The 71,455-nt window shown below is 38.2% G+C and overlaps 5 protein-coding genes across 12 annotated transcripts; 3 read left to right on the top strand and 2 right to left on the bottom strand.

The window, feature by feature from the left end:
* Nucleotides 1-12,742: 12,742 nt before the first annotated feature.
* LOC110107806 lies at nucleotides 12,743-13,343 on the bottom strand. The gene has a single exon (XM_020838200.2). The coding sequence runs from the start codon at nucleotides 13,313-13,315 to the stop codon at nucleotides 12,821-12,823; it is 495 nt and encodes a 164-aa protein (XP_020693859.1). The 5' UTR covers nucleotides 13,316-13,343; the 3' UTR covers nucleotides 12,743-12,820.
* A 431-nt stretch (nucleotides 13,344-13,774) lies between these two features.
* LOC110107805 (nucleobase-ascorbate transporter 11) lies at nucleotides 13,775-36,838 on the top strand. 4 transcript variants are annotated; one of them, XM_028694009.1, is made up of 11 exons: nucleotides 13,775-14,520; nucleotides 21,294-21,391; nucleotides 21,477-21,647; nucleotides 24,957-25,057; nucleotides 26,077-26,212; nucleotides 26,386-26,436; nucleotides 27,003-27,290; nucleotides 29,832-30,066; nucleotides 30,622-30,902; nucleotides 36,190-36,441; nucleotides 36,568-36,838. In XM_028694009.1, exons 1-10 carry the CDS (start codon nucleotides 13,809-13,811, stop codon nucleotides 36,409-36,411), a joined length of 2,295 nt encoding a protein of 764 aa, XP_028549842.1. In that variant the 5' UTR covers nucleotides 13,775-13,808; the 3' UTR covers nucleotides 36,412-36,441; nucleotides 36,568-36,838. The 4 variants fall into 4 exon arrangements, with proteins under 4 accessions (XP_028549842.1, XP_020693856.2, XP_028549843.1 ...); XM_020838197.2 differs by having other exon boundaries at nucleotides 36,190-36,838; XM_028694010.1 differs by lacking the exons at nucleotides 36,190-36,441; nucleotides 36,568-36,838 and adding an exon at nucleotides 35,936-36,059.
* Nucleotides 36,839-38,749: 1,911 nt separating this feature from the next.
* On the top strand, nucleotides 38,750-50,859 carry LOC110107811 (WD repeat-containing protein WRAP73). 2 transcript variants are annotated; one of them, XM_028694008.1, is made up of 6 exons: nucleotides 38,750-38,979; nucleotides 40,470-40,958; nucleotides 43,824-44,045; nucleotides 44,118-44,202; nucleotides 49,414-49,524; nucleotides 50,407-50,859. In XM_028694008.1, exons 2-6 carry the CDS (start codon nucleotides 40,563-40,565, stop codon nucleotides 50,772-50,774), a joined length of 1,182 nt encoding a protein of 393 aa, XP_028549841.1. In that variant the 5' UTR covers nucleotides 38,750-38,979; nucleotides 40,470-40,562; the 3' UTR covers nucleotides 50,775-50,859. The 2 variants fall into 2 exon arrangements, with proteins under 2 accessions (XP_028549841.1, XP_020693868.2); XM_020838209.2 differs by having other exon boundaries at nucleotides 38,751-39,159.
* A 2,184-nt stretch (nucleotides 50,860-53,043) lies between these two features.
* LOC110107809 (deSI-like protein At4g17486) lies at nucleotides 53,044-61,714 on the bottom strand. 4 transcript variants are annotated; one of them, XM_020838205.2, is made up of 4 exons: nucleotides 61,277-61,714; nucleotides 54,816-55,103; nucleotides 54,658-54,744; nucleotides 53,044-53,611 (listed from the first exon to the last, which is right to left on the bottom strand). In XM_020838205.2, the coding sequence occupies exons 1-4, from the start codon at nucleotides 61,437-61,439 to the stop codon at nucleotides 53,472-53,474; spliced, it is 678 nt and encodes a 225-aa protein (XP_020693864.1). In that variant the 5' UTR covers nucleotides 61,440-61,714; the 3' UTR covers nucleotides 53,044-53,471. The 4 variants fall into 4 exon arrangements, with proteins under 4 accessions (XP_020693864.1, XP_020693865.1, XP_020693866.1 ...); XM_020838206.2 differs by having other exon boundaries at nucleotides 53,044-53,608; nucleotides 61,277-61,712; XM_020838207.2 differs by having other exon boundaries at nucleotides 54,658-54,738; nucleotides 61,277-61,712.
* Nucleotides 61,715-68,160: 6,446 nt separating this feature from the next.
* Nucleotides 68,161-71,289, top strand: LOC110107808 (cation/H(+) antiporter 15-like). Its single transcript, XM_028694007.1, has 2 exons — nucleotides 68,161-69,141; nucleotides 69,762-71,289. Exons 1-2 carry the CDS (start codon nucleotides 68,170-68,172, stop codon nucleotides 70,992-70,994), a joined length of 2,205 nt encoding a protein of 734 aa, XP_028549840.1. The 5' UTR covers nucleotides 68,161-68,169; the 3' UTR covers nucleotides 70,995-71,289.
* The last annotated feature ends 166 nt before the right edge of the window (nucleotides 71,290-71,455 follow it).

Here is a 71,455-nt window from a genome sequence, read left to right as displayed (position 1 = left end):
TTTTTAACTTCAAACAATCAAATGAGTCTTGATATCAAGACTAAAGACATAGCTAAAAAAAAATAAAGATTAAATACATAGCAATTTGCTAAGTGGCTGTTTGGTTGTTTGAAAAAGAAATGTAATATAAAATGAATATTTTTAAATTTTTATGAGTGTAAAAGAAATGCAATTATTTTTTTTTTAAGTTTTAAGAAAAATGAATGTAATTAAAATACAACAAATCAGTGACCGACATGATGGTTGGCGACAAGCAACAGTGGTGATCAGTGGCAGGCCAGTGGCTATTGGTGGTGGTTTGCGGTGCTCGGCGGTGGCGCCGAAGATTTTGATATGGTGGTCAACAGCGGTTGGCGGAGGTGGTGGTAAACAGCTAACGACGATGGTGGCAGGATATGCGGGGTGGGGTGGCCGATTGTGGTGGTCAAAGTGGAGGGTTACCACAATTACAATGAATATCCAATATTTGAAACTAGCATAAATAGGAGGAATTCCAAATACACAAAAAAATGAACTGGACGATGAATTTCAAATACATAAAAGTTTTACACTGCATTTATTTTACTTCAACCAAATGCTACTTTTTTCAAAACTCAGACGTTGGAATACTTTACAATCCTTTTATAGGCAATCAAACAATCCCAAAGCATTGCATTTTGAGATTTATTTCAATGTTTTGAAATGCACACTATGGGTTCATTCTTATGTTTGGATGATACTATCCAAATTTTATTAGATGACAATAAAGCTCAATTCTATTAGATAACACTACCCAAATTTCATTATCATCGAATCATTTATAGGTTAATAATAATACATAAAATAACATTGATGCTCCACACGGTCAACATCTTGATTTTCTCCAATAAACTAGAAATAAGCCTACAGATTTCAAACTTATTCTAATGAACCTTACAAGGTAATTGGTTGAAATGCAACAATCCTACCATCAAATAGAATTAATTATCTCTTAAGATGATTTGTAAGGATTTTACAAACGATCAGCACATAATCATTGATTGGAGATTTAACAAATTAAATATACGATGTGCCGTAGGAGCAATTAGAAAGGCGGCGTGAGCATGGAGTTTTATTTTAGGCCAGGTGGTGGTTGGCACTCTGGCGCCGAACTCTTGGTGGAGGGCTTGGGTAAGGGCAAGGATAGCTAGGACAGGCGGGGTGCGATGCTCACACATGGAACAATGGCATCAGGATTTGAGTGAAAGAGGCCGACAGGATCAACCAGCATCAGGATGATAAAGAGCCGTATCACATAATAGGGATGGAGGAACTTGAACGTTGGCATACGATGAGATTGATAAACCTGCACAACGTTAGTACAAGAGAAAGAAAAGCTTAAGCAAGAAGATGATGAACAGTCATTTTTCATATAAATTGCCATTCTCTCGGTTACACCATATATAGAGTAAATGGGATGTGCAATGATAGCGGGCCGTTAGTGACCGTTGGTGACAGTCTGAGCGCTGTACACCAGTTGGTGGAGAGGCTCCTTGATCTGATTGGCTGGCGGATCATGTGCCGAGCCACGTGTGGCGCTCGTGTCTTCACAGCCCCCCGCAAGGTGAGGATTTGAGGAGCAAATGCTCAGCTTGGTCCTGAGATGAGTGAATCGAGAGGACGAGAGTGTAGAACCCGTAGGTTCTTGAACCACGCTTATGAGGTTCTTGAAATGGACCACAAAGAGAAAATAAAACTATTATCTTATCCTCATATGAAAGCAATTACAGGCTATATATAAGCAAGTAGGTGAGAGTCTAACCAATCATAATATGACAGCTCACCTTTTATTTTATTTAATTACATTTGAGTTATATACAAATAGTCCCCCGCAAACTAATGGATTTTGTGTAACCGTTAGTTTGCTTCGTAAGGTATGAAACCGAGGTGTAGATAATGCTTTGGTGAAGATGTCGGCGACTTGATCTATGGTGTTGATTGGAAGAATGCGGATATGTTGTTGCTGTATATGATCACGGACAAATTTCTGATCTATCTCAATGTGTTTCGTGCGAGCATGAAACACCGGGTTGTTAGCTAGAGCAATGGCCGACATGTTGTCGCAGAAAATATCAGTCGGAGACGTCTGTGTGATGTTGAATTCGTTCAGGAGTTTTCGGAGCCAGATCACATCCGCTGTAAGGGCGGCGAGTGCACGGTATTCAGATTCGGTGGAAGATCGGGCGACTGTGTGTTGCTTCTTTACTGTCCAGGAAATCAGCGTGTCGCCAAGGAATGAGCAGAACCGCTAGTGGATTTGCGAGTCATCGGATCGCCAGCCCAGTCGGCATCTGAGTAAGAAGAAAGTTGAAGATTAGATTTAGAAATAGGTAATCCAAAATCCAACGTACCTTTGATGTAACGTAGGAGGCGTTTGAGGAGAAATGTATGTTGCTGTGACGGGTTTTGCATATGTTGGGATAAAATGTTAACACTATAGGCGATGTCGGGACGCGTAAGAGTAGATATTGAAGAGATCCCGTAATTTTCCTGTATATCATGTGATCGGAAAGTGTTTCCTCATGTTTGAAATCTTGCGGCAGCTTGGTACAGGAAGGATTTGAAATAGAATTACATTGCAGCAGATTTGCTTGTTGAAGTATCGAGGTGGCATATTGCTGTTGGGACAGAAAGAATTGATGTTCCTGTCGTATGACTTGAAGCCCGAGGAAGTTGTGCACTTCGCCTAAGTGTTTAAGAGTAAATTTGATGCTTAGCTGTTTGAGGATATTAGAAATCATAAACTCATTATTTCCAGTAATAAGAATATCGTCAACATAGATAAGCAAGAAGATGTTAGTATCAGATTTATTTAAGATAAATAAGGAAGGGTCAGAGTTACTGTTTTTGAAGCCGAGTGAAAGAAGATTTTCCATGAAAGTATTGTACCATTGGCGAGGGGCTTGTTTAAGTCCGTATAAAGCCTTGTGAAGACGGCATACGTAGTTGGGATGATTTTTATCCTCGAACCCTTTGGGTTGTTTCATGAAGACGATTTCTTGCAATTTCCCATGAAGAAATGCATTTGCGACGTCGAGCTGCTGAACCTTCCAGTTGTTTTGTATAGCTAAAGCCAGTAAAATTCGAATGGTCGGAAGCTTAGCGACCGGGCTGAAAGTTTCAGAATAATCAATACCGAATTCTTGGTGATTTCCAAGAGCTACCAAGCGATCTTTGAATTTGGCAACAGATCCATCAGCGTGAAGCTTCGTACGATAGGTCCACTTACAGCCCAGTACGCCGGTGTCCGGTGGAGGAACGAGTGACCACGTGCCTTGGGTTTGAAGAGCAAGAAACTCTTCTGACATTGCTTTCCGCCATTCCGGATGTTTAGCTGCCTCGGTATAACTGGTAGGAGCCAAGGATTGGTTGGCTGGTTGTTGATGATGAAGCAGATTAAATTGAACCTTAGTTTTCCTTGTGCCTGTTTTGCTGCGAGTTGTCATTGGATGTTGATTCGTTGGAGGAATTTGAACTGAATCGGGCATGATGGTAGCGTAAGCTTTTGCTGACTGGTCTGCACTTGAAGCAAGAGTGTTGAGAGGCGGTGAGGAATTTAATACCAAATTGGTATTGGATTGTGGAGTCTTGGGTACCAAAGTAGATTGAACCAAAGTGGGTAGTAGAAGGGAAGGTGGTATAGTATCGGTGGATGAGGCAGATGCTGAGTTGAGATGGGCATAAGGAAAATATTGTTCATCAAAGGCAAGATGGCGGGATATAGTTACTTTGAATGTGAGAGGGTCAAGACATTTATATCCCTTATAGCCTTCCGAATAGCCAATGAAGACACAAGATTTGGTTTTGGGTTCCAATTTGTGACGGTTTGAAGAGGGAATTAGTGGAAAACATGCGCACCCAAAAGTGCGAAGGTGATCATACTTAGGTTTTGTGTGGTAAAGCAACTCAAACGGCGAGTAGTTTTGTTTTGTACTTGATGGCATTCGATTGATTAAGTAGACTGATGTGAGGACCGCATCAGGCCATAGTGCGTATGGTATATGAGCCGTGCACAGAAGCGATCTTGATGTTTCGATGATATGTCGGTGCTTACGTTCAGCAACTCCATTTTGCTCCGGAGTATACGGACACGATACCTGGTGAGAAATGCCATTAGATTGAAGGAAATTACGAAAATTATGGTTTAGATATTCACCTCCGCCATCAGTGCGAATGCTCTTTATTAGTTTACCGGTTTGTTTCTCGATATGAGCTTTAAACGTAATAAAGATTGCAGTTACATCAGATTTATAACGCATCGGGAAAAGCCAAGTAAATCGCGTAAAATCATCAACAAAGATAACGTAATATAACAAACCAGTAGTAGATATGACAGGGGCCGGTCCCCAGACATCAGAATGAATCAAATCTAAAACAGATTTCGTGCTAGTACTAGATGCTTCAAACGGAAGCTTATGAGTTTTAGAAACAGTACACGCATGGCAAACATTATTACTAACATTGATATGTAACAAAGGATTAGAAGCAGAAATAGATTGCAAAATTCTTTTATTCGGATGGCCTAGTCTTAGGTGCCAGGAGAACTGTGAGTTCTGGACAGCTGGATAAGCTGTTTTCGGAAGAACACTGGTAGTATTGCAGAGTACCGGGTATATCCCATTTTTACTTGGACCTTGGAGCAGAGTTTCCTGGGTCTTCAAATCCTTCAAAATAAATCCGTTAGGATCGAAAGTAATAGAGACCTGATTGTCTTTTGTAAGTTGCGAAATGGACAGTAGATTAAATTGAAGAGAAGGAGTGTGAAAAATTTTAGAAAGCACCAACTTACGAGCAGGTGTTGGTAGAACACCTGTGCCGGAGTGAGCGATCCCGACAGAGCTTCCATCACCTATTGTAATGCCATCGGATCCCTGATACGAGCTAGCAACGGAGAGGTTTTCAAGTGAATTTGTGAGATGGGAGGAGGCTCCCGAGTCAAGAAACCATTCGTCCGTGGATCTGGAGGTTCCGGCGAGTAATGCAGCATTTGTTTGATGTTGCGGTTGCGGAACGTACTGCGTGTTGAGACGATGCCAACAGGCAGGTGCCGAATGCCCTTTCTTGAGGCAAATTTGGCACGTGGGTAGTGGATTAGTAGTAGATCTGTTGGAGCTTTGTGTTGAGCGTCCTCTGTTCCTGCGGCCTTTTCCGCGATTCGTAAACAATGCAGTGTTCGGATCGGACGAGGATTGGCGAGCTGCATCCGAGACGATATTGATTTCTTCACTGAGAAGGAGAGCGTACAGGTTGTCAAGACTTATGGGAGATAGCATTGTGCGGATAGAGGTCTTAAAAGATTGGTATGATGGTGGAAGTCCATTTAGGATATGTAACACTATATCTTCGGTATCTAGCTTGGATCCTGCGGAAGCAATCTGATCCACCAGGGACTTAATATCGGAGAGGTATTGGGTCATGGTGGAGTTGTTTAGGGAGATATGGTGAAGGGCATTCTTTAACTGAATGACCTTAGATCGGTTGTTGGCTTGAAATCTTGATTCAAGAGTCTGCCAAATAGCAGATGAGGAATCAAGATGAATTGCGTAGGGCAAAATCGGTGAGGAAATGGTTGAGCAAATCGCAGCCGACAAGTTTTGATCCGTGAGCATCCATTTAGAATGCGCAGGGTTAGGGGCGGTGGTGCCATCTGGATTTGTAAGAAGGGATGGAGGATGGGAAAAAGTAGAATCAAGATAAGATTCAAACCCATTTGCCCGAAAGATCTTGGAGATTTGTGATCTCCATATGGTGTAGTTCTCCGGTGTAAGCTGAATCTGAACGATTTGCTTCAGATTGGATACTACGAATTTGAGAACAGAAGAGAGCGCTGGAGCTTCTTGCTGTGTTGAGACATCAAGATCTTCAACCTGAGATCCGGACGAAAGCGCCATTGATGCTCCTTGAGGATGACCTATCTGATACCATGTAGAACCCGTAGGTTCTTGAACCACGCTTATGAGGTTCTTGAAATGGACCACAGAGAGAAAATAAAACTATTATCTCATTCTCATATGAAAGCTATTACAGGCTATATATAAGCAAGTAGGTGAGAGTCTAACCAATCATAATATGACAGCTCACCTTTTATTTTATTTAATTACATTTGAGTTATATACTAATACATATAATAATGCTCAAACCAAAGGTGATGACTCGAGCTTAACTTCACTCGTTTACATCCCTAGTAGGGGCAAGGAGGTTTGTTTGTGTGAGTCTTTGTGGAATGATCGCAACATGGATGCTGGTAGAAGCAGAAGGGCCTAGAGGGGGAAACTTGGCGAGGTTCATGATGCCTCATAGAAGAGGCTTAGGCACTGAGGCCTTAAATGGATGGGAGTTTATAATCGGAGCAAAAGGGGAAGAGAGAGCAGGAAAAATGGAGGGCCGAGTGTGAGGGCTAGGTTGTTGATTTCTGATCAAAACTGTGTTTTTATTTATTTAGTTTTAAGAATCCAATCAGAAAATCCAAGAACCACTTTTTACAGCCTCTACAGACTAACAGACATAGAATAAAGGATAAAGAATTAATCTTCAATCAAATCAAATCCGAGCTCTTTAAGACAAGCAGAACTAAAGCCTGCATGCCCCAGCTGCTGATTACATCCAGGCACACAAATAGGGAGCCTGCAAAGAATTTCCAGTCAAAAAATTCAAAAAAACATCTCAATCTAAATACTCCATGCCAATTGGTTCAGGTACAATCTCTTTAGGCAGTCTCCTGCGAGAGGAGGAGAACTCTCCACCATTCCTTGGCGGCACCGAGCCTGAAGCTATATCTCTCAAACTATGCCGCCAACTCCCAAAGACATTCCATGATCTTCGCGATGAAGAACCTCCAAATCTTGTTGAATCTGAATTGCTATCGTCTCTAACCACTTTCAATGGGCAGGCGGCTTGAGGCAATCGGGCAGCTCGGGCAAGGGCGGGCTGGGGCAGCGGGCAGCTCGGGCAAGGGCGTGAATCAAAATTTTTAAAATTAAACGGGTTTTCGGGTTGACCTGCAACCCGAACCCGACCCGTTTTTGTAAACGGGTCGATTTCCCGGACCCGAACCCAACCCGCTTCGGGTTCGGGTCAACCCAAACCCGAAAATTTCGGGTCGGGTTTTCGGGTCGGGTCCAATATTGACAGGTCTAGTCAGCCATGGTGGGACGATGCATTTTTTGACAAATGTAGTTAACAGCATAAGCTATGTCCGATCTTGTAATGGTCAGGTAATTCAATGAGCCTGCCAGTTGCATGTACTTATGCAGATTGGAATACGGAGCAGAGTCAGCTGTTGTTGGAGTGGATCGGAGGGCAGCTGGTGTCTGAGTTTGCTTGCTATGCTATAGTCCAGCTGACGCAACTAGATCAAGAGCATATTGTGTTTGGTGGAGAAGTATACCGGTTGAAGTGGGAGAAACTTGAATTCCCAGAAATTGTGAGATAGGCCCCAGCTGTTTGAGGGAGAAATGTTGATTCAAATGATCAAGTAGTGTGGTGAGAGCGCTCTGATCGTTGCCGGTGATGAGAAGATCATCGACGTAGATTAGTAAGAAGAGTTTGATGTTGCCTTTGTGATAAATGAGCAAGGAGGGATCTGCTTTGCTAAACTGGAAGCCGAATGTGAGTAGGGATTTGGTAAATGTATTATACCATTCCCGGGGAGCCTGTTTCAGACCATAAATGGTCTTATGCAGTTTGCAGACGTGAGTGGGAAGGTCTTTGTCAAGGAAACCGGGCGGCTGCTGCATATAAATGTCCTCTTTAAGTCTCCATGGAGGAAGGCGTTCAAAATGTCGAACTGTAGGGTTGGCCAACCGAAGTGCAGAGAGATGAGGAGAAGGATCCTGATAGTGGGCATTTTGGCAACCAGACTGAAGGTTTCTCGGTAGTTGATGCCGAATTCCTGGTTGAATCCTTGTGCCACGAGTCTCGCTTTGTACCGTTCTACGGAGCCGTCTGGGTTGTGTTTAAGTTTGAATGTCCATTTGCATCCTAGAACAGTGTTGTTCAAGGGAGGTGGGACGAGGGACCAGGTGCCCTGTTTTTGAAGGGCCATGAATTCAGCGGACATGGCAGCTCTCCAGTGGGGGGATTGGGAGGCTTGGTTGTAGGTGGAAGGTGTAGAGGGGACATTGGTGAGGGTAAGGAGGTCGAGTATCTGTTTGGGGCGGTGGATGACAAATCGAAGTCTGGTCTGCATTGGATGAATGAATGTGTGAGGGCATGGGTTGGTGATCGGTTGAGTAGGTGCTGGGGAATTGAAGGATTGCGGAGGAGAAGGTAAAGGTGATGAAGTTGACGGGTTAGGAGGTATAGTTGAAATAGTGGTGGTGGGGGGGTTAAGTGTAGGTGGTGTGATGGTGGTCGAGATTGGGAGAAGGAGGGATGGTGAGGTATATAGGGGAGACGACGAAGGTGGTGAAGGTGGGGATGGGATTATGGTTCGAAACGGGAAGACCGATTCATGGAAGACAACATGCCGCGAGATGTGAAGCTTGGAGGTGCGGAGATTAAGGCAGCAATATCCTTTGTGTGTGGGTGAATAACCGAGAAAGATGCACTGGTGTGATCGAGGATGTAGCTTGGACAGTGTTGTAGGTTGTAACCAGGGGAAGCAAAAACATCCAAAGGTCCGAAGGTAGGAGTAGTTGGGAAGTTGATTGTAGAGTAATTGATATGGGATTTGATTTTGGATGCTGTTGGAAGGTAAACGGTTTATCAGGTAGGTGGCAGTGAGAAGGGCGTCGGCCCAGAGGTAATGTGGAAGATTAGCGTGATACAGAAGAGCCCGAGTGGTTTCTAACAAATGACGATGTTTGTGCTCTGCTGTACCGTTCTGCTCAGGGGTGTGGGGGCATGAAATTTGATGAGTGATGCCGTGGTTGGCTAGGTAGGATTTGAACAGTTGGCTTGTGTACTCGCCGCCGCCGTCCGAGCCCAACGTTTGTATTTTTGAATTGAATTTGGTTTGAATTAGTTTGTTAAAATGTATGAAATTGGTTAATGCTTCAACTTTTGTAAGCATTAAGTATATCCATGTGAAGCGTGTATGATCGTCGATGAAGATGATGTAATAACGATAGCCAGTTTTTGAAGAAAGACGAACCCCAAACATCAGTGTGTATAAGCATAAATGGTTTGATTACACGGGAAGAACTAAGAGAGAAAGATAATTTATTGCTTTTGGCCACATTACACGAAACACATAAACTAGAAACATATGGAATACTTAAAGAAGGAAAAATTTTTGAGAGGCTTTGTTGTTTCCTGATGTTGGGGTGACCAAGCCGTGCGTGCCAGATAGCTGAAGTGGTGGTGGAGTGCAGAGCGCGAAAATTGCTGGTCGGAGAGGAGGGAACAGAGTAGAGACCATCACGGCAATGTCCACGAAGGAGTATTGTGTTGTCCAAGAGATCCTTAATGACGAAGCCGGTGGAATCGAACAAAATGGAACAATTGTTATCAGAAGTTAATTTGTGGATGGATAAAAGATTGTGAGAGAGAAGAGGGACGTGAAGAATTTTATGGAGGTAGAGCTTACGAGTCGAGTCAGGGAGGGGAAGCAAGCCTTGGCCGGTGTTGTGGATTGAAAGGGAGTTGCCATTCGCCGTTGAGATTGTGTCGGATCCTGCGTACTAATTCTATCTTCAACCAATGTTCAACCAGGTTATACGTGTGTTCCAGTATCAATAATCAATCAATAATCAGTTCAATAATCAATATTAAAGCAATCTATAACAATCATATCAATAATCATAAGCATATCAATCTAATCTATCAATTCCAAACAAATCCGAAAATCTACGAAAATCGGGCAGAGTAACGACAGTCTGTCAAATTTACACAAAAATCCTGCAAAAAGGCACAAATTCCAATTTCTTCCAAATTACAGTAGAATATTCACGACATCAATACAAGACTATTATTCTATAGAATCCAAATCAAATCAAGTCCTGATATTTTTCTATTCGATTAAAATCGTGTATAATCAATTCCGACCGGTAAAATCATCGCAGAAAATACTCAAATCGTGTACAATAATCATATCTATAACATACCAAAAGTTGTGCGATGAAAGTTGTGTCAAATCGAAATCATGTCCAAAATTTGACTACGAAAACACAAAACAATGCACAACTCGGTCAAAACTCAATATCTCTGAAAACAGAAATAGGATTCGGAGTCCTTACCACGAGATCTTCACTTTTCCCAACAGCGGCGTCGGACGAAAAGCGCTCCGCGGCCTCTGAAACCAAGCTTTTCATCTTTTCCCTTTCTCTTTCTCTCTCCTCAAATCAGATATTTTGTTTTAAAATGATTTTCTCTCTCCTCAAAACGAGCTGATTTTCTTATATCATTAGGCTGATCGGCCCGGCCGATCGCCAAATCGTCGTGGGACGATCAGACCAAAATCGATCGTCCCGATCGTCCTGGACGGTTCCTATAACTATTCTCAAGACGGTATTTTGAACAGTACAGATCGGCCTGGACGATCTCAATATCGTCCCGGACGATCCTGGGAGGAAAATCCAAGTTAGAGAGGAACAGTAAGGGAACGAGGTCTCACATCTGGGGTGAGGTGTGCTGTAGCACCTGAGTCAAGACCTACTCATTGGATGAAGTGGAAGAGGGACTGGAATATAGCGCCCGAGGTGTGGAGTTTGATCCTGAATTATAGGAGGAGTTAAAACGATGCCAGCACGTGGAGGCGACATGACCCTGCTTGCTACATATTTGGCAGGTAGGTCGGGTGGAATCATTGGTCGAGCGATTGACCGAGAGACATTATCTGAAAGGAGCTCCTCTTCCCTTGGAGATTCGAGCAAGAGATCTGCCGAGAGGAGCATTGTTACGGGAGGCGTAGAAGGCCGCATTATCTGATGTCGGGGTGATTTCCCGATTGAGCTCGGATTGCTGGTGTATTTCCTCACTGCACAGCTGAGTGTAGAGTACGTCCATGATGATTGGTAGTTGGCTGGTGCGGATGGACGTTTTGAATGCATTGTAAGAGGGCGGTAGCCCGTTCAGGATATGCAGAATGATTTCTTCGGGGTCAAGGAGAGACCGGCTGCAGCAATGTTGTCCACGAGAGACTTGATCTTGGTTAGATATTGCATCATGGAGAGATCCCGCATTTGAATGTGGTATAGCTCATTTTTGAGTTGTATCATGTGCGACCGGTTGGTCTGCTGGAGGCGCAGTTCGAGCGTGGCCCAGATCTCGCTGGCAGACTTGAGAGTGAGAATGTAGGGCAGAACAGCAGGGGAATTGTGGAGAGTAAGGCGGAGACGATATTTTGTTCAATGAGGTTCCATGTGAGGACCTCTGTAGAGTTTGTTCCGGTGGGAAGAATAGTTGGTTTGATGATGCTGCCGGACAGATGTCCGTCGTAGCCATTCGCAGCGAAGAGTTGGTGGATCTGGTGTCGCCAGATGGGGTAGTTTTCGCTGGTAAGTTGATTGGGAATAAGAAGTTTCAAGTTCGTCATCAGGAACTTGAGGGAAGCTGGAATGGTGATCTCGTTTGAGATGGGTTCTGGTCTCGGGGCCAGAAGTGAAGAGGGAGGTGCGGTGGAGGACGATTCTTGCTCGGCCATGGCGACGAAGAGAGACGGATACTTTGGCTCTGATACCATGATAAACCTGCACAACGTTAGTAACAAGAGAAAGAAAAGCTTAAGCAAGAAGATGATGAACAATCATTTTTCATATAAATTGCCATTCTCTCGATTACACCATATATAGAGTAAATGGGATGTGTAATGATAGCGGGCCGTTAGTGGCCGTTGGTGACAGTCTGAGTGCTGTACACCAGTTGGTGGAGAGGCTCCTTGATCTGATTGGCTGGCGGATCACGTGCCGAGCCGCGTGTGGCGCTCGTGTCTTCACAGAGATATCTCGATTTGAGTGAACAAGCTGGAATGTTAGGCATATGGATGAGAGAGAGGGTGGGATCACTCGATTAGGTCGAGGAAGATGTCATGTTGAGGCCAACAAAGCAATCAAAGAGGGAATATAAGACTTTACTAAAATATTAGACAGAGGTTTAAATCGCCACTTTTGATAACATATTTAACATGGCTGAAGGGATTTAATAGTAGTGGCTTTTAAATCATTGCTATTAAATGCAACAATTTTTGTTTTCTTAATAGTACAATAATATGAATGAAGCTTAAGTTGGTATGCAAAATATTAAAAATAAAATATAAAAGGTATTTTGAATTTAATAACGATCAGTATTAAAAATTAAAATTAAAATTTATTCAACATAATTAGTTCATTTAATTAAGCTCCATGCTAAGTTGAGGAAGAGCCCAACGACAAATTAGCCGCCACTAATCACTTTCCTTCGTGGGAGACCGTACCTAGGTGAAGAAGAAGGCCATTCATGTTCTAGTCCTGTATAAGTCAACAAATTATTTGTTAATTTAGGTTTCGTTTGGGACGATTTTTTTATTATTTGCGGAAAGTTTAAACAAATTTTTACTAAAAAAATATTTTTAAAAATATAAGAAAATCGTCCCAAAACTAATCTTTAGCACACGTATAAGCTGCATAACACCTAATACTATTCTATTTACATATTTAACACCTAAAACTTTAATATTACATTTGATATTAAAATAATATAGAGTGATATGCATGTAATATTAAAATTTTATGTGTTAAATATGTAAATAGGATGTTATAAAATGGTACGTAGGTAAATTTCCCATATATATATATATATATATGTATAGCCATATAGGTCAATTAAAGCATCCATAATCATTACATTTCTTTGCAGCAATTTAGGTCGACAGAACTTGAGGCTTTTATTGGGCGATATTAGCTTTATGCTCCTCTCTGTTATATCTTTCGCGAAGCATCCTGGCGAGCGCTCTCGCCTGCGGCGAGTCGGGATCGCCCCTCACCTTAGCCGCCCACCACATCTCTTCCGCCCGCCGCAGAGCATCGTCCACCGTCTCCCTCACCAGTAAAAACACCTTCTTTTCGTCGTCCACGTGGTCCATCGCTCGGGTGATCGGCTTCCGCGTGTCCACTAACTCCACCATGGAAAGTGGCGACGGCTTGTTCTTTTCATAGTATTTTCGGTAGTCTTCTGTTTCCCGGTTCTCTTCTTCCTCCTCTCGCCATCGCCACTCTGTATCACCTTTGCCGAGGCTACTGCGCAGTGGTCTGCCGTCCCAGCCTAAACAGTACAATTCGTCACTTGTACACTGTTGGCGTGCGGAGGAAAAGAGAGCAGCGGGCGCCGGCCGGTAGATGACACACTTGTTGAGCGTGCGAAGAGCAGCAGCGAACTGCATCGCTTTCCTTTTTTTCTATCGCGGTTTGAAGTTCCTATGGGCGAGCGGCGCCTGTGGTTTATAGCTGGAAGATGGCGACTCTGGATGGTGCCACTTGTGAGCATTCGTGACAACAGGAGGAAGATCCGCGACACTTCTATGTTTCGGTAGAAGGGTCGACAGGCGCACAGAAGTCGCGCAGCACTACCAATTCCATATGTAGGCCCGGTTCATCTATAGGACAACGACCGTGGCAACAAGATGTTTCGGTCCACGTAGACCCGGTCCATGCAGCGCTTATCCACCACGCTGTCTACGTCAGAGAACAAGTCCAGAAAGGGACGGGCCACCAGTCCACCAGCACTTAACCAGTTACCACTCGCTCGCGCTCGCACTCTCTCACTCTCTCTCGTTATACCCTCCCACCTCACGGCGCCTGAAAGTTTTTTTTCCTTACGGTACACTCCTCGCCTTCTTTTAACTCAACTGCCGCTCCTCTCTTTCCGCGAACGAAATGGACAGGAAATCTGCGGTGGAGGCCCGGCCGGTTTCAAACAAGGATCGTCGCCGACCGGGACCCTGGCCGCCGGCCATCGAGCCGTTCGTCTCCAAGACGGATCACAGTCCTCATGAGCTCAAATCGTGGGCGAATAGGACCGGCTTCAACCACAATTTCTCTGGTGAGAGCACTTTAAGCAGCATCATAGACGAGGGAGGGGAAGATGCGGCACCGCAGGGACAATTAGCGCCCACACCGCCACCGCCGCCGCCCGGAAAAGGTGTGGGGTTGGATATGGAGAAGGGCCTTGGCCGCCGCCTCGGGAACCGGGGGGCGTCCAAGGTCGAGTTGGAGCCAATTTTGGGGCAGAGAAGGACAGATGCTGACATCGGTCCAGCGGCGGATCTGGACTCGGAGCTTGCTGGTTTGAAGAATGTTGGGAGGAAATTCGAGAAGGAGAAGAGGAGGATTGGAGTTGAGCCTGAAGTTGGTTTGAAGGAGGAGGGCAGATGGGTGGGAAATGATCTGCCATTGAGAGGGAAGGGCGAGGGTAAAAATGTAAACGAGCGCGGGAACGGGGAGCCTGCGATGACTATGGGATCTGGGGATGGAGAGGCGAAAAAAGATGAAGTGGAGATTGACTTGATTGCGGATCCTCCTGAGCCGCAGATTACGGCTCCGCTTAAATCGGGCCTTATGTGTGAACTCACAGAAAATCCGGGTTTTGGTTAGTTTATCTGGACTTGTGGTTTTTTTTTCCTGCTGTAGAGTCCTGGGCCTCCTTGCATCATCTTGTTTATTTTATTTTCGTTTTAACATTTTTCCGCCTTTGACAAAGCTACATTTTAATGCATCAATGAACTCATAGAAGGAGAGCTTTTAAATAAGCACTTTTGCTTCAATTTGTTTCCAGTCAATAATGTTCTTTGAAGCCGGTAGAGCGATGGAAAAAAGGATGTCTTGGTTCCAAAAAAATCACAGCATACACGCAATTGAGAGAAGAAGTCAACTTCCCGCTGTGGTTTTTGCCCCTCGGAGAAGAGTCTATCCTCAGGGCAGTAATTTAACAAATATTGGACCTAGCCCCGCTGAACTGAATTGAATGAATAAAAATGTTCACCACGGGACTCTTTTAGGGATCAATGCTAAAAATATACGCATCTTAAAGGTAAAAAAAGGTTTATCAGTATATCCCAATAAAAAAAGGGCTATGATGAATCTAAAAGCTTTTGGATTTATTTTAAGATAAATGTAATACATGATCAATCAATCAAAGTTTATATCCCTAAGTCAAAATTTTTTAATCCGGCACATGAATTTTATTTAAAAATATTTTAATTTGAATGTTATGTTAATTTTTTGTAAATTGGGGAAAGCAAATCATTTTAATTGATATTGAATGAGAAACAAGTCATTTGAATTAACATTGAGTTGACCATAATTCAATTAATTCATTATAAATAGGCATTTTGGAATCAAAGGGCTATGTTATATTAGAAATAACACATTCTTATGGGGAAATTGTTTGTTTTGCGTGGAATTTGATTGTATCTATCAAACGGGTTGTATTGCGGCGTGGACGTCAATTCTATCGATCAAGTTTGCTTGTTGATTGCAGCCAAAAATCCTTTTTTTCCTTCATACAACCATACAACGCTGCGGCGTTGTGTACCTGAGCGTTGCGGTGCTATATAGTTTGCTTGGAAATTAACAAAGGGCAGAGCACTTAGGCTCTCCAAATCTCCGTGCTGGGACGCTGCCCATAACACTACAATGCTTTAGACCCCTTGTGTTGCAGTGTTGCTAGGTAGACTGGAACAGAGAGTTGAGCGCTATGGCGTTGCGAGACAAGTTGACAATTTTCTTACCATTTTCTTGAAGGGTTGCATCTCTTGGTAGTTTTGTATGGTTTTCTCTTTGTTGTTCTTGTGAGAGAACAATGCTAGAATGAAGAGAGACAATGAGATAGTGAGAGAGAAGAGAGTTGTATTACTTCTCCCAAATTTTTATAGTGAATTTCTTGGTATGGTGTGACTCCCTTATTTTTTCTTGTTTTGAGTTTTTTTCACGATAAATCCTATTGTTCTTTCTTTTTGCGGTATTTTCTCTTTTTTATTTGTGTTCCCTACATGTTTTACTTTGCCAACAAAAAAAATCACTTTATTTGACTCATAATCTATATAATTGAAGAAATATCTTTGTTGTTTTTTTGATTGAAGAAATATGTCGAAAAGTTCATTCTAGATCAAACTATAGTTGAACCATTAAGTGATTATTGTGCAAACCTGCGAGTGCGAGCATGTGAGCGAGGGCTAGGGTGAGGTCGAGGGCTAGGGCGAGCGAGAGCGAGGGCAAGAGGGCTGGTGGGCGAGTCCGCGAAGGAGGCCGCGAGGGCCAATGTGAGTGCGATGGGCTAGGGGAGATCTGACCGAGTGAGGGCTGGTTAAACGGATTGTTTTTTGAGTTTGCGGGTTAACTTGAACTCTACTCAATTTATCAACAGGTGTTAACTTGACCATCTCATGTCTGACTCCTCCCAACTCCACAACATTCAGCCCTATTTCGGTCCATATATGGCTCAAGTTGGCAATGAACAACAACTCCCAATTGCCCATACAGGACATGGCCTACTCCCCACACCATGTTGTAAGCTCTACCTAGCCGAATTTTAAAAAGAAGCATATTTAATGTGTACTTAAGCAAAAGAAGCGTGATTATTAAATAATTTTAAAAAAGTAAAAATTCCAAATAATTTGAATTTTTTATAGAAAATACTAAATAATTAAGAAAATGTCAAATTCTTTGGCGTTTGCTTCAGTGGAGAGAGAGAGGGGGGAGGGGGAGGGGAGAGAGAGAGGGGGGACTAGGGAAAGAGAGAAAGAGGAGGGGAGAGAGAAGAGAGAAAAAAATAGTTAAGATAATATTTATTAAATATTTAAATAATAGATTGAAGTGATAATTATTAAGTAAATATTAAATATTATAATTGATTGTTAAATAATAATCATTTTAAATGTTTAATTAAAATAATTATTATTTAAATAGGTAAAAATTTTGTTAATTAAATATTTAATAAATATTTTTTACTAATATTTGAAATATATTTAACTTATTGTTAAATGTTTAAATATTTGAATTATTTTAAATAATATTTAAAATAATAATTATTTTAATATCAAATAATAATTAATATAATTATTAATTAAATATTTCAAAATATATTTTTAATGATATTTAAAATATATTAACTATGTTAAATGTTTAAGGATTTAATTATATTTTAAATTATATTTAAAATGATTATCATTTAACATTAAAATAATAGTTAAAATAATTATTAATAAATATTAAAATATTTTTATTAATATTTTTTTTATATTATTATAATTATTTTAATTATTATTTTTACTGTTAAATGATAATCATTTTAACTATAATTTTAATTGATAATTAAATATTTTAATTTTTCACAATAGTTAAATATATTTTTAATATTAATAAAAAATATATTTGAAATATTTAATTAAATGATTATTTTAACTATTATTTTGACTGTTAAATAATAATCATTTTAACTTTTATTTTAAATAATAATTTAATATTTAAACATTTAACAATAAGCTATAATATATTTCAAATATTAGTAAAAATATATTTAATTAATAATTTTTTAACTATTTAAATAATAATTATTTTTTAAAACTCTCTCCCCATTTGCTCTCTCTCCTCTCTCCCACATAACCTCTCTCCCTCTCTCCCGTCTTTCTCTCTCCCCTTCTCTTTCTTTTTCCCCAGTCATCTCTCTCCCGCCCCTCCCTCTCTCTCTCTCCAATGAAGAAAAAGCCAAAATGAAGAAAACGTCAAATTATTTTGGTTTTTCTTCATTAATTAGCATTTTCTATGGAAACGCCTAATTAATGACAAATAATTGACTTTTCTTAATTATTTAGCATTTTTAATAGAAAACATCAAATTATTTGACATTTTTGTTCTTTTTTTTTTAAATTTTTTAATGATCTCGCTTCTTTTGCTTAATTACGCATTACACATGCTCCTTTTTAAAATTCGTACGCTATACATTCCTAATGTTCTTCATGTTCCCAAACTTTCTTTCTTCTTTATATTACTATTAATATGAGTAATAGTATGAGATAAGGACCTCTAGAAACCCTTTATTAATTAGAATCATAGAGATAAAAAAATCAATGAAAAATTGAAGATTCATTGTGAATCAATTTTAATTAAAGTTGAAAAAAAGAATAAAATTCGAATATTAGTGATCAAATGATTCCCTCAATTCATAAGCTAACTTCTGATAATCATTGCTTTACACGGTCTATATCCCATTAGCTCCTCCAAGACAACCACTTGACAACCTCCACACACAACGCCTACAACATTCACCACCTCTATAACATCCTCCACAGTCTGGCACCAATGCTTGGGACATCCATCTGCTTCAACTCAGCACCTCATCTCCAACTCTTTACAACTCAGCTCACCATCAACCCCCCTCTCACTGCTCAACATGTGCTTATGCCAAATGTAGTTGTTTATCTTTTCCATTATCTGCTTATATGTCTACTCAATATTTAGAGCTGATACATAGTAATGTACAAGGCTATTCCTCCACTTTATCAATGCAAAATTATCATAATTATCTTCTATTTGTTGATGACTTTAGCCGCTATTCATGGGTGTATTCTTTACACTCAAAATATGAAGTTTTTCCTCATTTATAAAGTTCAAATGTCTTGTTGAACGTCAATTCCAAAAAAAAAATAAAAATTCTCAGATCAGATGGTGGTGGTGAATATGTATGGCATAATTCACCAACTCAGTTTTTCCTTACACCCCTCAACAAAATGGTGTTGTTGAACGCAAACATCGACACTTACTTGAAACTATACGAGCATTGCTTTTTCAAGCTCATTTACCTCCAACTTTTTGGTGGGAAACTCTCCTCATTATTGTTTACTTAATCAACCGCCTACCATCCAAAGTTTTTAACGACAAATCCCCTTTGGAATGCCCATATAAACAACCACCTACATACACCAACCTTCGCACTTTTGATTATTTTTGTTACCCTTGGCTAACCCCCTCAACACCAAACAAACTTGCTCCTCGATCCACACCCTGCCTCTTCATAGGTTTTGCCTGCAATGCCAAATGATACAAATGTCTCAACCTCACCACGGGCCGGATATGTATCTCCCGACATGTACACTTCCATGAATCAATATTCCCCTTCAAAACCATCACCTCAACATCCGACTCCAGCCCACGAAATTCCTCTCCATAACCAACCCACCTCTCTCCATTCACCCTTGTTCCTATCTCTACCATCCAACCATCCACCTCAACTCCCATAACATCCAATGATCCTCCATCATTCCAACCGCTTACAGATCCATCCAACCCTCTCAACAACCCCTATCACCAACTCATATAGTCCATACAACACCCTTTCCTCCTCCATCTCATACAGCCCATACAACACCCTCTCCTCCTCTTATATCTGCCACCCTTCAGCCCCCTGTAACCCAATGCTAACTTGTGCTCAAACCAACAAACCTTAAACCCAAACCCATTTTTGATCTCCAACACACCACTGTACCCACAAACCCCTCCTGCTATTCTCAAACTATTAAATACCCGATTTGGCGAGCTGCTATGACTGCTGAATTTGAAGCACTTCAAACACAAGGGACTTGGGTTTAGTTACCCCCTAAACCTGACATAAACATCTTAGGATGCAAATTGTTATTCAAGACAAAATTTCACTCTAACGGATCTGTTTTCCACTAGAAAGCCCGCTTAATTGCCAAGGCTTTAAGTAAGAACCTGGCTTGGACTACCAAGAAACCTTCAGCCCAGTTGCTAAATTTCCCACAATTAGAATCCTACTCACTGTTGTTGTCACCCAAAATTAGCCAGTCCTCCAATTGGATGTTTCTGATGCCTTCTCGCATGACTTGATGAAACAGTTTACATGATGTAACCACCAAGCTTTGTTGATCCAAAATTTCCCAACCATGTATGCTTACTCAAGAAAGCAATTTATGGCCTCAAGCAAGCCAACCGTCAGTGGTTCGCCACTCTTTCCTCCTACCTGCTTCAATATGGATTTCAAATCAACTATGCTGATCCTTCCTTCCTCATATTTCACCAAGACTCAATACAGATAAATATCCTTATATATGTGGATGATATACTCTTCACTGGTAATAACAAACCAGCCATAGACAAGCTGTTAGCAACTTTACAGCACATATTTAGCATAAAAAATCGGGATAGCTAGACTACTTCCTTGGATTGCAAGTATGTTATATTCCCACTGGTATCCACCTCAATCAATCCAAATATGCAGCTAAAATTCTATGTAAAGCAGCAATGACTGATTGCAAACTAGTCCTCACGCCTCTACCTACCAAATTCTCCAATGCAGCCACCTGCTTGGAACCACACACTAGCCCAGACTTTTACCATCAACTAGTTGGTTCCCTATAATACTTGACCATTACCAGTCCAGACCTTCTGTATGCTGTCAACTACCTATGTCAGCACATGCACAACCCACAACAACTACATTTTCATCTGGCTCCGAAGATTACTAGTAGAATTTGGTGTATCCCTCTCCCAACCATCAAAATTGTTTTGTGATAATGTTTCAACTCTAGCATTGGCCAACAAACCCATCTTTCATGCTAGAATCAAACATATATAAATTGACTTCCACTTTATAAGGGATTGCATCAGGTTGAAATACATTTCAGTCCATCATATAACCTCCCAAGATCAGCCTGCTTACCTCTTCACCAAATCTCTCAGTGTTGCCCGCTTCTCTCAACTTCGTGACAAGTTAACAATCCTATCCTCGATTGTCAACTTGAGGGGGGCGGATGAGCACACTTGATTAGCAGTTTGAAGTATGGATACTTCGGCTCATCTATCCATCTCCCCTGCTCCACTTCGCCTGGACACTTTCAGCTCTTCATCTCTTGGCCGTTGGATCGCTGCTACAGCAATCCAGACTGTTAACATATAACTCCCTTCTCACCCTTACGCTCTACAGTATTCTCTGTTTTATTATTGAACCGAGAATGTAAAAGCCGGTTTTCCCCTGCATTTTTCCTTCCCTGCTTCTCGGCTATTCTTGCTTTAATCCATGCAGGTAAAGAACTTCTACATTGGGAACCCATCCCAACCTATTTTAGTTGTTCTAATCATGTGATGCATGCTTGTAATTAGCTGAGGATGTCAAATTTAGTTTTTAGAAAAATCATCTGGATGAGTGTGTTTCAGCACTCCCGTATTTTTGACAGCTGAAAGAAGGAAATTATTCTGGTGTTTTCCAGCTTTTATATGATTTTTCTATTTAAGTAGATTATGCAAGTTGCTTGAAATCACGAAGTTTTTTCTTTCGTAATGTTATGCTAAGGATGAGAACTTCTGTGCTATATATTTCTCAAACTTGCTGCGGATGTTTTTCTGCAGGTCGGCTGTTTTTATATGGTATCCAACACTATCTTTCACTGGCTGGCTCACTTATATTTGTACCTCTAATCATGGTTCCCGCCATGGGTGGAACTGATGTAAGCCTTCTTTCTTTGTGGCTATTTTCAGTTTGTGTAACCCTGAAAATGACCTAAGTCTGCATGTTCTTCTCCATTGGTGTAGGGGGAAACTGCTAACGTTATTGCAACTGTACTACTAGTGTCTGGTGTTACGACAATAATGCACTCATTCTTTGGTACTAGGCTTCCATTGGTTCAGGGAAGCTCGTTTGTATATCTTGCTCCTGCTTTGGTTATCATTAATTCAGAAGAATATCGAAACCTCAGCGATAATGTATGTTTGATTGCGATGCTTTCAATTGTTTGTTATCCTTCATTTATTCATTCATAGCTCTGGAATTGAATACTGAAGTCAAACATATAAATTTATGCTCAAAGAGACTTGATATTTTTTTGCACCATGACGCCAACAAATCCAAGCATACACAATGCTAGCAGTTATATAATCATACTTTTGAATATATTTTCAAGATCTATACATTAAAAGTGCATTTTCTATCCATCTGTTAATGCACAGCAGAACTTGGAATTCTTGAGTATATTCTACCCAATTAGAAAAAAGAAATTTCATACAGAATCTTGAGGTGTCACCGACTTTTAATTTCTTAGGCGTATAACTGAGAGTGGAGTTTTAAGATATAACAATTTTTTTTGGCTTGTGTAAAGGTCTTACAAGATGTTAAATATTATAGGCTGTACATGGAGAGTTGTTTGTGTTTGCCCCATTGAGATACGGAAGCTGAAGGGTTCAAATATTATGAGCTTAGTTTTTATTTTGGGTTTGGTGTATGAATGGAAGCTTAGTTTTTATGAGCTCAAGGGTTCATGTCAAATTTTATCTACTCAGCTAAGAGGTGCATCTATCATTCATTGTATATGTCAATATTATAGGCTGCACATGTGTTTTGTTCTTAGGATGATATTAATTCTATCCAACAACACAAGCAAAACGCTACTACCAACTCAAATGATCTATCCATTGCAATATAAGCAAATCACGACAACACTATTGCTATAAAACATAATTCAATAACAACTTGTCTAAAAGGAGTTAATGGTAAAATGATAAAATGGGTAGTTGAAGATGAACCGGGTGTTTATGTGACTATACGCTCCTCGCCAGATGATATAAAAGAGATAGTTCGTGTTAAACTTAGATAAGGTACGAGTGCTACATCTTTATCTTTGAATTTTGCAGCCAAGAGAGGTTCGGCGAATTAAATGCAAGAGAATGGTGGGATGAGAATAAAGCCAGGTTACTGGAACAATACTTGTAGGCTAGAACTTTAAAATTTCAATGTTGCAATTTTTAGTTTTACTATTTTTTAAGATTGTACTAAGTTTTTGCTTTCAAACATATTATTTTAAAAATTTTCTTTATTTTTTTTAAATTTTGCTTTAATTTTCTCTTAGCATTCCTACGTTTTCTAATCGCAAAATTTTATATTATTTTGCATATAATCTGAAACTTCCAACATTTTCCAATTGCACATCTTGGATAGTAATATATTTGAGATGCATGAGAATTTGGGCACAAATGTGCTAGGTTATTATTAAGTATGGTGGTTAGCTAACTAGTGGTTGGAAATTGCGCCTCCTCTATCACTGTTGGTGATGCAGGATTACAATGCTTAAAATGGATGCAATAAGAAATTGCTCGATTTCTTGAATAAAACAATTAAGATTAAAACTATTAGCAGTTAAAACGACAAAAAAAGGGAGGGGTGCCTATGTTTAGGCTAAGCCACTTGCCAAGAGCTTGAATTATCAAAACAAGTTAGAAATTCAACAACATGCGAAGTAAATATCTTTCAATAAAATCCCTAATATAACAATAAGATTAGAAGCATAGAAAGTCCGCTCGACCCTATGTTTACTAATCTTAGGCAAAGGCGAAACAAGTTCCTACGTTTACTAAGCTCATGCAGGAGGTGAGGCACGATTCCCGCAATGAGATCACCACCTACAAGATTAGTGGATTAGGAAGATAATTGAAAAGGGGAAGAAGTTTACCTTTGTTGAAGCTCGGAAACAAGTAGTGATAGGTTGAAGATGTTCGTCGTAGCGTATCTTGAAGGTTCAAATTAGAGAGAAAGAAGTTTCTGTAGTGTTGAAGTGTTGAGCACGCTAGTTGGTACTTCCCTTGAAGGCTCCTATTGAAAGAGAGGATCTTATCTCGAAAACCCCCAAGGAAGAAAGGGGAATAAATGGCTGGACATGTGGGGAAGAGGTTTGGGAATTTGGGTTTAGATTTTGGAAAGGTTAATTCAAATCCTTCATTAGTTTTAACTAATGAAGGGGGAAGAGAGAGGGGCGGGTGGTAAAAGAGAGGGAGAGGGGTTTGATTTAATTCCAAATGGGGAAGACTCTCTTTTAGAAAGATTTCAAATAGATTGGGAGCATGGGAATTTCGGCCAAGAGGAAATAAAGAGGACTTGAATTATTTCTAAAGGGGTAACTTGAGTTTTGGAAACAATTCCAAAAGGAATTTAATGGGGGGCCGGCGGCATAGGGGAATAAAGGAAGGATTTATGGAAGCTTTTAATGCCCTCTTGATTTAAAGAATTAAATTTGGGAAGAAAGATCTCATCCCAATTTAATTCGAAATTCAAATATGAAGGGATTTAGAAGCTTTCCTAAAATAGGATTTATATTTTAGGAAATAATTTCAAATTCAAATAAATTTGAATTTTGTAATTATTTGAGTTCCTTAAAATATGAAGAATTAATTTAGGAAAGGTGTGATAGTAATTAGTGCGGGAGGGGAAGGCAAAGGGGAGTGGCCGGCGGTTGGAATGGGGGTTCGGGTGAGGGTGGATGTAAGGTGGCCGACGGCTTAAGGAGATGGGGTTAATGCCTAGGCCGGTAGCTAGTTGGCGTGGGATTAGGTGGTCGGTGGTGATGAGGTTCGGTTGGCTTCGGTTTGGGTGATGAGGAGTTTAGAAGGTGGTGATGAGATGACGAAGAGAAAGGGAAAAAGATAAAGTAATGAATCACGAACCCGACCGTCTCCAAGGTTGGCGGGTGATCCAAATTCCCTCTCTTAGGATCTCGCTCTCTCTCCAAGCACTCTCAAAATCTCTCAAGAACTCAAGCAATAGCACAAATTTTTATCATTCAATTATTAAACATTCAAAGAGAAACATAGGGGCTATAAATAGTCTCGTACATAAGAGTCAAAATAAGAAAGACGACAATGCCCTCAGGGCTTACATACGACCTCCCTTAAGTAAGGGGTAAAATGAAAAAAAAACAACTACAACATAAATAATAAAAGACAAATACATGAAATGACTCAAAAAAATATCAACTCGAACGTGGCCGTCGATCAACGACCACGTCTTTGATAGACTTTACAAGTTTTGATGTCCCCATCAGTTGGTCCCTCTCATGTCTTTCATTTATACTTATGCATGCCTTTTGATAACGCATTATGGAAAATTAACTAGGATTTAGTTTTTTATATTAAATGACTCTGATATCATATTTCCTTCTACTGTTGTGAGCATCCTCTATTTTTGTTCGTTGAGATTTCCATTTTCCATTTGACGCAATTGCAAAATACTTTATTCTTATAATGCAGAAATTCAGGCACATTATGAGGGAATTACAAGGGGCAATCATTGTTGGTTCCATTTTTCAAACCATCTTGGGTTATAGTGGACTTATGTCACTTATTCTGAGGTACTTTTATGAAGCACTGTGATTCTTAATTGATATGATGAACTTCACGTACAGGATAAAGTTCCAACGAGTAATTTTCTAGTGGTCACTCCTTATTTTTACAATTTGACTAAGAAATGCCTTAGCCACCAATAATCTGTGAAATTAAACTCGTTTATGATTAAAAAATTATCATTTAAAAATCCGACACCCATTTTCTTACATCATCATCATCTAAGCAACCATTAAAGATGTTTATTCAACCTCTTAACATTCTCCAGCACATGCTATTGAAAATTCCGCTGGATCTTTTAGGAGTTAACTGTTGGTCTTGATGAAGGTATTCATTCTCCAGCACTTGCAGGTCTCTCGAGAGAAAATCAGTTTTATGCATTCTTAAGCAAGTTTATATGGGTCTTAAAGGGCCTCCCTTGTAAACTTGCATGGGTGTAGCCTGGGTTGAGCCAGCCCTGTTACTTTTCAAGGCTTTATTGAGTGTGCTTTCAACAGGTTTGGTCAGTCCTTGAACAAACTTATGCAGGTGTGCGGGAGAGGACTGCATGCCATATTAATCAAAATATCGTGATATTCAGCACTTGTGCATTTTATGTATGTATATGCGTCTCAACCATGCGTCATTAGAGGTTTTAATCTCATTCTCTGGGTGTTGTATATATTTCAAGGGAGTTTTCTATATTTTTATTTTTTGATGTTTTGACCAGTTATGCATGTTCTTTCAAGTGATCTTATTATTATGTTAATGCAAAGTCTTTATCTGGTCCTTTTTCCATATAGTTTGGAAGAAGATTCTTATTTCTAAAACTTTGTATTATATGTATCTCGAGTATCTCAGTTATTGCATAAGCTCAAACTACTTCTACTTTAGGCTATTAAAAAGCAACATAAATCAAGGGTTCTATTTATCTTTTAAAATCATGCTACTTAAGATGGCTTGTTTACCTTTTGTAATGGCATGCCCAAAGCATTTTGTTAAAATATTCCTTCTTGATGACGTACATAGTGATATTTTGTGTTTACAGGTTGATAAATCCAGTTGTAGTTGCTCCTACTGTTGCTACTATAGGTTTGGCATTTTTCAGCTATGGTTTCCCTCAGGCGGGTTCCTGTGTAGGAATAAGCATCCCGCTAATTCTATTGATTCTTATTTTCACTCTGGTAAGATGTTGCTTAGCATAATCACGTGTTGGCCTGCATTAACAGCTTTATCACCCTCTCCTTATAGCTTGTCAGCTGATTAGCAAGGTTGCTAGCTTATGAGAAGCTTTGGTTACTTGGACGCAGACTTTGCTGTATCATGACACTTTTTCTTCCCTTATTGTCAATTGCAGTACCTTCGCAAAATTTCAATTTTCGGACATAAAATTTTCCTAGTTTATGCGGTATTTCCTAAACTTTCTGTTTTCCTGTTTTTTTCTTGGGCATCTGGATTTTGTTAATTATTTAATCCTTTTATCTCCTTTCACTAAAATTTCACGGAGCTTGCACTTCCCGTTTATCAAAATGGTCGAGTCTTAGGGGGTGTTTGGCATCGGATTTGTCCGTCGTTTTTAGTAGGATTTAGCGTAAATCCAGCCAAACACAATCCACGCCGCTATAAATCTGGCAAACTGGATTTACGGCATAAATTCGGTAAATTTGTCTAAATCCTATTCCCATTCTTATTCGGATTTAACGCGACTTATAGTTGCGGAACTTCTTCCTGCGGCGCCTGTGTTGCGATGTGTTGTTAAACAACTTCTTTGGATTTAATAGGATTTAAAATTTGTCATACCAAACACTTTTTAGGATTTATGAGCCTAGAATTTACTAAATCCAGATTTACAGGATTTTGTAATTCCTACTAAAATTGAATCCAATCCTATACCAAACACCCCCTTAATAATTTTGCTATGACTAAAAATGCCATTTTATTTTTATTTCTTCTTTTTGTATGATTTACTAGCAGGTTCCCATTAGTGTTGCCATTGTTTGGGCATATGCATTCTTTTTGACGACTGGTGGAGCTTATAACTATAAAGGCTGCAGCTCAAATATACCCAGCTCGAATATTTTGGCAGATACTTGCAGAAAACATGCACTTACCATGAAGCGTTGTCGCACTGATGTTTCTGTTGCTTGGAAGACAGCAGCTTGGGTTAGGATTCCTTATCCATTCCAATGGGGGGCACCTACATTCAATTTCAGGACATCCATCATTATGGCAATTGTATCAATTGTTGCATCAGTTGACTCAGTAAGTGACATCTTGAAACAATCGCTGCAGCTTTTTTTATCTATTGAATTTTGGATAGTTCATAGCTTGGAACCATAGTGTAGCAATTTAATTTACTAGATATAGGTCTTTGACCTCAGGGGGGCAGCTCCTCTCCCCCAATATTCAAACCCTCTACTTTTAGTGTATACATTTTATTAGTGTCTTTTTTATGTTTTAAAAATTTTATTGCGATTTTAATGGTTGTGGCTTCTGGAAGCTTGAGAAATTCTCTAGATTTCTGTATACCGCCAAGTTATACTGTGGTACAGTTCCTTCCACGAGTAATCAGTGATTCATATCTCTAATATTGCCCAATTAGAAGAGACTATTTAGAGCAGCTTATCATCATCATCATAATTATTTGGGTCAGTTTTATGAATGATTCTTTAATTATTCTTGTTTAATGCTACCTCTGTCATGTTAAAGCTATTCTTGCAAAATCATTTTGCACAGATTTTATCCATGTTACCTTAAATTTACCCCTTCCATTTTCTAGACCTCAAATACTAATTTTATCTACTCCATTTATAATGTGCATTTTAAAAAATTTGTATGTCCAAACCACATAAGCCTATTTTCAAGTTTATATCTTTGATTTTATCCCACTCCTTGCAAGATGATGAGGAGGCAAGATGATGGTTCGGATAAGGAGGCGTACATGTTGTAATGCAAGAGTTGGTCTTGTTGAACCCAAATGGTATTATTTTGTTGATGATTTCAAGGTTTTCTTTATTTATGGTGTGAGAGAGTTATGGGTTATTGCCATTGATATAACAAGAAAGCTATATTGAAGAGCGATTGTTGTTGAGCTCGTCAGGATGGATAATTGTTGGAGGTGAGTTTTGAGGGGGAGTTGGGCAATTGGGTTCACACTAGTGAAGGATGGGTGGCCAGGAAGTACTATTGTACTAGGGTTGATTTTGTTCGCCAGGTAATTGATGAGTAGGATCGACTTGTTGGTGTTGAAAATCTTTGATACCATATAAGAGTTTAACATAGAGAATTTGTGATGGTAGAAATCAACATATTTTTTGTATTCACACTAAAGGACTTGTATACGTACTAGGTTGCTTATGTTGAAGTCATAAGTGGTTCAAATAAGGAGGTGAATGTGGTGTGAAACAAGGATTGATCTTTTACAAATGATGCCTTTTATCGGGGAAATACCTTGGCTCAATTTAGCAAATATATATCATATAGAGAAAATTACATGATGAGAGTTGGAAGAAGCCAGTTATAGAGAGTTGTTCTTGAAAGAATGTTGACATATTCATTTGGTCGGTAGGACTGTAGTCGGGTGACGGAGGTCGAAGGGTCATAGTCCGGTGACTGAGGTAGAGGGGATTGTTTTTGGGTGATAGAGGTTAGAGGGACCGTAGTTGGCAGGCGACAGTGGTTGGAGGGACCGTTGTCAGTTGGCGAGGAAGGTCAACGTAGTTGGGTGACTGATGTATAGGGGACCGTTGTCGGCTGATAGAGTTGGAGGGATTCTAGTATGTGGGCGATGGAGCTCGGATGGACATTAGTCGGCGGACGACTATGGGCGGAGGGGCTCTAGTTAGCGGGCAACCGAGGTCAGAGGGATTGTAGTTGACAGACAGTCTTGTGGTGAGGGTTCGGCGGTGGTGGTGCCGGGTGGAGCTTTGGAATGCTTCAAGCCTCAGAGCTCTCTTGAGTTTATAGCCCCGGGTATAAGCCTCCAAAAGTCCAAGCCCCTTTCATCTGGGCAATGAGGGTCTATTTATAAATTTTGAGAGCGATATGCTCTATAAATATAGAGAAGATCATGGTGAATTCGAAGTGGTCCATCAAACGGCTAATATTGATACCTTTCATCATGTATCGTTTGTCAAACCTTTAAGCGCCTTAATGATGTTAAACTTAAGCAATCTTAGGTTTGTTGGGTTATCTCGTCAAGTTGCTTCATTCTACTATAAGCTTGCTATATTTGGATATCATTTAGTCATCTAATTAATGCACTAAAGTTTTCAAATATGCTTCAGTCCCTTGATTTTGGGCCAATTTGGGCTCAAATTTGACCGATTTTGATGTTGTCAGGTTCATCTCATCGTAAAATTCAGTTTGAGTATAATTTTGCTGAAATCGGAATTTAGATGATCCCAATTTAATTTTGGAAGTTTCCAATTCATATATGCATCAAGATTCACACCCGATCAGGATGATTTTTGGAGACGTATCACTACTATAGTTTTTATAGTATGGGTTAAGGAAACTATATTGACTTGCCGACTGAATGGTGCATTATTGCTAAATAAATCATGTGGAAAAAAGTTCTGTACAAAAATAGAATACAGACCGTTGCATTTATATTTTATCGCATTTTCACTATTTTCTATAGCGATATCGTTAAAGAATGACTAAAAGAATATGAAGCACTGATTACTCATTGAAAATCGATATATTCTTTTTTTTAGGTGATTATATATTCCATATATATTTTGTTAGAGAAATGATTTCATGAAGCTTCAAGAATAATTTGCTCATCATTAACTTGTGCAGATTGGATCATACCATGCCACATCCTTGCTTATTAATTTAAGGCCTCCGACACCTGGTGTTGTTAGCAGAGGCATAGGACTGGAAGGTCTTTCAGGAATTCTGGCTGGACTTTGGGGCACTGGTACTAGTTCATCAACATTGACAGAAAATATTCATACCCTTGATGCAACAAAGATGGCGAGCAGAAAAGCCTTATCATTTGGAGCAGTCTTTTTGATCCTCTTCTCTTTTGTAGGTATGAACTTTAGATCCTATACAGTTCTTTTTGTACTGGGCATATTTTTTGTGTCCGCTAGAGTGAACTAAACTGGATAAACCTATCATCAGTATAATCTACGAAAAATCATTCTGTCCGGAATCCAGGCCCCAATGAAAATGTGTCATGTCCGGTACCGGGCTTATAACCAGCGGTACTCGGTACCTGAGCTTAAACAGGACGGTTCTCCCGACCGGTGTCCGCACAGAATAATCTCTCATAATCTACACCCAATTTTTTAAATGGGAATTTACTTACATAACTCAAATTTTTTATTTATTTACATATTTAAAACCTAATATTTACATTTACTTATTTAACATCCAATTTTTTAAAATTACATAAAAAATATTACTAATATTAATTTATTTAAAGTAAAGTACATTTTTTTCATACATATTTTGATGTGGTTTAAACACTATGGTGCTATATAAATCTTATATATATATATAAATATATAAGAGTTTCATGAAATGTACCTGAATGACCATTTTTTTATAAAACAATCAAAGTTATAATCTGTTTATTTGACAGGAAAAGTGGGCGCTCTTATTGCTTCAATACCACTGGCATTGGCTGCTGCTGTCCTGTGCTTCACTTGGGCTTTAATTGTGGCACTTGGCCTATCCACCATGCAATACACTCAGTCTGCATGCTCGAGGAACATGCTCATCGTTGGGTTTACATTATTTATTTCTCTATCCATTCCTGCATATTTTCAACAATATCCGTCTAGCTCTACCCTCATTCTTCCTAGTTATCTTGTACCTTACGCAGCCGCATCTGATGGACCCATAAATACTGGCAGTAAAGGAGTGAGTTTTAGCCCTCCTTGCCCATAATTCTCAAACCAGTCCAGTGAAATTCTTATTGCAAAGCATTTGATACCGTAGTTTAGCTTAGGGCATCTCCAACTGAACGTCAAATATGTGTGGCGTCGTTCGGTCGCTCCATCCGAACGTCAAATCTTCTAATATTTGCTTGCGGACGATATTGGCATCGCACTGTTCACCCGCTATATATATTTTTTTTAATTCGAAAAACTGGTCATTAATTTGAAAATTTTAAGTATGAGAAAGAATTATTAGAGCACAAAATATAATTACATGTATATGCAGCAGCTGTTAGTTTTGTATAGATAGGGTGACGTGTCCTTCTATGACTTGCTAACGGATTCTTGTTCCGTACCAGCCAGTCTATTTATAGGTAGCACGGGCTACCGAATATTGTATCAAAAGATTTGCATTCATAGCTTCAGTTTTCTCTGTTTCATCTTTGGACTCCCTTCTTGGTCCATTAGTTTCTTCATGGTATCTAGAGCAGGATAGGTCCTTCTTCTTCCTTTCCATGGCTCATTCCGCATCATCTCTCACCGACGCACAGGGAGTTCTCGTCTCAGAAGACATCTCCGACCTGGTAATACCTTCCAATCTCAAGTTCTTGGTGTCGAACATCAAAAATGTCGTCACCATATCTCTCGCCGCAGACAACTACACCCTCTGGCGATCTCAGGTTCTCAAGATCGTCTGTGCAAATGGCTTTCAACATTTTCTTGATCCTGATTTTCCCACTCCTCCCTCCACTCTTACTACGGCTGAAGGATCGTCCACTACAAACCCTTCCTTTTCTAAATGGCTTCTCACTGATCAAAACATTTCGGCTGCCATATGCTCTACAATTTCAACCACTGTTTTGCCATATGTCATTAACCTAACCACCACCTCTGCCATTTGGATCTCTCTTCAAAATCGTTTTCAATCCACCAATCGCTCCAAAGTAATTCAATTAAAGAATGAATTACACAATATCACTTTCAAGAACTCCAATATGACTCAATACCTCACCGACATTAAAACGCTTGTTGATCAAATTGCCGCAGCAGGAGCAGTTGTCGATACAGAGGATATTATTTTGTATATTCTCAACGGATTACCACCTACGTATCAATCCTTCAAAACGGCGATCAGAACAATGCTGACGCCGATTTCCCTGGATCAACTTTATCCGTTACTTCTGAGTGAAGAAGTTAACCTGCAGACAGATGCAACAAAGTTCATCGGAGGCTCTGATCCGACTACCGCTCTTTTCAACAACCGTGGTCGTGGCAAGCGATTCCGAGGAAAGGCTCCGTCCAACAACTCCAACACTCCTCAGAACTCTTCTACAGAATTGGTGGTATGCCAGATTTGCCTCAAGAAAGGGCATTCCGCTCAGGCATGCTGGCACAGGCTAAATACCCAATACACACCTACATCAAGAACCACACATCAAGCTCTTCGTGCAGGATCGGACACAAACGACAACAACTGGTACTTGGACTCGGGGGCATCTACTCACCTTACCAACTCGTTGGACAACTTGTCCATCTCGTCGCCGTATCACGGCTCCGACACCATCACTATTGGCGATGGAAGCTCGGTCCCGATCGCAAACACTGGGGCGGGTATTCTCCCGACCCCGAACAGTAAGCTCCATCTATCTCACATTCTTCACTCGCCCTCTCTTCACTTTAATCTGTTGTCAATTTCACAACTAACTAAGGATAACAATATATCCATTGTTTTTGATCCTAACGGTTTTATATTGAAGGACATGAGGACGGGCATGGTTCTATGCCGCGGACCATGTAAAAGTGGGCTTTATCAAATACCTGCAGGTACATCCCAGCAAAAGAATAAGGCTCTTGCCACCGTCACGACGTCCGCAGTCCGCTGGCACCAAAGATTGGGGCATCCGAATAACATAATTTTCAATACCATTTCTACTTGTAATCCTAGTTTAGCTTTAGGAAAATGTAATGTTCAGTGCATTTCGTGTAATCAATCTAAATGTCATAAACTTGCGTTTGAATAGTCTGATCACAGCAATAACACTCTCCTTTCGGTTATCCACTCTGATGTATGGGGACCGGCTCCTGTGGTCTCGCATCAAGGATACCGATACTATGTCATCTTCGTAGATGACTACTCTCGATTTACATGGTTATTTCCTTTACGGTATAAATCTGAAGTACTTGATACATTTGCTAATTTTAAAATTCAGGTTGAGAACTATACGTCAAAGAAAATAAAAATGTTTCGGTCAGACTGTGGTACTGAATATGTGAATCATGCGTTTTCCACATTCCTTAAACAACATGGGATCTTCCATCAAAAATCTTGCCCGTACACACCTGAACAAAACGGGTTGGCCGAGAGAAAGCATCGTCACATAATTGAAACTACAAGAACGCTTCTTCATACGGCCGAAGTCCCATACGTGTTCTGGCCGGATGCAGTCTCTACAGCAGTTTACCTTATCAACAGACTACCTTTACTGCACAACTCCAAGATATCTCCGTTTGAAATATTTCACAAGATCAAACCTCGGTATGACCATCTAAAGGTGTTCGGGTGCGAGTGTTTCCCACTTTCACCACCACAGTCCAGACACAAATTTCAACCGAAATCTACATCCCATGTGTTCATCGGCTACTCTGATGCTCATAAGGGATACAAGTGCCTCAATATTCAATCTAACAGAATTACCATAAGCAGGCACACTTTGTTTCACGAACAGAGTTTTCCTTTTGCTAAACATAAAACTACACCTAAATCTGATTGTACTGCTGAATCTCTATCTCCTTTACTACTGACCCCCGTTTCTGTGCAGTCTACATCCACGATTAACCACCAATCTCTACCTTTGCGAACTGTGACTAATCAGGTAAACAAGAGTCCATCGTCTGTGGTCAATCCCATAAGCTCGGACATATTAGCTCAGCCTATTGTGGAACCCAGCATTCAAACTGCTCCTAGGCACAACATGACGACTCGCAGCAAAACTGGCTCCCTTCGTCCTACCAACAGACTCAACCTGATTCATCATCAGAAGCAGAACAGGCAAGAGCCCGATCCTACCACATATAAGGAAGCTGAAAAAAAATTAGAATGGCGTCGAGCAATGGCCAACGAATTCCTCGCACTTCAGCGTCAAGGCACTTGGACACTTGTCAAACCTCCTTCAAATGCGTCTATTCTAGGGTGTCGTTGGACATACAAAACAAAATATCACGCGGACGGTACGATTGCAACTCACAAAGCTCGACTAGTGGCTCAAGGAAATCACCAACAATACGGATTGGACTACATGGAAACATTTAGCCCGGTCGCTAAACTTCCAACAATTCGTGTTCTCCTCGCCGTCGCTCTACATTACGGTTGGCCTGTCCAACAACTCGATGTGGCGAATGCTTTTCTTCATGGACAACTGTCGGAGACGGTATACATGACTCAACCTAAAGGATTTGAAGATAGTGCAAATCCGGATCATGTATGTCATCTGCAAAAAGCGATCTATGGATTAAAACAAGCTCCGAGACAGTGGTACAACACGTTCACTAACACCCTCTTAAGTCTTGGCTTTACGCAGAGCACGTCTGATCCGTCCTTCTTCATCTACACTAAGGCAAAGGTTTGCGTTTACTTAATCGTATATGTGGATGACATTCTCATTTCAGGAAATAATTCGCAGGTCATCCAAGACATTCTGGAAAAGCTAAACAAGCAATTTCATATGAAGCACCTTGGCGAAGTATCCGAGTTTCTTGGCATCAAGATCACAAAACAACAAAATAGCTACTTCTTGTCCCAAGAAAAATATGTGCAGCATATTCTGCAGCAAGCCCAACTCACAGAGTGCAACGAGTTGGCTAATCCGACCTGCACTAAGTTCCCGGACTCATACAAAAAGGAACCCATTCTTCAAGATCCAGCTCTCTACCGCAGGCTTACAGGGTCATTGCAATATCTTACCATTACGCGCCCTGACATTTCGTACAGCGTTAATCTCCTCTCGCAGCATATGCACGATCCGCAGCCAAATCACACGCATCTTCTCAAGCGGCTTCTACGTTATCTCAAAGGTACGTCCACCTACGGGTTACCTGTCAAAAATACTGACCTTGTTCTTCACTCCTACTCAGATGCCGACTGGGCTGGAGATCCGGTGTCAAGGAAATCTACATCTGGTTACTGCTCATTCTTGGGGAACACGATCATCTCCTGGACAGTAAAGAAGCAGCATACGATCTCTAGGTCGTCCACCGAGTCCGAGTACCGGGCGTTGGCAGCCCTCACCGCGGATGTAATCTGGATTAGAAGACTTCTGGAAGAATTTGGCATAGCTCAAAATGCTCCAACAAACATCTACTGTGACAACACCTCAGCGATTGCTTTGGCAAACAACCCAGTTTTTCACGCACGCACCAAACATATTAAAATCGACCAAAGATTTGTGCGTGATCACATTCAACAAAACAACATCTCCATTCTACCAATCAGCACAACCGACCAAGTGGCCGACATTTTCACTAAGGCTCTCTCTACAACACGATTTCAAAAACTGCGTAACAAACTGACGGTCGATCAAGATCCATCACTTTGCGGGGGAGTATTAGAGCACAAAATATAATTACATGTATATGCAGCAGCGGTTAGTTTTGTATAGATAGGGTGACGTGTCCTTCTATGACTGGCTAACGGATTCTTGTTCCGTACCAGCCAGTCTATTTATAGGTAGCACGGGCTACCAAATATTGTATCAAAAGATTTGCATTCATAGCTTCAGTTTTCTCTGTTTCATCTTTGGACTCCCTTCTTGGTCCATTAGTTTCTTCAAGAAAATACTAGGAATATTCTCTTTTTGATGTTAGAAAATGAAGTTCGGTTGGAGATAAGTTATTGCATATTGGTGTATTACCGTATTTTGGAGTAAAAAAATGAGTTTTTTCAGTTGGAGATGCCCTTATGCACATTTTGCAAACTTTATTTTATATATATATATTTACGGAATAGTTTTGTATGTGCAGCTCAATTATGCTTTGAATTCTCTCCTGTCGCTTAACATGGTGGTTGCTCTCTTGGTGGCATTTGTACTCGACAACACTGTGCCTGGAAGCAAGCAGGAAAGAGGTACTTATATTTGATATTGGTGTATTACCGTATTTTGGAGTAAAAAAATGAGTTTTTTTAAGTTGGAGATGCTCTTATGCTCATTTTGCAGACTTTATTTTCCATGAAATATATATACATATATTTTATCGGAATAGTTTTGTATGTGCAGCTCAATTATGCTTTGAATTCTCTCCTGTCGCTTAACATGGTGGTTGCTCTCTTGGTGGCATTTATACTCGACAACACTGTGCCTGGAAGCAAGCAGGAAAGAGGTACTTATATTTGGTCTTCTTCACGGAATTCTGACGTTGATCCATCTTCTATGGTACCTTATCTATTGCCAAAAAAAGTTGGGTGCCTCTTCAGGTGGGCTAAATGGGTTGGATCTTGACCGCAACAGTTTCTGATGCCATAATTACTGGTCTGTTAAAAAACTGCTTCTACTTCGCTATTGCTTCTCATTTTTAAATTTTTTTTATGGCTTTATTTTGTTTAGTATAGAAATATAGGATATTTTTGCTGCTCTGACAGTCTGACTCTTCGATAGAACAAGAGAACTCCAGCTGGCTTTGAAATGGCAAATAGTAGCTAGAAGGAAAAGAAAATGAATTAGGATATCTCATCAGATTCTGACTAGATATCTTGAACCAAAAAAATTTCCTTAGCTCAAATAACTTTTTTTCCTCCATTTTTTTTTCCTTCTTCATTCGTATGTGGAGAAAATTGGAGTCCCTATCTTGTAAAATTTGAAGAGGGTATCTTATTCATTACATTTATTGTGGAATGTTACAAATTGAAATAGAAAAATGCTTGTTTAATGTGGCTGATAATCATAAATCTTAAACCAGCTCTGTTTAGAGAAGTTCAGTGAATTATGTTCAGTTGTTTCGGAACAGTTTGCGACAGCTGATGTATTAGGCTTTGTTTGAGATGGAATTTTTATTATTTCATAAAGCAACAAAGTTTTTTATTTTTAGAAAACTGTGTTAAGAAACAGTAAGAAAGTTGTTTCAAACAAAGACTTAGGGGCTGTTTGGTTGCCTGCAAAGTAAATACAATGTAAAGTAAATGCAGTGTAAAGTAAATGCAGTGCATTTCAAATTAATTTCGTTTTGTTCCGCTCAAATTTACCCAAACAACCAAATATAGTAAATACAGGTATTTGTTTTACTTTACACTCCTAATTCAGGCAACCAAACAGCCCCTTAGTTCATTTTATACATGTTTTACTGACTGCAATTTTATATGCAGAAGTTTGAAGGAAGTTGAAAATTCATGTGAATATTAACTTTTCAATATGCAATATTTTTTATTATTTTTTTTAAATGTAAAATTATTTTGTATTTTCTTATAAAACTCAAAAATTTTTTGCGTTTCGTCAAGAAAATGATAAAAAAAGAAAAATATTTTTGCATTTCTTGAGAAAAAAATATTTTAAAGTTGGGAAATTTACATACATACCACTTTATAACATACTATTTACATATCTAACATCTAAAATTTTAATATTACATCCATATCACCCTATATTATTTTAATATCAAATATAACACTTATATTTCTTTCCTACCACTCATATATTTCATTTCTACCACTCATATTTTGTATGAAAATGAACTATGGGTGGTATTTATGTAATATTAAAATTTTAGGTGTTAAATATGTAAATAGAATAGTATTAAGTGGTATGTATGTAAAACACCCTTTAAAGTTTTGTTCGTTTTAAATATTATCTCAACTAAATTTCTTATCTAATAAAATTTTATATTATGTTCCTTTTAAAAGCAACTAAGTTAAGTGTGGCAGAGATGAGGATGCTCAGGTGAATGAGTGGTTTTACCCTTAGAGATAGGATACAAAATGAACATATATGTGAAAAGGTTGGAGTAGCTCCAATAGAAGATAGGATTAGAGAGAGTCGCCTTAGATGATTTGGTTACATAAAATAATGCCCTTTCGATGACTTAGTTAGGAAAGTAGATGTATTAGATTTAACTTATGTTAAAAAAGGTAGAGGTAGATCTAAAAAGATTTGGTTAGAAAATATTAGGAATGACCTTTCTTTATTAGATTTAAATGAGAATTTCACTTTTAATAGGACACAATGGAGAAAAAATATTCATGAATCTGACCCCACGTAGTGGGATAAATGTTTCATGTTGTTGTTGTTCCTTTTTAAAAGCTGTCCAAGTAAAATATTACGTTTTATTTTTTTAATAACATATATTTTTTAAATCACATATATTTCATCCTTATATTCTCATCTAGTTATTAAATAAATAGTTTTATAAACTTATATGAAATGGTATTTAAATGTAAAATAGCTTTATTTATATGAAATATTATAATTTTATAGTACGCCATATTTTTTTTATTTTTAGAAGTCACATAAAAATAAAACGATTTCATCAGTGTAATAATTATATTTTTTTTAAAAAAGTCAAAATTTAAAATTATTTAAAGATTATTTTATTAGTTCAACAATATCTTAAGCGTTAACCATGCTTGGTTTCATTTAAAATTATGTAATCTTTTATTTTTTAGATTATAAGCTTAAAAATAATTAAAAAAACTTAATTATTTGTTGTGATGTAAAAGACTCGGTTTGAATTAAAGTATTAAATGTCACGCAAAAAACATAAATTAAAATATTAAAAAAATTGTTCTTATTTTTATGATCGATTAAAATGGTCTATCAATTCTAAGTGAAATATATACATTTCTTTTATATTTGAGGGCCTCGAGCTGTTCCTTATGCTCTCACCTCAAAACCCCCACAGGCATTTTTTAAATTTAAGGAAAAAAACATCAGGATCTACCGCTAGGATGTCTGAGATTGATTTTGATCGTTTCTTAAGAGCTCGGGAAAGGCATCATGCATTGTTCTAGGTCTGCATTCTGAGTGGTTCGACTTCCCACAGTTCCACTCGTGTCAGCTCATGTAGAATACTGCATAGAGGTAGGGTTTTACTCTGTTGGATCATCGATTGTTTGAGATGCGGTAGTATTCCACGGGTCACCCATGGATTTCACCGATTCCTACAAGCAGACGGGGCCCTGCTGTTTCTCGCCCGACTCCCACTACCTCGCTGTCGCCGTAGATTACCGCCTGGTGATACGAGACCTCGTTTCACTCAAGGTTTTTCACCCCAAATTGTTAAAGTTTTTAATTAGCTCTATTGGGATCTTTCATGAGCTGGATACCAAAATGCTTGAGTTCGTCACAATCATGAACATCTCATTTTCTCTCAAAACCCGATGCCAAAATGCTCATTTTCTAATCATCGGGCGCCATATTCGGGAAATAAAATTCCCAGAATATTATTCCTGCGCAAAATTCTTTCCTTTGTTATTTGGCTTTTGAAATTGAATAGGCTTAATGATCTGCATAATGTCTTTGAGCGTGTTTTGCCGGCACACGATAAGAATCAAGAACTGTATGAATATCACAGGCAAATCATAGCATCAGAGTCAAATGAGATGATGCTTAACCAATTTGGTTCCTCGGATGCCTAAGTGCAACTGTTCGATCAGAATTTGCACCTAACTGGGAATTAAGGTGTTATGAACGAGCTTAGGTCATGATTTGTTATTAAAATTCAGAGAAGTGCATCTTTGCTATTTAATCTTCTATTTCAAATATTTCTTGGGATTTAGAGTATCAAGATGATCTTCCCAACTCTTTCATAAGAAATGGAAGATCGTGGTGCGTAAAACCAAGGAAGGGTTCTTACTTGACTTATTAATTAGTCAGTTCACCTGAAATGTTCTTGTCTAATTTATTTGTTAATCATTTCACCTGTAATGGACTTTATAATCTTATATGGATTAATAGTACACAGGAACAAAAAAATATTTGTACTCATTCTTCCCTTATTTTTATGTCCTTCATATGAATACACATATCTCTTTTAATTTTTGTCCATCACAGCTTTATCCAATTTGTCTCCTGTGTGTATGACAACAAAGTGATGCACTTAAATTTGAGGAATAAATTCTAGCATAAAAGCTTTCCCCAACCCAACAACATGGAAAAATTTCAGTATGACCACAGTAGAGTTGTACTGATGAGAATAAATTGCCCTTTATTTCACTTAATTAAATTCAGTGTTAAATTTAGTTATTTTGCATTTGATATAGATATCATTATATACTATTCTATTTATATATCTAACGTCTAAAACTTTAATATTACATACATACCACCCATAGTTCACTTTCATATCAAATATGAGTGTTAAAAATGAAATATATGAGTGTTAGGATTGAAATATTAGTGGTATATTTGATATTAAAATAATATAAGGTGGTATATATGCAATATTAAAGTTTTGGGTGTTAGATATGTAAATAAAATGGTATAAAGTGATATGTATGTAAATTTCCCTTGATCATATTGCTTTTGATGAAAATCATTGTTATGTTGGCTCACATATATCTTATATGTAGGTTGTACAACTGTACTCTTGTGTTGACAAAATAAGCCATATAGAATGGGCCTCCGACTCGGAGTACATCCTTTGTGTTCTTTACAAGAGGCCAATGGTTCAAGCTTGGTCACTAACCCAACCAGAATGGACATGTAAAATAGATGAAGGCCCGGCAGGAATTGCTTATGCAAGATGGAGCCCTGATAGCCGCCACATTCTAACAACATCTGAGTTCCAACTACGGCTGACTGTCTGGTCGCTTGTGAATACTGCATGCGTTCATGTGCAGTGGCCAAAACATACTTCAAAGGGTGTTTCTTTTACCAAAGATGGAAAATTTGCTGCTATTTGCACCAGACGAGACTGTAAAGACTACATAAATTTGCTTTCTTGTCATTCATGGGAAATCATGGGCACTTTTGCAGTTGACACGATAGACTTGGCTGGCGTTGAATGGTCTCCAGATGATAGTGCCCTTGTAACATGGGATTCACTACTTGATTATAAGGTGAAATGTTAGATGTAGAATAAAAAAACCACACATCTGTTCTCTGTCTTTTCTGTAGGACTATAAGCACCATGAATAATTATATTTAGGCATACAGAAAGAGCTTAACTAATTGCTTGGAATAATCTTGAAGTGTGATATCTTAATTCTAATTTTATAATTAAAGGCTAAGGCTGGTGGCTATGTAATTCTGCAATGGTAGATATACTTTGGTTTCAATAGCTTAACTCCAATATATACTTTCAAATCTAATGTCTTTATTTTAGAACATGATAATATCTTTTTAGAATTTTAAATAAGATAGAAACATTTTATACATTAGGGGATGAATTTTAAATGCAATCAAATATGATTCAAGGAATTTAATATTGCTTTTGTGGAGTATTTGATGCGGAGCATTCTTACTTAGGGAAGTCTGGAGGAGCATTTTACCTATACTAATCACTTATTTCTGTTAAAGTGATTGTGCTCCACTATCCTAGTGCTATAGTTAGTTACATAATACTCATTTTACCTTTTTGCCATTTAGTCCTTTTAAAGTATAGAGGAAAAGGGATAGTATATAGATCTAAAACCTGTAGCTGCACTGGTATCTTGGAATATAATCAATACAGAACTTCAGTTTAATGTTTATTTTTGCTTGCTTCCTCTGTTTTACCTTCTTGCAGGAACTCCTACATCAGTATCCTTATTGTAGGATGTAGGATATGACCTCTCCTTGAGAAGCATGCACGCTTCATTGTTTTGATATATTCTTTGGGTAAATATTTCACTTAATTTGTGCTTGATTCTCTAAATGCCTTATAATCCTTATCATACTCTTGTAGCCATGGGCTCCAACAAACATTCTAATTCATATATGCATACAGAAGTTATTGTTACTTAAATCTTGGGTTATAAAATAGTATGTGATGCAGGATATCTTATGTTCTAGAATTTCTATAATAAATCTAATGTGAGATTTGAAAATTTCACGCAACAATCATGTATAAATATAATTCATAGGGCACACATTATTAATCTTAAACTACTATTCCCTAACTTTGATGAAGATCAATTCAATTGAAAAATCAAGTAGCCTTCTACTAGAAAATAATGTGTAGAACTTATCAAGAAAGCCACGCAAAGGTTTTGAAATTCATGCAGTTATTAGAAACCAGATTGCATCCAATTTGATTAAACACAACCACTCTTATAAAATAATAACTAAAGTTACTAAACTTCGACGAAAAAAGCAAAAAAAGTGAAAGAATTAAATAAAAAAGCACACTCAAACTTTTACAATGATATAACCTTTCTTGGAACTTCTCAAATCTCTCACTTGATTAAGGAATTGAATCCCATAAGTAGAGGGAATTACAAATCTTAAGAATAATTTTATTCAACCATTTATTGTGTTTTTGTTGCATGGTAAGACCATTTATTGTGTTTTTGTTGCATGGTAAGACCATTTATTGTTGCATGATACTAATGTTTCTCAAAATCAATTTGGATTCATGCCGGGTAGGTCTACTATGGAAGCTATATATTTATTGAGAGGTTTGATGGAGATGTATAGAGAGAATAAGGAGGGTATACATATGATATTTATTGGTTTAGAGAAAGCATATGATAAAGTTCCTAGATAAGTGCTATGGGGAGTTCTAGGAAAGAAAGGGGTTAATAATGCTTATATTCAAGTCATTAAGGATATGTTTGTAGGAGTTGTTACTTGCGTTCAGACACAAGGTGGTTTGACTAATTATTTTTCTATTTCAGTTGAATTACTTATAGGATTAGCCTTAAGCCCATATCTTTTTGCTCAGTCATGAATGTTTTTATTAGACCTTTGCAAGAGGTTGTACCCTAGTTTGTGCTTTTTGCTGATGATATTCTTCTTGTTGATGAGACTAGAGAGGGAGTTGAAGATAAACTTTAATTATAGAGGTCAACCATAGAGTTAAAGGTTTTGAATTTTTTTGGGTTTAACCTTGGCAACCCTAACAACTAACGGAAAGTAACTATCAGATCTGACTAGTTTAATTTCACTTGTTTAAATCTAGTTTTGATTCTCAATTTCTGAAACTAAAGTGATTAGTGTTATTGCTTAATTGTCTTTAAGTGGTTCTTTAAAGTCATTCAGTTTTAAGCCTTTGCTTTGGTCCTCAATTTCTGAAACTAAAGTGACTAGTGTTGGAGTTCAATCCTCCTGAGCAGTTTAAATCAAATCAATTGAATTTGAACTCAATTAAGACTTCAATATATTAAAGTATTGAACTGATCACGGATGGAATTCCAGTCTTGGTTGAGAAAACTGGCCTATCTGCTCATGGTTTGACTCACCACAACCAAAGGAAAAGGTATGTTGTACAAGCTCTATTACATGAATAGGCAAGAGACCTTGGTCGTAGTGTCTTAATTCCAGGTTACTCTTTCTATCTCAAATTAGTGATGAGTTGAGCTTTATTCTGTTCTTCATAGACAACAGCATCATCAAGTTACTGCCATGGAGTACTACATGTTAAGTGCTATATGTTTATCATGCATCCTAATGTAGTTGTTTGCTTGTAACGCCCACAACGCCATTGTACTTGTTATATTTTCCTAACACCATCAGTAAAGGAGGATATTATAGGCAGGCTAATTGTACAGAATGATTGGAATCACCATCATGTGGTAGTATTTCCTACATTTGCATCTTTTTCCTGATTAAGATAATTTCAGGATCCCATTATAACTTTCATGTAAAAGTATAAAACCATATTTCTACCTTTTTTGATAACAATTCTGCTAGTGTCATGGATACTTGAGATTTTATAATATGTTGAACATAACTTCCAATTTCTTATCTGAAATACAAATAATGGAGTATTGTGTATGGTACAGGTTCTCATTTATTCTCCAGATGGCAGATGCTTGTTCAAGTATCAAGCATATGAAAGTGGTTTAGGTGTGAAAACTGTAACTTGGTCCACATGTGGACAGTTTCTTGCAGTGGGTAGTTACGATCAGACCCTAAGGTTATTGAATCATTTGACATGGAAATTTTTTGCTGAATTCACACATATACCCACTATTCGTGGGCCATGCGATGCTGCTATTTTCAAGGTAAAGAGCCTATATTACAAATTGGCTTCCTAAGCAAGATAGATACTTCTTATTTTTCTCTTTACCCTGCAGGAAGTGGATGAACCTTGGCAACTTGATATGTCTGAATTATCTTTGAGCAAAGATTTCCCCAAAAATTTACAAGGCAACTATCATGGTCAGTTCTTTTCTAGATACTCCTTAAATAATTTTCTTCAAATGTGTGATAGACAAAGAAATCATTTTGACTCTTTAATGAATAAATGCTTAAGCAAAACTTTTCTCTTTTTGTTGTTATATTTAGGTGAAGTTTTTGATATGTTAATGGGTGAAGGTTTTTGTTGCTATTTGCTTGTGGTTTACTAGGAAATGCTATAATGCTTGAAGAAGAAATTCCTATCTTGAATTTCTGGGATGTTCCTCACATTTCTTGAACAATCTAGCTGCTTGATGGAGCTTTCATCTGATTAAATTAGGGTTTTAGCCCATTAAGTTGAAACTGGCTTGTGTGAGCTCTAGTGAATTTAAGCTTAATATGGAATAGTGTGTGCTTGAGAGTAAATGATGTAATGGTAGGTCGAGGAGGAGGGGGGAGACCGAGAGCGAGTAGGTGTCGGGTCCGGAAAAGAAAGGAGAGGAGGCGACCGAAAGGGGGCGGGGTGTTCGGCCTTGAGTTCGGAGAGGGGAGATCGGGGCTTGGTCCTGAAGGCGGAGTCGAACAGGAGAGAGGTCGTCGGCCTGGCTGGGGTTTGCAAACCGAAGGAAGAAGAGGGGAAGATGCTTGCGGCTTCCTAGTGTTGTGCGAACCAAAGGGAGACGGAGGGAGAGCGAGGGCTTCTGGTCCTGTCCATCGCACAAGAAAGAGGAGAGGGAGTTCCGCCTCTAGGGTGCCAACCGCAGAGAGCGAGCAAGGGGGGGAGGGTCTTCTGGACTTCGGTTGGGCTTCTCGAGAGAAAACTCCATGGGAAGGAGAGGTCACCCCTCGCTTCTATACACTAAACAAGCAACTGCTCTATGTCGTTTTTCACACGATGCCTGCATCCGCTCCAAAATAAGCAGCTCAAGCGACTAGGAAGCTCTGGCGACAGCAGGTTCCAGGTCCTGGTGAAATCAGGATCGTCGAACCTGACTTCTTGATTTAGGCGTGGATTCAAATCGCTCATAAAGTCAATTAAGCCTCAATTGGGATTAGACTGAACCAATTTGGCTAAAATCAAGTTCAAATCAAAGTATCAAACTCAATTCGGGTCAATTCGAGTTCGACTTGACTCTACCCAAATTAATTCAATAAAAAACAAACTCAAATTGACGTCGATTCGAATTGAATCGAGCTCGACGAGGCTCGATCAACTCGATCGAACTTGCTCGAGAAAAAAATCAAGATAAAAACGTGGTCAACAGTGCGCCTCTGCACTTTTTGAGAAAATTATGGGTGAGATTATACCTCAAGGAGGCCTTGATGTGGTGTACATTGACTAAGGTGTACATCAAGATACGCCTCTACGCAATAAATAAGAGGTGCACGCCTCAAATCTTGGTCGTCCGAAGGGTTTGATTGATAGTTTGTTGTACCTTAGTCTACAAATGATAATATGTCATGCTTGCCTTATTAACTTTCTACTTTTTAACCCTAAAATATTGTTTTTCATATAATTTTTATCTATGATTCAAAAGCTTCAAGTTAATTGAAACTTTATTCCTCATCGCTCCTCCTCTATATTCATCGATAATCAGATTTAAAATTTGCTGCTTTTTTCTATTATTTGATCTTGTGTACATGGTGATATCCTTGTTTTCACCACCAATATTGTGCAAACTAAATTGGACCAGGCAGTTGAACCACTCAAACTAGTCCTCAAATTAGTTTGGTATGATTAAAAAATTTGGTTTGAAGGAAATCGGGATCCTCCACGAATTGGTGTTGAATTGCTCAACCTTTAATCCTTAATTGAATCCCAGTTAAAACTTCAAACTTGGAATCTTTTCTTCCATCAATTCAATGCCTAGTCTAGTTGTAAAAATTTAGATTTCTAATCGAATATTTCTACATTGGCCCATTATTAATATTGACTTGTGCTTCACAAATTCTCAATGTTCGAGAGTTCACCATCAACAATATATATTTGTTCCCACAATCTCTTGCAGAATAATTAGAAATAAACGCTTTATGTGAAGTATAATGAAAATGTGCATTTGCGTTCAAGATTTTGGACTCCATAGGACTATCCACACTATGGATCAATGTATCATAGGTATCTTTGCTCGCAACTTGCATGTACCTTCGTTTGATTTAAAAATTGCCCCTATTTTTCTTACATTAAACGGAGGCCTTCCGATGACCTGGTTAGGAAGGTTGAGGTATTAGATTCGACTTATGCTAAGAAAGGTAGAGGTAGACCTAAAAAGACTTGATTAGAAAATATTAGGAATGATATTTCTTTATTAGATTTAAATGAGAATTTGACTTTAACCGGACACAATGGCGAAAAATGATTCATGTAGCTGACCCCACAAAATGGGACAATGGCTTGATGTTGTTGTTATCATCACTCGCAACTTTCATAACCCTTTTTATGAGGCCGGCTTTGCTACACTTCTAGTATTCAATGTTGCTTTTATTTGACTCATAAAACATAAAACAAAATACATCAAATACAATAATAATCAAAAGTAGATCGTGACCGTAGATCATTGATCTTCTGATGTCCTCATCAACATTTCTTCGTCTACTCTCAATATCCAGAGCATCTAACAAAGATCCTTCACCTGATTCACCATCTTCTTGGCTCATTCTAGTAGGCTTCTACTTAGAAAAAGATAGGTATAATTTATTTAGCACAAGTAATCTTTCATTTTGTTTCTTGAAATATCTGAAGTCCTTACCATAAAAATGGTTGATCCTCACCGTACCATCTTTGTACACTTCATTGCTCAAAAGCGTGCATTTGGGGGAGCAATGAAGTAATGAGACAGAGGGAATCATAATTTGCATGGAAGAACACTAGCGATAGGAGAAGAAATTTGTGGTTCAACAAAAAGTTTGCCTGTCTATAATCGTAGAGAGATGATTTTTCCTTTAGATTAGAGATAAATTTTGGATATGAAATATTTGTTCACCTAATTATTTTTTAATTTTATTTCATTAGTGTTTTTACCTCTTTTTCTCTTTTACCCCCCTTCCAAAATTGAAGCACGATTTCTTCACCAACCATGCTCATCGAAGATGAAAGAAAGCTTGTCGCTCTTTATTTCGAATCACCTCATCTATTGCTGGCTCGCAATAGTCATTGATTTCCTCTCATGAAGATCTCTAGCTTCCAAATATCACTTCTTAAGCTTTAGTGCTCATTGTCGATCACCCAATAAAGAAATCCCTTGGGATAATATTGACCAAGATAACTATCCTCTTCCAATCACTTCAAAACCACCTCTCTAGCTTCCGCCTCTACACTTGGTTGGCTAAATGAAGGAGAAGAATTGGTGAGGATCTTCAATATTCAACTATCTTCTTATATAATGTTTAAAAATGATAAGTAATAAGCTTATAGATGTTAGATAATTTATTCGTAGTCATATACTACAGGAAAGTAGTGGTGTAAGTGAGTCGAGCCGGCTTGAGCTGAGCTCGATATATAAAATAATAATAATAAATATTTAATAATATAAAAATTAATTAATATTTAATATTTAAAATTAATACTAAATGTTTAAAATAAAAATTAAATATTTAAAATAATTTATAATATTAAAAAAATCCCGCCGAGACTTGCGAGCCGGCTCGAGCTCATTTACAGTGGGACTAGCTTGAGTTCGAGCTGACTTTCTGACCGACAAGTTAAGCTCTCGATAAGGCAACTACTCGACTTGATTGTACTCGTTTACACAATTACAGGAAAGTCAGTAGTTTGCAGCAGACTTTACAGTGGTTTTTTTTTTGTCGAAAATGGCGACTGATTTGCCTGATTTGCAACGAAAATTTTCGACTATTTTTTTACAACGGATTTGCAGCGGAAATTACCGCCGCAAATCCACCGTAAGCTAAATTATAATATAAATAAAAAAGTTTTTTGTTGCGTTTCGTCTCCATGACTGAGTGGGAGAAGGGAGTTGGTTTACGAGTGGAGCAGGTTCGAATCCCGGGCAGGCCGGTTAGGCGAGATATGGTGCAGGCAGTCCAGTCAGGCGGGAGAGGGCAACGGACAGTCGATTAGGCGCGGTCAGGTGGGAGAGGAGAGGGCATTGGTCAACCGGTTAGGCTCGGACAGTGAGCAAGCGTGGGTAGCGGGCAGCAAGCCCATAATTTCTGTTTTTTTTTTGTGTTGAAATTCCTGTGCAAGTCTGTCGCAAATCTGCCAAAAATATTTGCGTCAGATTTTTTTTCCCCGCAAAATCTACGCCACTTTTTTCGCCTCATTATTTTCCACCGCAAATCTTATTTTGCGACGGATTTTTCTTATTTTGCGGTGGATTTTTCCGCCACAAAAAGGTAACTTTCTTGTAGTGGTAGAGGTTAGTTGTAGTTTTAGTAATGCATGAAAAATACTAGTAATAAACACATGTAGTAAGTTTTAACTTGGTTGTTAAAATTGTTGAGGGAATTATATTCCACATCCAACGAAGTTGTGTCCTTTTGTTGGTCATGCTCCATCAGGGCTTTCCATACAATCCCAAAGCATAGCTAGGATTCTATTTGATGCGCAGGAGTCCACTAGCTCCTGCAATGCACATCACCTACACAGACACAATATAGCCCACAGTTCTCCTAGAACCGCACTCACGCAAGTAGTCCATTTAGTGAAACAATATACCAAACTACTTTTTTATCATGTAACTTTCTATATGTTATTTTGAATTTTGATTTGATTTATGATGTGATTTTATGATGGTGGGTGTCGTGGATGTATGAGAAAAAAACTCATGGATGGAGAGAGATATTTTGGAAAGGTTTGATGGATGTGATTTATATGACTAGGATTTTGTTTGTTGATTCAATGCTTCTGCGTTTCTTTTCAAAAATATGCCGAATAAAAATTTTGATCTTAAGGAAACATTACGTAATGCTAAAACCCATGCATCCAGACACTTATCGCATTACAATTATAGAGAATGGAGAAAGCACTTGTTGAGTAGCGCGCCCATCTCTTTGAGAACGTGTACGAATTTTCATATAGCAGAATAAGACGGCAAAGTGCAAATTTATGAAAAAACGCCGAGCTAAACGAAGTCATGGTGTGGGAAAATACAGTTAGTATTGTTTTCGCAGTAGTTTTTAAGTTATTGGTAAAAAAACACGTATATTGCCATATTTTTATCCTGTTTTTTATGTGTATGTTGATGCAATTTTTCTCCTTGGATATCTTCTAACCAATCTTCTGGTTGCCACTTTCAGAAAACGCTGCTGAGGGGAGCTCTGGAGTTAAGTACAAATTAATGTGTCTTCCCATTAGTTTACCATACCAAAAGCCAGCAATAGACAAGCCTAATCCAAAACAAGGCATCGGTTGGTTTCTCATATTCGAATTTTGTTTGCATTTGAACCTGTTATAAACGCCTCGTTGTATTTTATATTTGTTTGATAGTAAAAATCGGCAGATCTTAAAGCTGGGCTTTTGCCAGTGTTAATCTTCCTAATGCTCAAGATGATTACAATCGTTTTCCAATAGTTAATCTTCCATCTCGTATGGATGTTATGCCTTTAGATAATAGGTGAATTTGTTGGCAAACTAGCATTGTGCCTATGAGTTATTGGTATTTATCAAAATTTAACTTCTGTTAGAGCATGATATGAGTTAGATTTTAGGAAATAGTAAACAAAAAAAAAAAGAAAAAAAAAAGAGAGATCAATGCTCAAAAACATCAAAATTTTATATCGCTACACTCAATTGATGACTGTCTTTAGATTTCACTATAATTTTATTGTAGAGAAGTATAATCCTAATTCCTCTTAGACAAGCATAAGAAGATGCCCTCTTTTTATATTAAAAAAAATAAGAAGATGCCCTCTTTTAGACCTTTGGACGGTCCGGAGACTAACCAGAATGCGCTACGTCACACGGTACGGAGCAGTATCGAGCACCGGTACCGAGCAAAAAAGTGACGTGGCGCATTCTGATTAGTCTCCGGACGCCTTCCGGCGTGCGCACAGAATAATTCTTCCGGACCATGCTATAAAAGTCGACTTGTGATAAGGTTTGCGTGGTCAGTCGTGTGTATTCTTGGTAGGATAAAAATTAAACTCCACAACTTTACATAGTTTTTCTTTTTTCTTTTTAATTTTTTATTTTTTATTTTTTTCATGTGATGAAATCAGGTTTACATCATTCTCATCAACTTCACGACTCTGTAAATTTAATCTAAATATTCCATATGAAAAATCTGTCAGGTCTATTATCATGGAGCAATGACAGCCAGTATCTCTTCAGCCGCAATGATAGCATGCCTAATGTTCTTTGGATATGGGATATTCGCCATCTTGAGCTTGCTGCAGTCATAATCCAGAAAGAGCCAATACGCGCTGCTGCCTGGGATCCAAATTGCCCCCGCCTTGTTCTGTGCACTGGCAGTGCCCATCTGTACATGTGGAGTCCTTCAGGAGCGTACTGTGTTAATATTCCACTGCCACATTTTGTGGTCTATGAGCTAAAATGGAATGCAGATGGAAGTCGTCTACTGTTGAAGGACAAAGATACTTTCTGCTGTGCTGCGTTAGATAGTATTCTGCCTGACTCATTTGATGATGATTCTGATTAATAGGTTACTTAGTTCTATGTGCGGAGTATGAGAGTACTTAGCTGTGTACTCTAATTTTTTTGAAGTACAAAGTTTTTTTACTGTACGCAGCTCTGCTTGATCTATTGGTTGAGAGTTTAGGCTTTCAATTAAGAGTTCGTTGGTTCGAGTCTGTGTATGCGTTGTGTGTGTGAGTTTGTCTTAAATGTCCCAAAAAAAAAAAAATTTTTTTTTTACTGCTCTATGCCCATATATGTCATTAGGTTGGAGTATACAGTAAGTTCATAGATGTGTACTTAATGCAATGAGAGTACACAACTATTAATTTCTATAATCTACACATAGAACTATGTGCGTTGTCTGCATATAATAATTTTTCCTTTGGGTGGGTAAAATATGAACTTGAGTTGGATGAATACAATTTTGCTCCATCAGTTTTTTTTTTTTTTTTTTTAATGGAGAAATGTTTGTCTACCTATTGGGATGATTTTTGTATATAGTATGTAAGCTATCGTAGGATTCTCCTTATATGACTGTCTTTGATTTATTTGTCAAGAAACTCGTGCCTATGCTATTGCGGTTTTGTTTGATATCGCTTTCTTATTGTGTCTTGAAGTAGTTTACAGTACAAAAATTAAAAATTTTATGTTAGAAAGCAACTTTATAAAATTAAATATTCTTGCTTATGTTGCTTGGCATCAAATCTCTTGCCAGCGATCAATTGTTGGCATAAAAATTCAGGATATAATGATATAATGTAGATAAAATTATTTGATATATATATATATATATATAATTTATATTAATTTTAAAATGAATTTAATGGCTTAATTTCATGTTATAATTTTTATCAATATATTTTATCTGATCTTGGTCAATCAATTATAGAATACGTAAGGTTTAATGCCAAATGTCGTCCATACGTGATAAGAGAGGAAAATGGCATTTAACACTTAAATTTTTTTTTTTAAAAAAAAAAACTCAATTTTGTCATGTATTCAGTTAATTAAATGAACTAATAAAAATTCTCAAGACATACATTTGTCTAATATGTTTCATTTTAATTGAATTATATAACTATTTTTTAGATATTAGATCTGCCAATGCGTCATTGACTATTATTTTTGGGTCTAAAAACTACTAACACATTTAAAAAAAATGATTTATTCATTTTATCTTAAAAACACTTAATTTGAATGCTTCAGGAATTATTTTAGAAGATTATTTTTTAAAATGTATATCTTGAAAAGAAATTCAATTACATTAAAATCATTCAAACACTATTAATAGCGTTAAAAAGTAAGCCAAAAGTAGAAGTAAAAGCTACCAATAGTTATTTGAAGGTTGGAATAAACTTCAAATTTTGCTTTTTCATATTCCAAATCAGTGTTTCATTGAGAAGTTTCTAAAAAGGTTAAAAACCACGTGAATCAGAATTCTTTTCAAACCGAAATGTAAAAAAAAAAAAAAAAAAAAAAAAAAAAAGGTGTCGGATTCACTACCATCTCCTATAACATACACAAACCAATGCAGCCACTAAAGCCTTCGCTAAGACTTTATTTGGAATGACTTTTAAATTGTTTCTTAAACCAATTTTTTAATAAAAAAATAATTTTATATTAAAAAATTAATTTAAGAAGAAATAAAAAAATCATCTCAAACAAAATCTAAGTGATGTTGATATATAATTTTGTAACACTAAATTTCTCTTCAAAATGAAAAGATTTCTACACAAATTAATATATTTCAATCGCAATTTTTTATCGACCCTAAATTTGATCCCAATATTTCTAAAAAAATTTGACTCCCACAGACAACTGTTTGAAAAACTGTCAAAGCTTTTGCTTGCATCATTCAAAACGAGCAAATCCATATCAAAATTGCATGAAAGCTTTAAAATAGGATCTATGCCCAAATTTATGTCAGACAACTGATCATTGGATTTTTGATCTGCTAACTTTGCTGCACTTGCAACATCAAAAACATCAATGATCTGCCAGATCAACACAATCGCTTCGCCATCTCATCATCTCACATGGCAATAATCTAGGTGGGTTGATTAAGGCTTCATTTGGAATAGTTTTTTTATTGCTTCTTAAAGCAATTTTTTAGTAAAAAATTAATTTTTATACTAAAAAACAACTTTAAAAAGCAGCAAAAAAACCATCTCAAATGAAGCCTAAGACTAATCTTAAAGGCAGAATAACCAAATCATTTTTTCAATCTATTGAGGTCCAAATTCAGTGTAAGTCCCAATAATGCAAAAAGTATTCTGTAAATAAAATCACTATTTTGCAGAATCTGATGTAGTATATATAATCTTCCAAACCACAGTAGAGCAGTAAAGCCCACAGCACCATTCACATTACACTCAAAGCTTTGAGAGTACCAAACCTGTCTTCCACTCAGACTTCGAATTACAAATAACAGCAAATTCATTTTTTTTTTACTATCAAATAACACAACCTTAGCCTCTCCAACATTTATGCTCAGATTCCTTTAGATTTCAAACCTTTACATTTGGAAAACTTGGAAAGAAAAGCATAATAAATGAAAAGGTCAGTTCTCCAACTTCAAATTACTACAAATGCTTTCAGAAATTTGCAATTCTATAACAACTGCAGGTAGGCTCCTTCACATCACTTGCCAGCTTTAAGGAAAGAACAAGGATCCGAAATTAAGAAGAAGAGAACTGTGTGATTATGTGAAATGAAGGCGTCACATGTTATCTTTGGCCAGTTTTAATGCTTTTTCTCTTGAATGCGTTGGATCGCTAATGGGCGCTGCTAGCAGACAATGATCTGATGCTTCATCGTCACTCTCCTCCAAGGTTGAAGCAAATGACTCTGATCCATCTTCTAGTAGGCATTTTTTATTTTTATTTTTTTACCATCAAAAGAAAAGTTAATGGTTAGAACTTCACAAATTTCATGCATGTACCATCTGTAGGTTGTATAAGTTCAAATTGAGTAGTCAATGAGTCTAAGGATTCGTTTGGGATAGCTTTCTTACTATTTCTTAAAACAGTTTTTCAGTACAACAAATAAAATTTTTATACTAGAAAGCTGCTTTAGAAGTAGTAAGAAAGCCGTTCCAAATGAAGTCTTAGATTTCGTTATGGACGGCTTTCTTAATGCTTCTTAAAGCAGTTTTCTAGTTTAAAAATTAAAATTTTTATACTAGAAAGCTGCTTTAAGAAGCAATAAAAAAGCTATTCCAAACAAAGCCTAGTTTCAGTTGAGCATTGTAAGAATTTATAATAGAAAGTAATAAAATAGATCTTTAAAGATGAACTTTCAAATTCAAAAACTTGAGTGACTGATAAAGTAGAGACACTTTTCTGTTAAGTGACACCCAACTGGACTGTGGGCTGGGTGGAACTCAGAATGGCCAGCACCACAAAACAACGAGAAGTCCAAAAATCACTACCTTGAACTGGAAGGGATTGGAATCCACATAGACATACACCAAGTGAGTTTTTGTTTATATTCATAAATAGATTTCGAAAGGATAATCTTACCAGCTATAATACAGTAGATGTTTTCAGCTAAGGAATCTTATGAATTGTAGGAACAAATGAGGGTTATTTTAATTGAAAAACATACTCCCCCAACAATCTATGTATGTGTACCAACGAAGGCAAAAGGAAAAACACAATGCAAGGAGGTATTTCAGAATCCCTGTACTGATATAATCTGAACAGGAAGAAAAGCAGGTAATGCAAGTTGATAAGTACTTATCCACTTCACCAAGAGATTCCTCAACAACCAAATCGACCAAATCTTAAGAGGAGAACCGCACATAGTACATAAAAATTGCATTAAGCAAACTAAAAGTACATGAACCAGAGTGCATGATTATCCCTAAACCAAAATAATGAAAACCAGAAATGTGGAAAACTTACCAGATAATGCTGGATGATCTGGTAAATGTCTGACAGCTGAAACCTGAATGTTTTCAGGCAGAAGACAGTTGCAAAAAGAACCTGAAGCTTCCAAAGGTAAAAAAGTTAAGAAAAACATTATTTCAAACACTGAGAAACTCTTCAGAAATAATATTTACCTAGTCTGGCAAGCCGATTTACCCATCCTGGAATTGGCTTTCCAGTCAAACGCGTACAAACATCATCAGTAAAATGATTACAGTTTTTGGCAATCAAATGGTAGGAATCACCATGGTACTTCCCAGAAATCTGTTCCATGAACATGCGGAACTCAGTACGGGACATATCTGTAGCGCCCAACCACACAGAACGTCGAAAAACAAAACCAGGGCAGCTTTTGGGTTCTACTTCAAATACTCCACTTGTTGGGTATTCATGGGCACCAAAGCCATACTCCATTCCATGAGCTGTTTTGGTTTGTCTAAATTAGTACTAGGGATCAATTAAACAAAGCTATAGAATTAAATTAAATGGGGAAATTTTTTTTTAGTTTCACATGTTCTAGAGGAGGGGATTGTATAATCTTTAAGCATTTGACATTCTGATTTACAAGAAGATGACAAAAGATCTAAAAGCATTTCACAAAGTCGTTAATGAGAAAATGATATCACATTTTTTGATAAAAGTTGGTTTGCGTATAATTGGCAGGACTTACCGTCTCTCTTAGCCTTAGAAGAAGCACACAGATCAGTCATTTCAATTTTTGTATCAGGATAAAGTTGTTTCTCTTACAAAATAAAGTTGCTACTACTCTTACAAAGATGAATGGGATTGTTGTAACAAGATGAATAATTATATAACAACCTTTGGAAATTTTTTATATGGTATATATTGCAATTAGTATGAATAGTAGCTACAACCGAGATTAACCCAATGTTAACAATGATGACCAATGTGCTCGTCTAGGAGCACGGATAAAGCGATGCTAGAACATAACACTTTCCACGCTTTCAAGAAAGGCATCACTACGAAGGCACTGACTGGATGATCATATTAATTTAAGGCTACATCTCATCCAATGATGCGTTAATAATGTTATGTGTGGAATCTGATTGTATTGATTAATTGAGTTGTTCTTTTGTCTCAAATCTCAAAGCTTATCGTGTACGCTGAGGGGTGCGGAGGGTTTACCCTTGCTTGCTTTGCACCCAAATTTTTTTCCCCATACAACGCCCTGACGCTATGTATCCTAGCGCTCCGACGCCGTGTTCCCGAGCGCCCAAGCGCTAAAAGACAGAGCAGAGCGCCACAACTGTCTAAATATGTCGTCACAATGGTGCAAGATAGAGGCTTGAGCGTCGCAACGATGTGAGACAGGTTGGACGGTTTTTTTCCTCATTTTCTGAAGGGTTGCGCCCCTTAGAGTTTATTTTCTTGGCTTTCTCTTGTATATTTAGTTAGGGCAAGAGTGAGGACGGTGCATGCGAGAAGAGAAGCAAGGCGAGAGTGAGAGAGAAGAGAGATCTGTATTTATTTCTTCCAATTTTCATAGTGAATTTCTTGGTGTGGTGTGGCTTCATGAATTTTTTTCCCTATTTTGGGTTTTTCCATGCTAAATCTTGATGACCTTTACTTTTTCGCTGCGTTTATTTTCATCTTTGTTTCATCATTGTGGTGTTTACTCATTATCCCCAACAAATAAACCCTATATCCTAAATGATCCTACATCATATCATACTTAACAATGTCTAATCCTTTGAATTTCATAGTATTTTTAATGCGATGATTAATATACTATATTTTTCAAAACTATTTCTTATTATTTAAATAGAAAAAAATAGTATCTCTGATGTGAAACGTAATAGGAATTTCAGGAATTTAATAAAATTTTAATAAGCTTGCTAATTTTAAAATTAATGTTTCACCAAATTAGATTCTAGGATTTCTTAATTGTGTTTGTGCTTTGGCATGTTACAAGAAAGATTAACATGAAAATTTAAAATAACAATCAAAGTTAAAGTAAAGCTAAAGGCATAAAAAACAGAAATCCACCGTTTAACAAATAGAAATTTTACCTTGAGTTCCTCTCACGCTCACTCTTGAGGTGATTTTAACGAAAGAATAATTTTAGTAAACTTAAAGATGCCACCAAAAGACAACAAACACATGCAATATTGCCCAATGAGAAGTTAGCCAGAGGGAGGGGAAGAAGTCGGTGGATGTCCAATAACTAGCCATTGTCCGGTGATTTGGTGCTCGTCAATGGCTGACATCAAAGTCAAAAGGATTCGGTCGACGTAGTCGCGACGGTGTCATCAGTCTCCAAGTTGAGGTCGAAGAAAGATGATCGAAGAATATCTAATCGTCTGTGAAGATCATACACGAATCCATGGTCATGCTCGGGATCGACCATTCATGGGAAAGTAGGCTAAGTAGTAGCGTATCTTCTTCCTTGATAGGGATGTGAAGCAAGAAAGAGATGTAATGGACGGGAGAAGGGCTTGGGGGGGGGGTCGGCAGAAACTAAGAGAGGTCCCAAGTTCAGCTTTAGGGTTAGAGAAGGGAGAAGAAAAAAATCTGAATTTTTAATTTCAGATTTTTAAGGGTAGAAAGGAGGGAAATATTTGAAATTTGAATTCCCCAATTAGACCGCCGGGGGGGGGGGCACACCTTGATCATCTTGATGGAGCTTTGATTGGAGGCAATAAGGGAAAGGTATTTAATTAAGAAGGAAGAGAGGGAGGGGGAAGGGGGTTGTCCATATTCAATAAATGGTGGGGGGTTGTCCATATTCAATGAATATATCTAGGTTCAATGAATGTGAAAATTGAAATTAATTTCAATTCAATTTCAAATTTGAGATGATTGGGGATGATTCCTAAAATAGTTTTACTAATTAAGAAAGATTTTGGATTTCAAATTTCATTTGAATTCAAAATTAAGAGACTTTCCTAATTAATAATTGGACAAATTAGGAAAGTGTTTAAGAGGCATTTTGAATTTGAGAACAAGGATTCATAGGAGGAGGGGCCGACAGCTTAGACTTGGGTTTTGGTAGGCCGGCGGCTTGAGGAAGACCTGGACTAGTTCAGTGGAGGGAGGGGGTTGCGGTGAGGCTAGGGGTCGTATGGTTGGGTGGGTATGGGAGGAGGGGCCGGCGGCTTGAGGTGGAGAGGGGAAGGTGTCCGACTGGCCGAAATCTAGGGGAGGAGTTTGGGTGGCCAGCAGTATGGGGTTGAAGGAGAGGTGGTCGGCGGCTTGGTGAAGAGAAAGGGTGGGAAAGAAGAAAGGGGAAGGGTAAACCGAGAGCCAGGACTTTTCCGGCGTCTGTCGGGTATTGCTTTGGCCATCTCTTAGGGTTCTCTCTTCTCTCAATAGCTCACTAAGAAACGAAAACAAAAAGCTAAAATTTCATTCATCAAAATCATCCATCAGAATAGGGAGAGCCATCATATATAGGCCTCAAATAAAAAAAACACAAAGACTCAAATGCCCTTGGGGCTACAACATAAACTAATTCCTCTCGGGTAAACCAGAACATAAATAAAATAAAATATATAAATCCATCATAAATAAAGACTTGGAATCGTAGCCGTCGATCTACGATTCCTCCGATGATAGACGTGTCAAAATCTCCTACTGAAGTCCTCATCAATATAACTTACCTCAAGCAAGCACCTACGGGGTCTCCTAATGCCTCAAGCATAAGCAATCATTTTATCTTGAGCGTGCCAAATACTTTTGATAACATTAGATTGAATAAAGTAGTTATGAATCTTTTGTTGATATTACCTAACTTTTGTAGAAACCAGAAAATACGGATGACGTTCTTCATAATCCATTTGAACTTACAACCTTTTCAGAATCCATAAATAGATGCATGCATGCATGCACATATATTTATTTTAAGGCCCAAATAAATACAAATACTCTCAAGACCACAATTTAAAGGATTTGTGAACATTAAGCATAAGGAAAAATTGATGGATATAAGTAAAATGAATAATATAGAAGATCACGACCTTAATAGAATAGTCTCAAAGAAAATTCTCTCTCTTTCATTGGAAAACTCCTACTATTCCTTAACCTTCATCCCAACATAGACGGAAATGACCAAAACCATGAGTAATTACCCTTGTATGTATTATGTAAGTTCTAAAACTCAAAAGCAGCATGAAATATATTTTTGTTTTCTTTATATCAATTTATCAAATTTTAACGATCTTCACCACTAGTGTTCTCCATGATCAGAAAGTATTAGGTGAGGTACATACACAACTTTTTGTAATGTGTTTCCAACAAAAATGGAAATGTGATGTGACGATTTCTCCAAAAAAGAGTTTTAGCCGTCAAGCATATTAATAAACCGATCGTTATTCATGTTGAGTTACAAAGCATATATTTTCTAAGTGCAAACTGAATATTTTCTCATGAATCTGTAAATGTGCTGATTTTGATTCTTCTCTATGCAAACTGAACATTTTCTTATGAGTCCTAAAATGTGATGATTTGAATCTTCCGAATAAATTTGACTATAGATTAGCTGCAGTGGGATAAATGCACAAACACCTACAGGGAATGGGGGTCAATTGTTGCTGCTTAATTGTAACATGAAGAGATTAGGTTAGAAACTATGAGAATACATGATCATTACATTACAGGATAAAAGTAGGATGAAACATATGAATGGTCTCTTTATCCTTTTATGATGTTTAAAGAAAGATTGTGGAGTTCCGCTGCAATTAAAATTAAAGACCTGATATAATACCGTGAAATGTTAGGCAAATAAGGTTAGATAATTAGTTCCATTCATTTGATGTTTTGGAATTTACTGGTTTGCATGTATGCATCACCTGTAGAATGAATATACTTTCAATTACCTCTTTTGGCTTGGTGCCATAAAACAATCATTGTGGGAACTTATTCAGATGGCGAAATGTGGAAAAGTAATGAACAGCTACACTCCATGGATATTTCTGCCAGGCTGTACGCAGCATTCAATTAAACAATTTAAATCATTTTCATGCCCCACAGCCTGCTGGTGTACACAAAGTTGGAGGAGCTTTGGGAAGCATCTTACGCATGCTATCAAGGGTCTGGCGTTTATCCCTATCTTATGTATGTGAGAGGCAATGACATTCAAATGACTAGCAATGCCTAATAATCATGTAATTAATGCTTTTGAAACAAAAGAGGTTAGAGTTCAAAATTAACAAATTATGGCAATTAATGGGATTGCGATATATTGCCATCAGTATAAGAAACCAAGTTTATGTAGAAAGGCTTAAAGAGAAGAAAGGAAAGCCTCAAAGATTTTATTTCAAAATGTTGATCAAGAAATAAATTGAATGGTACTATTCAGATATAAATATAAAAGAGGTTTCATGCAACCATACCCAATAATCTACCAACGCTTCAAAATTCAGCAAAACTTGTTCCAAAATTCTCTTGCCTCTTTTACTCATGTTGCTCAGCTTAGATGATCCAGCTGATAAGCAGCATCTAGAGAATGAAGGTGAAATTCAAAGCCATCTAACATCTTATAAGTTCAATTTAACAAAGACTAGTTTTGTTGCGTATTAGAATATTTGCGGCAATAAAATGAGAGTTTTCTTGTTTTAACTTTGTACGAAGATCCAACACACACTGTTTAATGTCATTTGTGGGTAAGATCACATCATCCTAGGTTGGTGAAGGCCACCCATGCTTGATTCTTGACGATCTTATGCACATGATAGAGGAGCATCAAGCTCAAATCCTTCAGCTCTTAGAAAAGACTTAATAATAAAGATCGAGCAGCATCATAGCACGATGGGCATTGATAGCCTCGTCAATAATTATTTGTTTTTACTTGATGGACAAGATCAACATAGGAAAGAACTCTCTTGCATCAGAGAAAGAGTAGAAAGGCCAGAAGTGAAGACCTCTTAAAAAATATCCCATATTAGCTCTAGATCTACTCCTGAAATTTGTTGAGCCTCTGAAGAAAATCTATGGTGGGAAAACTCCTAAGGAGATCTTGAGCTACTATGATTTTGTGTTGAGAGAACTCTATCGTTAAGTAATCGGGCTATCTGTTGTTTAATCTCCTCTAAAGTTAAAGGATTCAACTTGATGCTCCTCCATTCTATGCATATAATTTTCCCAAGTAAAGCATAGGTGATCTTCACGAGTTTTGTTATGTTATCTTTGATTGATGGATAGGTTATCCTATAAGAGAAATATTTGTAAAGCCTGGGGTGATCAGATCCTTTGGGATTTTAGTGCAAAACTAGAATGTTAACAACTCTTACTATATAATTGTGAATATTCTAGCATCCACCAATTCTAAATAAAGTCAGGCAGCTGAAAGAAATGTAATCGTAACAGATAAGTACCGTATGTTAACGGATCGCTTATGCATTTGCAAAAGAGTACTGAACAATAGTCTGGCGAATAACTGTTGATCTGATTGTTAAATTTGGACAATTATTCGAATATAGTCAAAATAAGGCGTCAGAAAGTTAAAATATAAAGTATACTAACAGGCCATGATGAAATTGCAAAAGAACAAAAAAAAATATTATCGCAATAAAAGCATTTAGATCGGAATTAGAAGAATAATTCCAAGAAGAGAAGCAGATAACGAAGGAGGGCATACCTTCGATTCCAGAGTGGAAAATTCCTAGCCCAAACCAATAGAGGTAATTGTTGATAGGAGTGAGGTCATACACGTTCAAGAACAGGTGCGACCTGCCGCCGCCGTTCCCATCCCCATTTCTAAGCTCCTTACTCGAGGAAGATCGCGGTAGAAGAGAAGGCATTTCACTTCAATTAAACAAAGAAAATGATAAAGCCTTCTAGAAATCAAAAACCAGCTCGAAGCATCGCATCACGCAGCTCGAAATCATGCCTGAATCAAGCAATTTCGAGGTGGCGAGCCGCATTCAGACAGTGGAACTCCGTGAAAAAGAAAAAAGATTCTCCGGCGATGGGTTAAACCCTCACTAGATCTACAATGAAAATAGAGCTCCAAGACGAGGAGACGGAGCCTGTAAATTAAAAATTATTGTACAGCTTTTTTTTTTTGGGAAAATTTTACAGCTTTTAAGACCTGCTTTTAGTTTTATCCTTCTCTGGAAAGCGGAAAGCCGAAAGCCGTAAGACTATTTGCGGAAATGGAAAAAGGAAATTAGAAAAAAAAAATTATTAACGATATTTTATTATTTTGGAAAGAATAGCCCTTATATTTGAATATTATTACGGACGTGACCTCATTTATTTTATGAGTTTTTTTTTTAGGAACTTTTTGGTTGGCTCTTTAGACTTTAGCGTCGCTTAGACGTAAAAAAAAATTATAGGAACTTATTCTTAATTTATCTGATTACTTATTTTTAACTTAAGCACTCTTAAATTTGACTAAAGATAAGCTTGTCAAATCATATCTTAAAAGACATACTTTACTTATGATAAATGTTGAATAATTAATAAATATATAATTGGTCTATAATTTAATTTATGAAAGATGATAAAACACTCTATTATTATCATTATTCCAAAATAGAAGTACTCAAATTCTTTAGCTAACTTTAGATGCATATTCTTATGCAATATATTCTATAAAGTCATTGTAAAGATATTGGCAAATAGTCTCAAATATGTTATCTATTTTATTATTCGTCCAACAACGGCTTTATTTAGGATAGCTTTCTTACTATTTTTAAAGCAATTTTTAGTATATATATTTTTTTAATTAATAATTTTTGTACTAAAAAGCTTCCATGCAAATAATTAAGAAAACGGTCTCAAACAGAATCTAAATCACCCTCTGTAAAAAAGCAAAGGCATTACCAACAACATTGTCCTAGCCCACGCATTTAGTTATAAATTCAATATGAAGGAATCATGATAATGTTTAATATGCTAAACTTGATCTCAAGAAAGCTTTCAATAATTTCAACAAACACTCTAGTATGCTCAGGCTTTCCCAAGAAGGATTCCTCATGAACTTCATAAATTATGCTTTATTTGGGACAACATTCGTAGTGCTTAATAAAACATATATTTAATTAGCGCAAGATATTTTTTGAAAAAGAAAGTTGAGTATTGAAAAACTATTAAAAATAGTAAAAGCTTTTCCAAACAAAGCCTTAGATAGCTGCTTGCATTATGAATGTTCTCTTTTCTATCTACTATCACTCTCAATGGAGAAATCACTAGCTACTTCAACTCTCAAAATGGTTGGAGATACAGCTATGTGCTTTTGTAATTTTGTTCACAATTGCTATGAATGTTTTTTCTTGTCTCTATGATAAGAGGTTAGTTCTAATTAGAATTATCTTCCTCTCACTAACAATAATTGATATGTCATCAAAAAATTATCTTGATCGGGCACGAATCTTGAAGCAAAATCAAGTTGGAAACTTCTAAAATTAAAATTGGGACCATCTGAACTCCGATTTTAGTAAACTTACAGTCAAACTAAACGTCTAAAAAATACGAACCCAACGACACCAAATTTGACTCAATCTGAGCCCAAATGAGTCCAAATCAAGGAACTGAAGAGCTGTTGAAAGGTTCAAACCACAATTTGGATTACCAAACAGTTTTCAAACAATACGTGCTTATTGTCGAATCAAGCGGCTCGACATGACAAATCCAACGAGTCTAAGATCGCCAAATTTCGACATCATTAAGCCTTCAAATGTCTGACGAACGGCCCATGATCAAGGGATTCAATATCGGCCGTCCATCTAACCACTCCCCATTTACCCTTGATCTCTCACCTATTTACGGGCCATGCCACTTCAAAAATTTATAAATAGAGCTCCAAGCGAGAGAGCAAGAGAGAGATCAGAGATCGCTCTTGTCTCCTCACTTCTTCTCGACCACCGCCTGAGTTTTTCTTGACCATTGTCTGACGTCGTTGCTCTGCCGGACCACCACTTGAGGTCCTAACCTCCGACAGACCATTACTTGAGGCCCCCACCCTCTCCGGATCACCACTTGAGGCCTGAACTTCTACTAGACCACCACCTGAGGCCCAGACTTCCACTGAATCACCACCTGAGGCCCGAACTTCCGCCGAACCACCACATGAGGCTCGGACTTCTACCGGACCACCACCTGAGGCCTGAACTTCTGCTGAGCCACCACTTGAGGCCCAAAATTTTGTCGGGCCACCACCTAAAGCCCAAACTTTCGTCGGACTATCACCTGAGACCCAAACTTCTGCTGGATAACCACTTGAGGCTCGGACTTCCACCAGACCGCCACATGAAGCCCAGAATTCTACCAGACAATCACTTGATGCCCAAACTTTTATCGGACTACCACCTGAGGCCCACACTTCTGTCGGGCCAACACCTGATGTCCAGAGTTCTACGAGAGTATTGCCCTACTACAACGGTCTTTATGTCCTTGATCTCCGATCAACTACGGCCTACCCAGGCCCTGGGCCAACTCGGTTGACCAAATTGACCCATACCTTCTCCATTTGATTTTAAGTCCATTCCACACTTCTTGCAATCAATTCCCTACATCAATTGGATTCATTGTTCAAACTTGACCCATTGGGCCCAGACTCTTGCCTTGGGTCAACCTGGTTGACCCATTTAACCCTTTTGAGCCCAAATTAATTTAAATAAACTCCAAACCCATATGTTGATCTCATTTTTGTATGAGGTTGCTAGGACCTACCTGGGTTTTCTTTTAGTGACCAAATGATCGACAGGTGTTCACTTGTCAATTATATAGGTCCCAATCAAATCCCAAATCCAACACTTGATTAATTTTGAATCAATCTTCAATTATTTTCCAATCATATTTCAATCACACTTCAGTCCAGTTTTAATTCAAGTTTCAAACATCAAGTTTTCAATCAATCATCAATCAAAATTTGTTCGATTTTTATCAAACAAATTCAATCAAGCGTGTAGAATTGAGTCGACCAATTTGTATTCATTTTAAAGTTAGATGGCTTTGATCGACGTGACATAACCTATCTCATCTTGACATAAATCAAATTGGCATTAATTAACTTGGATACTTTCAATCAAATTAGTGCAAATTCTATACTTAATTAAATTGGCTTATTTGATTAAATTATTTCGTTCCAATCATTTCAATCATTCATTTTGCAATCCGCTCATGTATGAGTCATTGGATCAAGGGTTGGCATGGGTATGATCGTCATATTTTTGCCCTTCATACTTCAGGTTTTAAAAAGAAAAAGTATTAGGGCAAGCCGTGACTCACATTGCAAGCCCTAGCGATATATCCCCATGACTCCATTCTCCATAAGCAGCTGCCCTGGATAAGGGCAAATTATTAGTTTCGGTCATCATACCTAATTTTTCGTTCGGATTCCATGCGCTTTTAGTGCGCTTTTGATATATTTTTGAAAAAGAACAGCTAATGCACAATTTTAACTACATATTAGCTGCTCTTTTAATGTTCTTTTAATGAGTATTTGAAAAGCACACCAAAAGAGCAACAAATACTATTTGTTAGGTTTTTGCTATATTTTTGCAAATACTCAACAAAAAAATAGTTTAATGCAATTAAAATTATTTATTAGCTGATTTTTTTTAAAAAATAGATCAAAACATGAAATCCGGACGAAAAATTAGGTCAAGTGACGGGACCTAATAATTTTCCCTGGATAAAGGGTCTCCCGATCATCCTCACCGGAGATCTCTCACGAGAGAACCATTCTTGGAGAACTGCTAGGGCCGGCCAATGTCTCTTGGAGCCATTTACCTTAGGATCAGTCTTTCAGCTCACGTCTCCAAGCCAAGCAAACTTCCATACGACTCCAGCTCCTATAGCAGATTTTGGTCAAGATAGAGAGCTGCTGGTTGGGTATTTCGTTCAAGAGGGGAAAATCTGCTCCATTTTCAGCAAGATTTCAACCATCAAACAATGTGCTTTGCTGTAACTTTTCAGTATCAAAATGTGGATGATAAGCACAAATTTCAGCAAGCATAAAGATGGGAGTACGTGGAGTGCATATATTTTTTATAGCACTAAACATAAAGTATTTACTGCAGTGTTTCTTTACAAATTTCAGCCATTAAATGAAGACCGAGCCAAGCAAGGGAATAGAGAGCTGCTCCTATTCTACCCCTTCCAAAAGCTCATGGAATTTCTCAGTCACAATCAAACAAACAACGGTAAATATTTCCTTATATAAATACATAAAGAATGATGATTTAATATTGTATACAATATTTGAAATGTCTATAGTCTTGTTCATTTCTTCCATATGTATATTGATTTCAAACATTTGAGTCTTGTTCATGTTCAATATATTGATTTCAAACATTCGAGTCTTGTTCATTTTTCAGAAATTAATATTGGATGAATCGTTTGAGTTCATTATTCTGAGAATGAATTTATGGCATGAGGATTATCAAGATTAAGAAGATTTGCTTTTATTGCTTATAAAATTTCCTTGCCAACTCAATTCTCATTTATTTGCTAATTAGAAATCCTATGGTTGATATCAATTTTTCTATTGTTTGAAAGCCAATGAGCTAGTCACTATCATTCATAATGAGGTCTTTGAGAATAATGCTTCTTATATTCTACCAAATAGTTTTCCGTTAGCTATACAAACATATATGTTGCGATGGTGTATTCGATCGAATGAATTTCTTATGGCAAGTAAGTAATGATTGGTACCTTATGATATGTTTTCCAATGGAAATTTGAAGAGCATAAATCCGCACTTATTTTCTCCTTCCAAAAATTGATGGTGGTTACATTCTACTCCTTTGATGGTTGTTTTTGTTTATCTATTCTTCTTGGAGTTAGAAGAGTGATTTGTCACCCTTTCTTTAAATATGATAGTAAAAGAAACAATGGAATTTTCATTCTTTAGAAAATAATATTGATGTAATTTCAAAGATTACTCTATTGAAGCGCAAATGTAAAGTTGAGATCATTATTTTATCCCTTCCTTATTGAATAATAAGAATGCCTTGTGTGTTTTGGAGGAGATTGATTAGTACTACTTGCATGAACAAGAATTTATCTGGGCAAGCAAAGATTTCTTTTACATTGATGAGAATTTTTTTTTTTTTGATTTGGGTTTTAAGAAATATCCTTGGAGATTGAGATTTACATGAGTTAGTAGAGCTTTTTTTCTCTTTATTCAATAATATTAAAATAATATAAAGATATTAAATCTAAATTTAAATTCCAATTTTAATTAATAAAACAATGAACGAAGTCCAAGAAAATGCGAATTTTCTCATCCGCAAATGATCTGTCGGCCCTCCACAAAAACCTATTGACCACGACTTCGATCCACCTGTCCAAATTTAGACGACACACTATTTGACCATTCCGCCTCCCCTTCTCTTCCACCAATCGCCATCTCTCTATTACCAACCTCCATTTCCTCGGTACAAAAACGACGAACCATATTAAAATTCCCTTTCAGATAGCCAATTCAAAGCAAACGATTCATCGTCCATCACACCTCCAATTCACCCAGCACCAGAGTTTCCTTCTTTTTCCTAACGAAAGCAGATTAATGGATTCCTCTCCCGCTCAATTCTTCAAAGATTTGGCATCCAAAAATTCTTCCGATGCCCCTCTCGTCTGCTACGCCGCAAACATGTTGTCCTCAAATGGAATGCTTCAGAATGAAAATCCTCTTGACTACACCTTTCCTCTCTTCCTCTTCCAGCTTATCATCATTCTCCTCACCAGTCGCCTCACGGCCTTCATTCTCAAACCGCTTCGCCAGCCCCGCTACATCTCCGAGATTCTGGTAATTAACAGCTATTATATTTATTCCTTCATGTTAACACTGTTATTATTATTATTATTATTATTTAGGAAGATTTAATTACATACCACTTTATTTCATATTATTTATATATCTAACATGCAAAACAATAATATTACATCTCTACCACCCATATAACAAATATGGGTGCATGAAATGAAATATTAAAATTTATAAGGTGATATGAGTGCAGGGGCCGAACCAACCATAATTCTCAGAGGGGACAAACATATAATTAATTGTTCACATATATGCGGCGGGGTCAAGGGGCAACACTCCTACTGGGGTTTCGGGGGCAGCGCCCCCGGAACAAATTTTGATTTACTATTTCTCTTTGTATTTGGTTCACATTCCCTAACAATAATACATCCACACAATGTATTTAATTATATTGAGAGCAATTGCTTATAGACCATAGTATTTAAACCTTTTTAGGGGGGCAATTTGTTGAAAACCCTTGTAATAAATACTAAAAATAATCTAAATAAGAGTAATATATATATATATATATATATATATTGAGGAAGGGCAATTTCCCCCCCTAGTCATAGAGGGGTTCCGACAGGAATGAAATATAGGAGTGTATATTTGATATATTAAAGTTGTATATGGGTGATAGTCATATAATATAAATATTTTAGATATTAGATATATAAATAGTATGAAATAAATTGACATGTATATAAATCTCCTTATTATTTAATGATGCAAAAATGCTCTGTTTGCAGGGTGGCTTCATTCTCGGCCCGACATTGATGGGAAGTGTGCCAGCCTTCACCCTCACCTTCTTTCCATTGCGCAGCCTGTTAGTCATCGATTCCATGGCCTCCATCGGCCTCGTCTTCTTTATGTTCATCGTCGGCGTTGAGATCGATCCAGACGTCGTGCGCCGCGTCGGCCGCCGTTCCACCCTCCTCACCATTGTATGCCTCATCGGCCCTGTCCTCATCGGCGTGCTCGCCGGCATCATACTCCACAGCCGCATCCAAGACGGGACCCAGCGAGGCGCGTTCGTCACTTTCCTCTGCGGCATCCTCTGCGTCTCCTCCTTCTCCATGCTAGCCAGAACCCTCGCCGATATCAAACTGATCGCTTCCGATATTGGGCGGCTCGTGCTCTCATCAGCGATGATAACGAACGGGTTGGCTTGGGTGCTTATGGTGTTTTCCACCGCGCTGGCACAGAGCAAAGGGAAAGCCCTTTCAGCTATATGGTCGGTGATCTCTGGCGGGGTGTTTAGCGTCGTGGTTTACATGGCTGTGAGGAGAGCTGCGAGGTGGGTGCAGAAGAGAACGCCGGAGGGAGAGGAGGTGGCAGAGCTGCACGTGTGCGTGATTCTGGTTGGGGTGATGGTGGCGGCGTTTGCGGCGGATGCGATTGGGACTCACGCCATCTTTGGGGCGTTTGTGTATGGGTTGGCTGTGCCTAATGGACCGCTAGGCGAGCTGCTTATTGAGAAGATTGGGGATTTCATTGAAGGATTGCTCCTTCCACTTTTCTTTGCGGTTAGTGGATTCAGGACTAACCTTTACAGCATTGTGGACGCCGGCGCGGTGTTTTTGTTGCTAATAGTTGTGATCGGAGCGGCTATCACGAAGGTCACCGGTTCCGTGCTCGCAGCGTTTTATATGGAGATGCCGTTTCACGACGGAATCTCGCTGGGATTGCTTATGAACACGAAAGGGATTGTTGAACTCATATTGCTCAATATTGGCTGGGACAAAATGGTAAGTAATACTTTATCTAGAAAATTTTTTTGATGAGGTATACTGTGAAATTTTTAAAAATTATTTTAATATGGGTATATTATATAAATAGTTAATGTAATATTTATTTTAAAATAGCTCTAAGAATTTTAAGATTTATCTTAATTCTTTTTGGATGAGATATTATGATATAATTTTTTTCATTTAGACTTTTTTATTTATTTAATTAGTTTAGACTTATGTTAAAGAAAGGTAGAGATAGATCTAAAAAATTTGGTTAAAAAATATTAAAAATGATTTTTTATTAGAAATAAATTAGAATTTGACTCTTAATAGGACACAATATAGAAAATAAAGATTCATGTAGTCGAGCTCAGGTAGTGGGATAAAAACTTTATGTTATTGTTGTTCTTATTGTTTTTTTTATAAAAATATTTTGATTATTAAATCATTAAAATTATTACATATATAATTTTTTATTATACTAATCTTAAAATAAACTAAAATATTTTTCAATTCATTTTAATTATATATATAAAGCTCAAAATTAGATCACATGGTTGATTTATATGTCCCCAAGTCATGTTGACTAATTGTTGTTATATATCTTAATTAATCTACCATTACTAACAAATTTGCAGGTGCTGCGAGATCAAACATTCACGATCTTGGTGATAATCTCCGTAATAAGCACCACCTTGATCACTCCTCTCATAAACGTGGCCGCGAAGCCTTCCCGCCGCTACGTCGCCTACAAACGCCGCACTATCCGGTGGTGGAATCCAGAATCCGAACTCCGAATGCTAATCTGCGCCCACTCCTCCCGCGAAGTCCCCTCCCTCATCTCCCTCCTCGACATCTCCCACCCCACCAAACGCTCTCCTTTCTTCGTCTACGCCCTCTACCTCGTCGAGCTCACCGGCCGCGCCTCCACCCTTTTCGTCGTCAACACCAACTCCTCCTCCTCCTCCTCCCTCGAATCCCACCGCGCCGCTCCCAACGCCGGCGGCGCCGGCTTCATCCGCCACCAATCCGAATCCGAACACATCTCCCACGCCTTTGAATCCTACGAGCAACACGCCGGCGGCGTCTCTGTTCAATCCCTCACTGCTTTCTCCCAATACCCTTCTATGCACGAGGACGTCATCGCCCTCTCCGAGGACAAGCACTGCGCCCTCATTATCCTCCCTTTCCATAAGCATCAGACCATCGACGGCACTATGGAGGTGACCCACCCAGCCATCCGCTGCCTTAACAAGAACGTCCTCGCCGGCGCGTCGTGCTCTGTTGGCATCCTCATCGACCGCAGCCTCGCTGGAACTGGAGCCCGCGCGCAGCGCTACGCTGTAGCGCTCCTGTTCTTCGGCGGCGCAGACGACCGTGAGGCGCTCGCATACGCCGACCGTCTGGCGACCCATCCCGGCGTGGCCCTCACCGTCGTGCGCTTCCTCCCCTGTATTGGCGCCGGCGGATCACGACGACGGCAGGATAGAGTGGTGGATGTGGCGGGGGAGAACGACGACGAGTGTTTGGCGCAGTTTCAGGCGAATGGTGGTGGAGAGGCGGAGTATGTGGAGAGGATGGTGGGAAATGCGGAGGAGACTGTGGCGATGCTGAGGGAGATGGAAGGGCGTTATGATTTATATATTGTTGGGATTGGAGAAGGGATGGCGTCGCCGCTGACGGCGGGGCTGACGGAGTGGAGTGAGTGTGAGGAACTTGGGCCGATTGGGGATTTGCTGGCATCGCCGGATTTCGGGTCGAGGGCGTCGGTGCTGGTGCTGCAGCGGGGGAAGTATAGGGAAGGATCAGAGGAAATAGAGATGAGCGGAGGCGCGGTGGTGTTGCCGATGCCGGCGGGGTCAGGGAAGTAGGCGCAGGCGTACGAGGAGAACACCAAGGCAAGGGGAAGGATTGTGATTGGCTCTGCTAGTTAGGTGGTGAAATTAAAAGGCGAATGCAGATTTTTAAGTAAGAAGCTTTTTGCCTTTTTCAATTACTAGTATAAATGCACCATAAAATTTTATAAAATAAAAATAATTTCATAAAATTACAATAAACTCATGTCATATTATATAGCTATATTAAATTTATACGTATTTATAGTTTAAGTAATTTATGAATAGAAATTTATAGTTTAAGTCTTAGCATTGTATGAAAATTCATAACACAATCAAATAATAATTATAAGAGACATCAGAGTTTTTACGTGGAAAAGCCCTGAAAAGGAGGAAAATCACGGGGCTTGGCACAGTTTGAATGAATCCCTAGTATATATAAAATTGACTTGTGATTCCACCCAAATGCAATCCTAGCCTTTCATTTAATTTTACCA

Source organism: Dendrobium catenatum, unplaced genomic scaffold (assembly GCF_001605985.2).
Source record: "Dendrobium catenatum unplaced genomic scaffold, ASM160598v2 fragScaff_scaffold_390, whole genome shotgun sequence".
NCBI lineage: Eukaryota > Viridiplantae > Streptophyta > Magnoliopsida > Asparagales > Orchidaceae > Dendrobium > Dendrobium catenatum.
This window is presented reverse-complemented; position numbering and strand designations above follow the sequence as displayed.

Bases quoted from the DNA above. Each gene is read 5' to 3' on its own strand.
- LOC110107806 (XM_020838200.2), bottom strand. From the start codon at position 13,315: ATGCAGTTCGCTGCTGCTCTTCGCACGCTCAACAAGTGTGTCATCTAC.
- LOC110107805 (XM_028694009.1), top strand. From the start codon at position 13,809: ATGGACAGGAAATCTGCGGTGGAGGCCCGGCCGGTTTCAAACAAGGAT. The intron at 26,213-26,385 runs GTAAGATGTTGC...TGTCAATTGCAG, and splicing joins TGATTCTTATTTTCACTCTG to TACCTTCGCAAAATTTCAAT. The intron at 26,437-27,002 runs GTATTTCCTAAA...ATTTACTAGCAG, and splicing joins AAATTTTCCTAGTTTATGCG to GTTCCCATTAGTGTTGCCAT.
- LOC110107811 (XM_020838209.2), top strand. From the start codon at position 39,043: ATGGATTTCACCGATTCCTACAAGCAGACGGGGCCCTGCTGTTTCTCG. The intron at 44,203-49,413 runs GTCAGTTCTTTT...TGCCACTTTCAG, and splicing joins TTTACAAGGCAACTATCATG to AAAACGCTGCTGAGGGGAGC. The intron at 49,525-50,406 runs GTTGGTTTCTCA...AAAATCTGTCAG, and splicing joins TAATCCAAAACAAGGCATCG to GTCTATTATCATGGAGCAAT.
- LOC110107809 (XM_020838205.2), bottom strand. From the start codon at position 61,439: ATGCCTTCTCTTCTACCGCGATCTTCCTCGAGTAAGGAGCTTAGAAAT. The intron at 55,104-61,276 runs GTATGCCCTCCT...AAACCAAAACAG, and splicing joins TTTCCACTCTGGAATCGAAG to CTCATGGAATGGAGTATGGC. The intron at 54,745-54,815 runs GTAAATATTATT...TACCTTTGGAAG, and splicing joins AAATCGGCTTGCCAGACTAG to CTTCAGGTTCTTTTTGCAAC.
- LOC110107808 (XM_028694007.1), top strand. From the start codon at position 68,170: ATGGGAAGTGTGCCAGCCTTCACCCTCACCTTCTTTCCATTGCGCAGC. The intron at 69,142-69,761 runs GTAAGTAATACT...ACAAATTTGCAG, and splicing joins ATATTGGCTGGGACAAAATG to GTGCTGCGAGATCAAACATT.